The sequence below is a fragment of the Emydura macquarii genome, unplaced genomic scaffold (assembly GCF_026122565.2).
Source record: "Emydura macquarii macquarii isolate MOO-44397 ecotype Brisbane River unplaced genomic scaffold, CSIRO-AGI_Emac_v2 contig_1551, whole genome shotgun sequence".
NCBI classification, from domain to species: domain Eukaryota; kingdom Metazoa; phylum Chordata; order Testudines; family Chelidae; genus Emydura; species Emydura macquarii.
In genome coordinates this window covers 24,675,746-24,747,834 of record NW_027131688.1, presented here as the reverse complement: position 1 = coordinate 24,747,834, position 72,089 = coordinate 24,675,746, and the positions used below count along the sequence as shown (strand labels likewise).

The window sequence follows — 72,089 nt, the reverse complement described above, 5'->3', positions numbered from 1 at the left end:
AGGCTAGCATCTGACGAAGTGAGTTGCAGCCCCCGAAAGCTTATGCCCGCAGAAATTTGTTAGTCTTTAAGGTGCTACAAAACTCTCATTGTTATAGTTCCATATGTTGGTTTACACCAACTCAGGATCTGGCCTAATTTTCAGATGGTAAATACTTTCTTACATTTCAGTAATTAGCTATTCATATATCCGTCTGTCTATCTGTCTATCCCTATTTTTAAAGCCTGTTGCACCCAAGATTCTCACTGTAATCAAGGTGGGCAAAGAAGGCAGTATGTGTCTTAGTATTTAGGTTGCTGAAATTTACCAACATGGTACAATTTGCACACAGGAAAGGTGAAAGCCAGTCTGTAGATCACCATAAGTTATGAGTTGGAAATGACTCAGTGCAAATTAATGAGTTTGATTTTGACTAACCAGTCCTTCATCTGATGGATCATGTTGACAGAAGACAGAGAAGTTGAATACAAATTCTGAGGAAGTCACTTATTTATTATTCATCACACACAAATAATAAATAAAATAATAAAAATGCCACTTTTTATCTGACAGCTGAGACTCTTGATGACAATCAACTATTTAATCCCCCCCCCCCCTAAATTTAGGCTTCCCTCTGTACAAAGTACAAAACCAGTCTAAAAATAGCATAGTTACTATCTGGGGGAAGGTGCTTTACTGCTTACATTCTTATTCCAGAGTTAAAGTCAAAACAAAATTAATCAGTAAGGGTTATCTATAATGAATCACCATTCATTTCAGAAAAAAAAAATCTTTGCCAGCAGCAGAAGGAAAGTACTTTCATGCAGTTACATTAGACTATAGACTCCAAGGAGGAGATTACAGATCTTCCATATTCAGCAACATGAATCAAAACTCTTAGGAACTAGTCTAACTTTCTTTTTTTATTACAAGGCAGCAGGGATTGCTTTTTGTATAGGCTATGATTTAGATGGCTAATTGAAAGTAAGCGGTGTTGAGCTGCTTTCTTGGTAAAATATTACCAAGACAATCTTATCTGAGTTTACAGAGTTATTTCCAATTTGTAAATGCTGTATTCATTTCTACCAGATAAAATACCTTTAAAAAGCCTAGACCTGGGCATGGCAGGATTGCTGTTATAACCATTCTGCCTTGCCCTCAGCCCCCTTTTTCCCTCCCATATACACGTAAACTTTGGGCTCACTATTGAATCGTTTTACTTAAAAAAAAAAATCTCCATCTTAGGCTAAATTAATGTAATGATTTACTGAATCCTGATAACTTTTGGCTGCTGTGATAGTTGCCAGTTATCTACCCTGCAGAGATTCTCCCTCATTCAGAATCTACATCTTTTAGAACATCACCTTTCACAAATTCATCTCTTGCTTACAATATGAAGAAAAGCCCAGGCTTTGTTTCTCCATTATAATAGATGTAAATTAATGTTTTGCCTTTGTTTGTTGCTGTAATCATAGAGGCAAGTATATGTTCCTAACAGCTATCTTATTTTCAATTTGCAAAGCATACTGTGCTTAATCCCATGAGGCAGCCTGTGGTTCTAGATATGAATTTAAAAAGGTAATTAGACCAGCGCAAGGGTTTCTCCCAGAGATGGAAAGAGCAGGCTCCTGTCTGGTCCAGAGGGGTCTTTTAGAGGTCCCAGGCTGGTCACAGTTCTCGTCCTAGTTTATTACTCATTTCCATTGTGTGAAACAGCTTATTTGTTCATGAAAATTTAAATCATGTTGGTACTGGAAAGATTATTTTTATTTTAAATCCAGAAAGGTCACAGTATTATTTTTGGTGGCTGGCAAAAAGGTTTTTTCTTTTCTTTTTCTGTTTTTAATGATTTTTGCATTTTTAGACTCTGATAGTAAAAGAGACATGTACTGATAAATGCTTTAATGCATCTCCGGTATGCGGTAGTAACTTTAAATATCATACAATAATCATTAAGTCATCTATGTAAATGAGAAAGTACTTTGGCAACACTTTAAATGGCAAGGAATTGCACTGGTTTCCCTATATGTTGGCTCCCCACCTCCTCCTTTTGTTCACCGTTGTATACTACACATTGTTATACTAGGACTGTTTCCTTTATGATTCTTATACATGCTTTCTTTTGAGTGAAGATCTTATACCTGACTCATAGAAAGTACAATGATTAAAGTTCATTTATTCAGAGCGGTGCTGGGCCCAGGTTAAACTTGTCTATCATGAAAAATACAAAACACTGAAAGGTCATTTGCGTTGCCTGAGAACAGTGTGGCATTTGTTTAGGATTCATACAAATATGAGGGAGACTTTCAATAACAGATGGGCCTGAACACAAACCGCACTTTCAGCCGCCCTGGTGTTCGAAATCTGAGGCTGTGCCCTTGGTTTGTAGCAAAAACTGAGACTTAAGTGATCTTTGAACTATTTATATTTACTGAGCTGTCCGGCAATATTTAAGGGCTCAGTTCTTCCCTAAAATAACTTCAGGAGACACCGTGAGGATTCACTCACCATTGATTTCAATTGAGTTATTCTTGATTTTCACCTCTGTAACCAAGAGTAGAGTCAAGCCCTACATGTCTAATAGTGACAAGCAACAATAATATAAATGACTAGAGATGGGCTTGTAACAAACCTTTGGATCTGAACAGCCCCAAGCTTTGAGGTAATGCAGATCCACATATTAACTTTGCACCTGGCTTTGAGCTCTTTGATGGGTTGAACCACTATCCCAGAATTTGGATCAGGATACAAGCTTGGGTCCACCCATCAACCAAATCAAAATTTTGTCTTTTTTATGGTAGGAAGTTCCAGCCCAATCTTAACCCGAAATTAATAAAATATAAACAACAAAACGCCCTGCTTAAACTATCTCCTGAAAATTGCGAAAAATGAGCTATGCTGAACCAGCAAAGGGACTGAGCTCCACCAGCAAGGAGAAAGATCTACTCACAGATGGTGAGAAACAGCAAAAATGACGTGGTAAATCTAAACTAGAGCATAGAGGTGCAGTGGGCTGTCTGATACCTTGGTCCAGAATCTTTTGGTCTTTTAAAGGTTATAACCAGCACCTTGAATTGCACCTGGAAATTAATAATCCACCAGTGCAAGGCTCAGAACAAAGCTGTCCCACCAGCAGAGGCCTCTCAATACACACACACTGTGCCTTCAAGTCAGATACTGTGTATCCTCGACCCATTGCCGTAAAGGAGCTTTGAGTGCACATTCACATATCAAGTTTGCCTACTCACTTTCAGATCTCAACGGCCTCCTCTGTACCCCAAAACGAAGGTTGCATTTTGTACCAGATGAAACTTCCACTGACTCTTCCTGGCCAGTCATAGCTAGACAAAAGCAAAAGCAAAAGCTAAAATGTCCCTTAAACTCTGTTCATGGCTGTAGGACCTTTTTCCCAGTGGCTCTAGCAGGACCATAATACATAATATCCAATGAGATTGCCTCTTGGAATCTTTTCAAAAGGCTTGTGAGATGTAAAGAAGTTATATTGGAGAGGCAGGCTATTGGCTGCAATATTATACATCAGTTGGGCTGATCTTTGGAATATAAAAGTAAGAAATTGGCTATGGGCACTTCAATAATATATTGTCACTACCAATGCAATGTCCCGCCCACCCCCTACCCCAACATGTTGTAGTGAGGCTGGCTAAAATGCCAAAGCCTCAGAAGTTAGGAAATCCCAAAACAATGCAATCAATCCTTTCATGCCTGTGGTGAGCAGTAAAAGTGTATAGGAAATCTACAGTACTTCACACCAAATGGCTGAAAAATAGCACACATTTATCAGAATGCCTGAAAACACACCCCATTCGGGTAAAGCAAAGCAATCAATGAAAGCATTCTTCACCTAAAAGATTTCCATTCTGTTTTGCTAACACACTATATTCAGTATTGATGTGGCTCTGTATATAGTAGAGAGCAGACGCTGCAGTGGTGGGACAGCTCATTCACATGACAGTGATATCACAGCCATCCTGCACTGCTCTCGTTTTGCAGTGCAACTGGAGTTCTTTTATTAAAGCAGCACCCAACTGTGCTAGCTTTAGTAAAAGAGTAAAAGAACTTGTCAGTGTTTCCCACTAAAGACTTCATTTTTAAGGGGCTTTTTAAATTGCCCAGTTTATCGAAAGATGGACCTGTATTGCAGTTTGGATCAGGACTGGATTATAGCTGAACTTCCCCAGAGTTCAAAGTGTTTGGATCTGGGTATTTGGTTTGATCCATTAGAAAGCTCCAGAAAATTCAGAGAAAGATTTGAAGCTTTCCTGTGTGATTGAGGATGTTTGGATCGGGTGGTTAGTTTCGGATCCATTCCTGTTTTAAATATTTGTATTGGGCTCAGTGCTAGTTGAACTTCAAAAGGGTAAGAGCTCAGGGTTAGTTAGGGGCACCCAAATGAACCACTCAAACCTGAAAGATTGGGATAGCAATTTCATAAGATTAGTCTTCCTCATGAGATTTTCCCCAGAAATATCACAGAAGGCCGTTCTGTGTGGTATTTTGGATCTTCTAGTTGTGGCTGACAGTTAGAAGTGAAAAGGAAGGTGAAAATGGAAAATAATTTTTGAAACAGTTAATTAAACACTTCAAAAACCTAAAAAAAGGCTGTTCAAAACTAGCTTTAAATATGGGTGAACATTCAGAGATTTCTTCTTCTAAAAAATCCAGTCAGTCAGATGATCATATTATTTGCCATTTTCTGGGGCATTCATCTCTCATCAGGAAGAAACACTGCATACAAAACTTCTTCTTTTTTTTTAACATAAAACTGATTTAAATTAATAGAGTTGTTTATTATTGAAGTTGAAGAGCAGCTGAGAAGTAGGTAGTTTTTGGAGGCTTTTTGTTTTTGCACTCTTCTAATTAAAAATAAAAAATGCTAAACTTTCTCAAAGGGCATTTTAAAACCTATTAATTGATACTGCAGATGAAAGGGACTTAATTCACCGGAGTCCTACAATGATAGAAAGTCAGAAATGCAGGAGATGCAGCCAGGTAAGGTTCCTACTGCACATGTTGCTTGTGGTTTTGGAGCCAGCCATAAAGCTGGAGGTGCGGGTCAAGGAATGGGGCTGGCCAGAGCATCACCAAGTGATGTGAGGGAAATACAGAGTCTCAGTGGTAAGGCTCCTATTGCATCTTCTGCAATGTATTTATCAATTGTATGTATAAGTCCCTATCATTGTAGTTTCTGAGCACCTCACAGTCTTTAATGTATTTATCCTCACAACACCCCTGAGAGATAGGGAAGTGCTATTATCCCCAGTTTATAGATGAGGAACTGAGGCACAGAGAGACTAAATAATTTGCCCAGAGTCACACAGGATGTGTGTGGTGGGACAGGAATTGAACCTTCAGCCCAGGCTAGAGTTCTAACCACTGGACCATCCTTTTTCTTTTTAAAGCTGTTCTCCTCCACCCCCATGCACTAGAAGCATCTTTGGCTCCAGCCCAAGGATGTTTCATATTCTAACTAAAATTCTAATTAATATGCAGAGTGGTTGGAATCCTGAAGGGTAGGAAAAAAAAACCCCTGAAAATACCGTAGCTATAACTTAGGCCCCAATCCAAGTATTAACACATTAGAAAGGCTACAGTGTTAAGAATAGCAATCAGAAAAAGTGGATGACCTAACAGGGGAAAGAGATTTTATCCAGCTCATAATTTTATTTCACTCCATTTCTAACCTAACCTTCCCTGACACTTTTTTCTAGACACCTCTGGCATTGCATTCTTACTGCCACTAGGAGGTGTGCTTAATATGTATGCATTTTGAGGGTGGAAGAATCAACACATGAATGCACAAGCAAAGGTGGTGTGCCACACATGGGGAAGGGTGCGTCAAGGCATTCAGTCCTCTGGCTAAGTCTCAGCCAGTGGAAAGTTCACTGGGAGACAGCTGGTCTTGCCAGCATAAGCTAGAGCAGTCCTCAGGCTACCCTAATTTATGCTGGGAGGGGGGAATCAAAGCAGCTACCAGCTACCTCCAGGAAAGGGAGGTGAAAAGACGGCATGACGTTGCCTTTGCCTCCTCATCCCTCTAGGTTCTCTGACCTCACCATTGGTGCACCTAAGGCTTGAGCCCCATTTCTATGGGCACGTTATTTGGACTGAGTGTGGGAATAAGAATGTTTCACACAGATCATGATTGCAGCAATACTATTTGTCCCCTTTTAGGCATATTGCTCCTTTGTTTTAGCTACACAAAGAATATGAACATGTTTAAAAAATGGACAGACTCATATTGCAAAATTTTCAGTGGGTCTAAAATAAAGATTCCACCAACCTCAGCAGTTCATTCCATATACCAAAGACCCAGATTGCGCGTGTATGGTCAAAATATAAATGGAACCTTCTCATTTTCCATGTCTGGAATTTGTGCTTGAGTACACAAGGATGGGCTCTGGCTTACTTGAGGACACAGGGAAAGATGGGGTTTTGTACTATATCTCTGTCACTCCGAATACACTGAAGGTGGAGCAGTAATCACATTCTTAGGAGTCAGATCTCCTTGGTAGATGTGACTACAATACTCTGCAATTAGCTGTGTGTCTTATTTCATATGTCTAAAACAGAAGATGAGGAACATAGACAATCGGTTTCTCTCCAACGCTACTTGGATAGTAATGAATGGATGCCTTTTTCAAGTATAGATTTGATTAATACATTGTGAAATAGTTGCTAACAGATGTATGTCTCACTTTTCTTTTTGTGCGTACCTTTACTGTACTAAGAGTTAAACATGAAAAAGAACAAAATAAGCAGTGAAAGACAACATCCGTTCTCATTTCAATTTCCTGGAAGGAAAGTGCGGTTGGGCAGATGGTGCTTTTTTGTTTTACTAAACTAAATGATCAGATGTAAATAATGTACACTATATATACTATAAAGATACGTTGAAGGTGAGGTGCCATGTGCAGTGAAAAATTGCCATATTGTTGAGAGTTTTTCTCATGTTAATTTTTTTCTTGAGTATTTTTTACACCAATCCCAGCATGTTTACAGTACCCTCTACCTGCCTATTCAGATTTTTTTCAACCACTGTGTATTTCAGGGGAACAGGGTGTGTATATGCTATTACTGGTTTCTTCCACAGGGAGTCATAATATTGTTCTTGGGTCCTTCATTGAACTGAGAGAAGAGAATGGCTGATAATTTGGCTTTAAGTGAGTCTCAATATTTCTGCATGTTAATTTTGTTCATGACCTGCCTATACAGCATCATCTGAAGAGTCATTTTCCTCTGGCATTGGTTCCATGTGATTTTTCCATCACTAGTATCCTCCCTGAATTTCTTTTTAGTACTAAGACATGAGCATTCTTTGGGAGGAATATGGTTTGTGTTGCTCACTGACTGTTCCAATAATTAGGGAAGGCCATGACAAAAAAAAAAAAAAAAAAAAAGAAACAAAAAGCCTGCATGTTTAAACATGATTATGGCCCACATGTGTTAGAAAATAGTGTCTTCTTGCTTGAATTGACAGAAAAAAAATGTGTTCTAATTACATTAAGAACTAACAATATAAGTATCTACCAGGATTGACACATAGTTATTTCAGGAGGTTATAGTAATTTATTTTCTGTCCACAGAAACAGCATCTGCACTAGTTTTCAGGGACTCAGGGCACACTTCCATGGTTACACTACTACTAATGTAGCTCCTCCAGTGCTGACAGCATGGGAACACTAATGTAGACGCGGGAGTGGGCTCTTACCACATACCATTTAATCCTGTTCAGAGCAGCTGAAGATGACATAGTGGTTAAAATGCTGGCAGACACCCACACCCTCATTTACATTAGTGCTCTCTACACTGTTATCACCAGTAGAAATGAACAGTAGTGAGCAGTGTGGAGGGCAGGAGGCAGAAGGCAGGTAAATGTCAAGGACCAAAACCTGGACTCTGACCAAGTATTCAACAGGGAGCCAGGAAAAATGTCTGATAAAGTCTTTGCTTAGTTATGAGTTGACCACTGCTCTTTAAATTCCTGTTATGTCCTTCTCTGTAGTTTCCACAAGATAAAATGGCATCACGATCCTCCCCATGGCAGAAGCAAAGAAAAGAGCAGAGGCAGCACATCAAGTCAGACTGGCCAGGTCTGATAACAACAGAAGACCCAGCTGGGGCTCAGGTTCCTCCATAAACTATGGAGCTTAGCTGCAGTGGGTTCTAGAGTACTTCCAATACTTTCTACGTGTACATGAGAGTTGAAAGGGCTGGGTTGCAAAGAAAGAATATTTGGTTTCTAGTGGACAAGTGGCCATGCTGAATGAATCCTATAAACCTGCTTGCTTTTTACTTTAATACTGAGTTTGAGGGCATAATGAAAAGTTTTCTTTAACCAGGGAAACAGTGGTGACAACTGTTGTGATTTTATCATGAGTTGTTCGCTGTTTGTCCTAAAAGTCCCAGCTCCTGGAGTCAAGTGATTATATGAGAATCTCAGCTTTCATTTTTTTAAATAAAAAGTTTGTAGCCTCCATTGTTGAGAATAAAACTTGTAAATATGATCTGATTGTGCCCCCAAAGGCTCAGAAACCAGATGAAAATAAAATAATAAAAAAAATATTTTTAAAAAAAATCTCATGATTTTGAGGAGCCTGGACTCATGATTTTTGAACGCATGGTGTTGTCTATACTGGGGACATTACAACAAGGACTAGAACTTTTTAGCTGTAATAGCTTCCCTTATATTTACTCAGCACATCCAAGAAACAGGGTAGGAATTATCAGTGAAAATGAAAATCTTCTCCTTAGGTTCGAGTTGTTCTGAAAACACAAATCAGAATTTAAAACGAACAAAAACACATGTCAGGTTGTATTTTTTTCTTGTTGTTTTGTCTGGTTTTTGTTCTCAGTACAACAGAGTTTTGACTTAAATATTAAAAACAAAGTAAAGTAAAATAATAGAGTACAAAGGAAAGGCTTTGGCCAAGAAGAAATCCCAGCCTTTCTCTCTCCTCCAGTTAGCTTGAAAACCACAAAATCAGATTCATTTTCTCCAGTTGCACAAAGAGAGAAGGCAAAACGAATAAAGCATAAAGTTTCAGAAGATGCATTTTAGCATCTCAGAAAACAACTTTGCTGCAGTGCAGGTTGTCTGGCTCAAATGCTTCCATAAAACTTCTGACAAGTGCTTTCTTTACAGTAAAAAAACAGTTCCTTCGATGGTGGACGTAAGCTGCTGACGTGTGCCAAAGGCAGGAAGCGAGGGAGCGGAAATGGCGAAAAGAGACATTAAAAAAAGGAGCAGCTTGCTGTAAGAAGGCAGACGCTCAGTTTCCAACAATTTGAGCTGACAAGCTTAAAACATTTGGGGCCAGATAAGGCAAACTGTAGGCACGAAAAAGAATGGGCTTTTAAAGCCTGGGCCAAATCCTCATCTGGTGTAAAATGTCATTTCTCCATTGATTTCAACTGAGCTCTGATTATTTACGTGTTTGGTCCTGAGGTGTGCTCTCACAAACATAAAAAATAGGTCTTAGGACATTTTTGGCCTCCCTAGGAAATCACTCCCATAAAGCAGCATGTATGGCACCATACTTAAGAGAAGGCATCCTAGTGTCATATATGTTTGCAATATGTAGCTCTAAGAACAGATGCTTACTTTCAATCCAGAGTTGTGTATTAAGTGGGTATTTAACATGGCTTAATTTCCATACTGAACTTTTGAATGAGACTACTGAAACACTCTTGAGTTTCACTGCTGAAGAAGTGAGGTGGCCTGGAGATCTTCTGCTACTGAGCCAATTGCTGTTATTAGAGCTGGTCCAAATTTCCCAAATGCTGATATTTTTAAAGAAAATACCCCCCCCCCCCCCCCCCCCCCCCCCCCCATAATTTTTGTTCTGATGTTTTGGGTTTTTGACCATCATAAACATTTTTATTATTTTGAAGTTTGAATTGAGCTCAACATCAATAAGAGAGAGAATGTTTGTAAACTAGATAGTAAAATCAGCACGAGAATTAAATTATAGATCCGTTATCAAACAAAATGAAGGCAGAGTACAGGTCCTCACAGCACAGGCAGTATAGTACAGGCTGTTGTAAATAAAATTTGGTGAACTGGCATAGCAACAAAGTGCTCTGATGCCAGATAGTCAGAAATCTTACATCTGATTTTTCTTTCTCTTGAAAGACTCACTTCATCATGCAAACCATCTTCTATGTTTGGCGAGTGGGCCCGGACTGCCCACTGTTCATTATGACTGGAGATGATGTAGAAATCAACAGAATAATATACTTCATCTCTTGTATTGTAAGAATTCAAATTCAATTTTCATTTTATTGCACAACCACACAATACTTCACAGCGTGACTTTTGGTTGCTTCCAATAGGTTAACAGTAGCTTTAAAAGAAGAGAGAGAACTGATGAAGAAAATCCTCATCTTCCCCCACACCTCCTCGAGCACTACTTTATTTCACCTTACAGACAATAGCAATTCACTTCCTAAAACATACAGTAACATTGAATGAACTGCATATTTAAAACTAAGTTCTTTCCTCAGGAACTGTTCCTTTTGAGCAAGTTGATTGGTATCAATTATCTAAAATCAAGGTATCCAGTTTTTGGCCAACTAATGGTCTTCACCAATAACACACTAGGACTTTGAGAGCCAGTCTTAATTTATATACAGTGGAGCATGTTGCTGCAGCTGGTCTCTTCTTTTGTACAGTGGTTCAGCCCATGGAGTACACAAGCTCCAGCATGCAGTGCTTTGTCTTAATCTGACTGGCCCAGTGACCATAGAACTCCATCTGACCCGTTCTGGCTCACAGGAATTCATTTTGGCCTTAATGTCTGTATAATGTTTCTCAGACTTTTCAGTTTGAGGGTTTAGAGCTAGTCTGCTTGGTGGTTAAATTTAAAAACTGAACTAATAGAGATAACTACCTGTCTACATGGGTGACTTTTTAAAGTGCACGGTCATCATTTCCTCCCCTCCCTCCCTTTTGATGCTTCTGCACGTGTGTCTGACTGAGACTCTGGGTAACTGGTGGTTTGTTATGTGGTCACCAAACAGTTTCACAAGTCCCTTAAGGTGTTTCACATACCAGGTGGCCTAGCGGATGTTCATTTTGGTTTAAATGCAGCAGAACCCAGTCAGCTTCAGTGGTGGTCACAGAAACAGGGGAAATAGAGCAATGTCACTAAACGCTTCACAAGTAATCATGTTAGCAATTAGAGTTAAACAAGAGTTTAAAGGAAACACTGGGTTTCTAACCAGTGATAGCCAAGACTTCAGTGGTCCGTTTTAGCTCAGATAAACTTACCCTAATTTGATCTGAACTAGCAAGATATCTTGATTCTGAGAAACTAGGCTGGAAATCTCATGAGAAGAGGAGACTGAAATCAAAGGAGATACACTGGTGTAAATGAGAGGAAATTCAGGCCCAGTGTGTTTGGCAGTAAAAACAAAAGTCCAACTAGTCTGTGTATGAAAGAAAGAAATTCTCACACAGTCTTCTGGAAAATATACAAATCTATATACGTCTTATCATTCCACCCTACGCCATGGTATAATTATACAATGAATACAAAGGAAAACGTTATATTCATATATATATTATCAACAAAACTGAATAAGGAATAATATATCCAAGTCTCTTGTATCAACACTGTTAATAAAAAACGTGCATTTTTTGTTTTGTTTTGTAGATAATCATGCTGGACAAAGAACAACAATCTGAGGCCAAATAGTGAATCATTATTTTAATCTTGATAATATTCTGCATATCAAACTTATTCAAAGGAAGCAATTATTACTGCACAGTCTTAGGTGATTATCACAGAAATAGTAGAAGAGTATGATGATGAGCACCAAAACCTCTAGAGAGCACTTCAGATGCTTTGTCTCTGGTTACCAAAGATCTAGGATCAGATCGACTATATTATACATAAATGTGTGCCATCCCAAACTGTCATGTGCCGCTGTAACATACCCACTAGCAGCAATTTCCAGTTGATTCTATATGGAGGGAGACAGTAGCGTGAATTGTATTGTTTTTTATTCCCTTGAGCCCCAGAGTAATCCTGTTCACCAATTACATGAAATTAAAGTCAAGTAATTTGACACATCTGTTTTGGTACCTGACCACAAACTACTTCTTAAGCAAACTAAAGTGTTGGATAGTTTACTTCCACAATACTCTACAGAGTTTAATTACAACAGTCATGACAAGAAAGGAAAACTGAGAGGTTTTTCAGGTTCTTGGATTGCTATTTTGTTGTTGTTGTTGTTGTTACTGCCACTGTTATGTGATCCCAAAAGATTCAAAGTACAGGAAACTGGAAAGGTAGTTTGTTAACTGGGCCGAGGGCTTGCAGCCAATCATAACAAACTCAGCAAAAATGGAGCAATGAAGGTCTGAAGTGCAACACTGGATGTAAAAGAACATGCTGTTCTCTGCAGGTAGGACAGTTTAAACCTAGCTTCTTTTTATGTAGTTAAAATACTACCTAGGAAAAAAGTTATATACATGCAGATAATGCTAACCACCTAACATCTGATATCTAGGGCAGATAATTTTTTTATATTTAGGGAAGTTAATTTAAATTAGATAATTTAATTCTTCTATTAGATTATACCTAAATTTGGGAGTTTTTATAACTCAGGCAATCCTGTTAGATATTTTATTGGTGATAAGATTAGTGTATATACATTATTTTCTTAACCCTTTGAGTTCATAGTTCTGGACTGCCAAATTTTAAGATTCAACAGTACAACTCACTTTATGGATTAATTTTATGGTTTGGTGAAAGCAGCAGCTGGTAACAACTGTATTTTGTTAGAAATTTGTTTCATGTTTTAATTTTACAGATGAACACATATGTATGTTTTATTTTTTAACACAAAATGTTAAACAGATTTCTTTTAAAAATCCAAAAGATGACTCAGAATTCATTTATGTTATTATATGATGCTCTATCCAAACCAATCAGTTTACTGTCCACTGAGCAGGCCCAATTCTCACCTTCATCTTGAAAATCAGGAGTAACTCCACTGAAGAGAATGCTCTTATACCAGTGTAAGAGGAGATACAGACTCAGTATCTTTTACTAGTGAGAGAAGCTATTTTTTAAATTTTGTAATCTCATTCTTGTTAGCATAGTTTCTTATCAGAAAGCTTTGGTGCTAAATAACTAGTAAGTGCTTTATTTTTTAACTCTGAATACGATTACTCTTTCAACCATCTTCTGCATTTCATTTTTACTATAAAAGTTATTCGTTGTCCAATTTCAAGCTGGAAAAGTTTAAAAGTCCATTTGACTTCGCTAAAGCAGAACTAAAAGATTTTTTGAACTAAGATTAAATTGATATATCTAGAGCTTCTGTCATTGTAATATGACATAAGGAGGATACTCAAACACTAGCTTTGACTATAAGTGTCCTACTAAAGTAGTAGTCTACTGCAGAGTGCTTTTTGATGTATCAAAGAAATGGTACTATCTTTCAAACTGCATTCATATTCTAACCTCCTATCATCAATGTAAAGTAATAGCAGGGCTAAAGCATGATCTTTTTTTTTTTTTTTTTTACAGTTTCTAGAAGTCAGTGTTATGAGGGATTGCCTCGACTTGCATTACACATTCAGGTTTAAATGAACCACTATCTAGGCTCTCCAATCTGAAAATTACATTAATTATATTTTGAACTTTTACCATTATTTTATCTTAGTCTGCTTCCCCCTCCCTGCTTGCTGTCATTGCTGTGTCTTGGCTAATGGTAGGCCAAGCAAATGACTGCCTTAAATCAAGATACTCCCATTGGGGACATCAGCAAATATTTATGTATAATGCTGATGTCCAGTATCTCTGCTGCTGTGTGGGACCTTCACAGCTCTGCTTCAGAACCCCAAATCGAATCCCTGATGTTACCATTGCTACCTTATGGGGGAACTACTCTAAAAGACCCTCTCTTTATTCTGTGAAGATCCTTTGTGAGGATTGGCTACTTCTCTGAGGGGCTTTTAATCACTCTGACGTGTTTGGGATACATAGCACACCAGCATGTAAAACTGCACCACAGCAAAAGCACCCATGATCCATCAAAAGATATTGGTAGATATTGCAATGGACCCCCAAATGAACAGGAGGTCTGAAGGTTGAGGAATTCACAGCACAGAGATGGCAGAGCTGGGCTCTTATATGTTTATTATATGTTAGCATTGGAAAATATAGGTGCAGCCAAAACACCTCATCATTAGAGTGAGTTAGAAAATGGAATCTCTATCCTGCATGAAATTCTGACATTCTGAAATTTGGTTTTGTCCTGAATAGTGATAAAAAGTCAAAATTTTCAAAGAGCAGAAATTCAAAACAATATGAATTCAGAAATATTGAAATGGCCTTATTGAAAGGGTTTGTTTTAATAATGTCAAAACATCTTGTTTTGATAATATAGTATAATATATGTCAAAATTAGAAAGCCAAAAAGAAACACTCCATTTTGTTTTTTAATTATTTTGATTTTTTTCCATTTATCATTTTGTCGAAATTGACATGCTCCTGCAAAACATTTCAGTTTTGATGAAGACTGACAGAATACTGTTCCACTGACAATTTTTTGAGCAATACTACTCATGTTAACATCTTTTTATCTCTGGTAACACAACCATAAGCACATCAACATTATTTAAGATGCACTTATTGCTAATGCAAGGAGCCAGAATAGCAGCCCTGGAGTCTAACATCCACTCTCCACAAAACAACTAAAGTATAGGTAGCCGTGGTGCAGTTCCTTAATGCTGTCCCTCTTCTCCCCATTGCACTGGTGAGTGGTTTGAAGCCAGATGAGCAAATAGTTTAATCTCCAATTCCAGTAGATCCTTAGCTACACTGTTAGTTCCAAGTCCTACTATAAATGTGCTTCCGTAGTGACTATAATAATAGAGGCCATCCATTACAAATTGTGGCAATGTTGCTACTTGGGTGTCCCAAGATTATTCGCAGCAGATTATTCCCAAAAATCAACCAGATGTTAAAGATAAAAATAAATCTCTATTTTTTCTACTGCTGAGAAGTGTCAAATGTACAGTCCTGAAGACTGAAGTCCTTTGTTCATCTATAGAACAGTGTTGGCATGGCATCAGCACAAGCATGGAATGTGATTCAACTCCAAACAGAAAGGACAACCTCTAGGAGTGAAAAAGTAAGTTGATTTTTAGGGCCACTGATTTTTTTTATTCTGTTTATTGAGATGACCAACCATTCCCAGTAGCGATGGTGGAATACTTTAGAACTGGACCTGAGACCAGCACCTCATTTCACTAATCAACTATCAGATGGGTAATCACTTTCAGACATTACTGAACCAGTCGCAAAAATGTGAATGGCTCTGAATACCATTACAAGTTTCTTGAGCAATCCAGCCTTTTATGTCTTCCTCTAAACACATAGATATAACCTTTTGAGAGACTCCTTTCTTTACACAATGATTTGTGAACATTGGAAGTATAATAGTATTAAGCTCAATGAACGTCTGGTAATGTAACATACTGATGATGCTCCCAGATGTTTGATCTAATACAATGGAGCTGGATGCTGATGGCTCAGTTGATATCATTCTTTGCTGCAACTCCATCAGACTGCAAACAGAATAAGATGATATAAGTAAAAGTGTGACAAAAACAGTCCCTATGGACAAATTCTAAAAACTGATTTTTATCATTGGAAATTTGGCATCTCTCTAATGAACTCACTGTAGTTATTGAGGATTTACACTTGTGTAAATGAGAACAGAATTTCCATTCAAGTCCATGGAGTTCCTGAAGATTAATTGAGAGCAGAATTGGGGTTTGAACTGCCCCCAATTTTGGGGGGAGGGACGGGTAAACAAATTAAATTTGACTCTGAGTCCCAGGGATATTGTAGGCTGAACAATTATAAATCACTCTGGACTTAAAGTTGACCCAAGATTTCTTCCTCCACCACCGTATCCACCTCAACATAAGGTGGCCCCAACTGGAACTCCCTCTAGTGTCAGGCTACAGCACAAGTGGTGCACCTGCCTCAGTTTTCCCTGTGAGATAACTAAGGAGTCCACTACAGGTTCTCTTGCCTCAATAGAACCCCTCTTTGGGGCTGGTTTATTACAAAGAATTGTGCAAATAAACCAAAACATAAGTCTCAACACAGTCCATTTGTCACCCCAGTGCCAGTAGTCATTAAAATGCTAAGCTTCTCATCCCTTGATGCCCCCCATACTGCAGATGGGTGTCCTGCGCCATATCTGGACTCTGTCAGTCCTCTTCTATCCCTCTGCCAGGACAGTCACTCCAACCCCACTCTTCCCAGTGGGAACCTCCTCAGCCTCTCTGCTAGGAGATCCTCTTTACCAGTGGAGCATCCCTCAGTCTCCCTGGCTCTTCCACTGTTCCCTTGGGTTTGGTTCTCCAGCATGGAGATGTCAACAGGTAAGTCCCTCCAATGCTCCCCAGTTTCCAGCTCTCTTTGGCCCTCAGCTTCAGCTCTCAGGCTTAAAGAAAATTCCTCTGTTGCTGTTCTTCCTGCCTTCAACACCTTCCATCCCTAGCTCTCTGGCTCTCTGGCTTGGAAAGGACACTTGGAAAACCTCTCTTGCTGCTCTCCTGACTTCAGCTTTCCCTCAGGAAACATTTTCTGGCTCTTTCAGGGATCTCCTCTAGTCCCCTGGCCTTTGGCAGCTCTCACCTGCGCTTCTTGACTGACCAGGCAGGTTTCAAATGCCTTTTTCCTGACTGATTCTGGCAGCCCTGACTCACTGGGTCCTTCTCTTATGGAGCTTCTCCTTTGCCAGGTGTCTCCCCCTCAGATTCTCCCTGACCATTGATAGTCCAGGTGCTGCAATGCCCTCCAATTGGCCAAACTGAGAGCACAGGGGAGCAGGAACTATTTCATTTACAAGGGTCAGACCCCCTGTGTCACCTCTAGTTCATTTCCCCCTGCCCATCAATTACTATTTGTATTACAGGGGAGCTAGAGACCTAAACCAAGATCAGGAGCCTGTTGTGCTAGGCACCATAAATACATATAGCAAAAGAGAGTTCCTGTCCTGTCCTGTTCCTGTCCTCAAAAACTAATGAATGAAACAAATCAAGAATAGGAGAAAGGCAGTGTTCTTATCATCTCCATATTACAGAGAAGGAACAGATGCACAGAGAGGGGAAGAAACTTGCACAGGGACACACAGCAGATCAGGGGCTAGAGCCTAAGTCTGTTGACTCCCAGTCCAATGGGAAGTCTGTTAACTGGACCATGCTGCCCTGAACAGTCTGTTCCAATCATTATTTGTTATACTGCTCTGGGGTCAATGAAAACTCTTTGTTTTCAAACTCTTCGGAATACACTTACCTAAAAGAAACATAGAGGGAAACAGTTTTCAGAAACCTGCTACTTTCTGGTAGATTAGCACCTTTGCTATTTAAACCATAAATGGCCAAGATTTGTGTCTATTCCAAGAATTAGAATGTAGTTAACAGTTCTTATAATGCACCCAAAAAGATTGCAGCTCATTCTTCCAGAGCTGATTTGAAACTGCATATATTTTGTCATGAAATTCAGCAGAGATGATACAGTGGGAGCTGGCCAGTTGAATAATAAGATACCATTTTTAAAAAGTCAGTTTCTTTACGCTATTTAACTTGCACTTTAAGGGTTCATCCAAATCCAGGAAAGACAAGAAAACTCAAAAACCTGAGGCTCTGCTCTTCATTTAGTCCATTTTGAAGCTTCTGGTATTGCAGTGCATGGAGTACAGCATAAAGATCTCCCTCTGTTCTCAGACCATTGCAATAGGCACACTAGGATGATTTAAGGAAACCTTAATTGCAACAAAAGGAAACATGCCAACCACTGGGGGAGCCCAACGACTCAATGGAACACGCACAAACTTTCAGTAGCTGACCACTCTCATTTTCAATCAAGCTGAATTTAATGCTGGTGGAAGTTGCTGGGTCAGCCAACAGCTGGTCTGATTCTTTCCCCACTGCAAGATATGAGACATTCCTATCAAGGTTAACAGTTATTGCTCCTATCTTTCATAGAGAGAAGCTTCAGACTAAATCACTCCATTAATCTACAGAATGGGTACAGCATAGAGAGTGCCAGTGCCAGTTTAAACTCTTTTATTTAAAATTAAAAACTAAATTTATGTAAGGGTTGAAAATAATGTGTTTCTTATTCAAGCTACCAGAATATCATTTGGCGACTGGTCTATACCATTATTGACCAGAAATAAGTGCATTATTTTATGTACCACCATATGGTACCTATTGGCTAATGTTGACTTATTAACGTTGACCTCTGTGTGGGAGGGAGACATCAAGGGGCCTGTTAAAATGTTTAACTTGCATTATTTAACAGTAAGGCCAAAAATGTCTCTCAGATAAATAGATGTTTAAGTAGCTTGAGAGTACATCTTTTTGCACTTTTCATAATATAACTTGAAGAAACCAGGTGAAACTCCTTTCATGTTTTATTACAAATGTAAAACTTTGTCCAGGTTTACTGTAATCTGTATCCTTGTCAAGAAAACCTCCCCCACAGAGGAACAGTGAAATACACAAAGTATTACTTCTTGTCAAAAATATATTCTTTAGCCCTCCTGCAAAATACACAAAGTAATTATAACAGAATAAAGACAAATCACTTACCAGATTTCATTTTTTATTTACAGGCTAAATTCTACTCTCACACTGGTGCAAATCCATAATAGCATCATTGTGTCTTGATGGGTGTAAATCCAGAGTGCCTGAAGGGGAGAATCTGACCCCTTTATTTTTACAATAGCCAAACTGAGTTCTTTCAAATTTTATATGTATAAAAAGATATTTCTTCCTCTGAAGGGATTATCTCAGTTTTGGCTCGTAATGGAGTTTCTATGGCCAAATTATAAACACCCTAAAACAGAGGAATATAGTGGCTCCTTAAATACAGTATAGTGGGCTGAATGTGTCACTGTCATGAATAAGACAATTCACTGGGTTTGCTCCCCACCCAAATCTAATTTGTGGCACCTACTTTGGGGCTAGTAATTTGATGATCATTTTTACCTCTCTGGTTTTCTCTTCCCACAGTGTTTTCCTAATTCATTACAAAATGGAGATCTGAGACCCAATCACAAAGACCTTAGACAGCACTGTCCAGTTGGTTAGGGACTGAAAGGAATCTCTTTCCTTGCAAATTTAAATGCTCCCAGATGAGCCTATGCCTACAAGCTCAGTCCTGCTGTTTTTCAACTAATCATCTGCAAAATTGGAAGAAAAAAAAAAGACTTCTGGTAGGTGAGCCACAGCAGGGCAATTAAGATGATGCGGCAGAGGTAGACATCTGCTCCTAGACAGATACAGTTCCACTGATGCTATCTATAGTTACAATCCTTCCGAGAGATAAACAACATGCGAGAGCAATGTGCAGGAGGAAGTGCCACACTGAGAAAGTGGTGATCGGAGACCAGGCTTGCGGCCCCTGTGGTCTGAGAATGAGAGAGAGAGAAAGAAAAAGAGGGAGGGAAGGAGAGCAGGGCCTGTACCAGGCACACACAGGTGACAGAAGTCACAGGACAGAGGCATCTAGATGTAAATTGGAAGAGATGTGTGAGAGCTGACTCTTGAGGGAGGCAGAATTATAGTGAAGATGAAAGGCACAACAAGACAAAAAAGGAAAGTGGAAAAAAACCTTCTCTGAACTGTTTTCAGATAGTTACAGTTTAATCAGTTGAAATTAAGAACTTCATATGCAGATGATTTATTTATTTGCTAAACTCGGGGGTTTGAATGGCTTTTGGGAATTTCAAAGTTATTTTCAGACTCCTTGCCAATTCACTTATTGCTTGTGATAGGATCTGGGGTGTGGTCTAGATTAATACCCCACAGTTCAGATGGATGCTCAATCAGACCTTATTGTTATCATTTAAGATTTCTGCTACAGTAATACCCAGAGGCCCCAGTTGAAATCCACCCCCACGTTGTGCCTGGGACTGTACAAACACAGTAGAGAACATGGTACCTGTCCTAAATAGTTTATAACCCAAAAGGGTAAATTGTGCCATTTAGTCTTGAAATAAGGGATAACAGAGTCATTCTGCACAGAAAGACAAAATGCCTCCCAGGGCTCCCCAGTTGTGCTGGGGCTCAAAAGCAATTTGTTACAAGCTTTTGGGGGTTAATCCTGCCCTGTGTGGCTTGCCATGCCACGGCTCTACAGACTTCTTGTCCAGTTGTTCCCATGAGAAGCATCTGGGTGGCAACTTTGGCACTTCTCCAAGCACAGGGAGTGTTTAGGTCTCACACAAGGTGGGGAAGAGCCTTACTTCCTCCTACTTCCCTGCATGGCCATACAGGTTTAACAAGGGAACAATACGGCTCTATGATGCTATCTGGATTATCTCAAAATGTGCGGGCTCATCTCCTCACAACTATATTTCCAAAGCTTCCTACACTTTCCTACACAGCCTCTTTGCTGCTAACATGTGCCTACTTCTCACTATCTGTTTTGTCTGCTCAAGGAAGGTTCAATGGCCTGGTTACCCCTTTCTGATGTGTTTCCTTCCTCTGCAGGGGAGGCCTTGGGACCTGATTAAGCAACAAAAGCAATAGAACTGAAAAAAACAATGCTGTGTCAGCCCATTTTGAACTGGAATCACAGGCCAAAGAGTGTGAAGTTTCATAACATAAATTTTAATAACCTCCCAGCCTGAATATCTTGTTTTCACATGTTAGAAATAAATATTACTTTTGTCTGACTAGAAAAAATACCCCCCAAACTCCAGCAATTAATGTAAAATGAAAGGCCCAAGTGGATATAGAGTCTGCATGCAATTTTCTGATGTTGGCTTTTTTAACTTTAAATATATCTATTGCTTGTGAAAAGTGCCTAATCAACATCTCTGAAGTTCTCTGTTTATCAAAGTACAGGTAGAGTTGGACTGAATGTCTTCAGCAAACAACAGATGCCAAAATCTGGTACCCTGACTCACCTTACACACATACCCTCCCCGCCCCCCGAGGTAGATTAATTTAGATGACTCTTCTCCTAATGGAACTTCACAAGCAGACTGCAAACATTTTAGACATATTTGTTTTTCCATTATGCAATTATGCAATGGAGGGGTTGTGAATTTTTGTTTTTGTTTGTTTTACTCTAAAGATTGATTATGAACTGTTCACTTGGTAATTCAAGCTTTGTAGTGGTTGGTCACATGGTATAATGATTTCTGGTGTTTACTTTTCATGTTTCTTCATTCAAAATTCACACTCACACGTGCTAGCTTAAAAATTCCTTTCCAAGAGCATTAATATTGCTAAAACTCAATCACATGAATATCTGCAATAAGTAAATAAAAAAATAAGGATCTAGCGTTCTCATGGAATCAGGACCATAGCAATTTCATTTTTAAATTGGAATGAATATTCATGGAACAATTTTAGGACCGTTGATCCAGCACTGAGTTAAAGTACTGAAGTAGCAATGGAGCAAAAAGAAGAAATACCCCCTACTAATCTAGTGCCCCTGTCTTAGTCCTTACATGGAAGGATCACTTCTAGGTTACTAGCATAATTCATTCTCCATGCCCAGTGTGAATGAACTGCTGAGGCTTATGACATCATCGGCTGTGATATCAACACAGAGGATGGAACCTCTGGGGGTTGTTGGTCAAAGTGACGGTTAGGGAGTGGACTTTGGGAGAGGAAGATCTGGGAATTGTGACAATGCAGTGACAGGGAATTGGAAGTCAGAAGGTCTGACTAGACTTGCTAGGAGAAGAGGGCTAACAGAGGCAGGGTCAATAGAGCTCTGAGGAGGAAACTTGAAGAGGCTGAAGATAGCTCAACTTGGTGTTCTAAGCCCTGAAAGCTTCCCAGATAAGTAAATTTGTTATTTGAATAACAAATCCAGGCTTTGGAGAGGAGAGGTTCCTCAGAGAAAACGAGGGACTCCCAAAGCCATCCCAGTAACTCAGCAGCAAAGGTTTGTGCTGGGAAGTGAGATCAGATGCAGGTCATGGCAAAATATGTATGTATATATAAATAATTAAGAAGCTCAAGACTGACTTACATAGGTAAGATGAACTGTTTGTGTATGTATACACCTTACTTAGGGGGAAGCTTCCAGGGCTCAGAACACCAAGCTGAGTTTTCTTCAGCCTCTTCAGGTTTCCTCCTCAGAGCTCTACTAACACTGCTTAAGTTAGCCCTTTTCTCCTGGCAAGTCTAATCAGACCTTCTATATGACCCTCCGACTTCCAGTTCCCTGTCACATTCCCAGATGTTTTTCTCTCAAGATTCACTCTTCAACCCCTCCTAAAGGCTCTATCCTCTCTGGTGGTATCACAGCTGGTGATGTCATCAGCCCCAGCATTTCTTTAATGCTTCCAGTTCCATGTTAGATAATATTTGTTCTCTGAATAATAAATAAGATACTTTATTGTCACTGCCTCTAATACTAAGCCTGATATGAGCTACTACGTTATTCAGTCACTTGATTGTCACTTCTTCAAGTGATGCTACATAATAGTTACCACATGCTAGATTGTATCTCCAGGTTTCCAGTTCCGGGGGACAAAAGACTAAAAACTTCTAACTCTAAGTCTAAAACAGACAAGAAGTGCATACTGGATGGGAGCAGGAAAGGTACCAGATAAAGAGTCACCAGGTATATATGTGTATCTCTGTCAGCTGTTCACTGAGGGAAGCAGGTTGTCACACCCAGTAAATCATTAACTTTTCATTGGAGATTGCCAGAAAAGGTATCACCATTAAAGTTGATTGGAAAAAAGAGAAAAATGTTCATAAAAATATTGCTGAATTTATTTGTGAAAATATTTTGATGAGCACTTCTCACCATAAATATGATGTTTTTCATGAACTCCATTGCCTCTCCAAGAAGATCACCAATTCATTTTTTATAATATACAAAATGGCTATCAGACTATAACAACTTGTGGTCATTCCACCAGATTTCAAGTTTAATGCTAATTCAAAGGCTCTTTTATTTCCCTGAACCAGGAATCCTGAGCTTTTGACAGATAACTGTGTAATACATTGACTTTTATCCTACTCTTCTTGTAATGGAGTAGTTTAAAAATTCTGAGTTTTCTGAAAGGTTTGGAACATTGCAGTAAAAAGTGGTCTCTCTTTCTTTCTCTCTCTCTCTTCTTTTGTGTTTCTGATTGAAGTAATTGCAGTAGACCTGATATGATTCTATAGCTTTATATGAACAAATAAATTTAAAAAATGAGGGTGGTTTGTATTTTGGGAGCACTTTGCTTTGCTTGATTCTAGCCCATTGTGCTGCATTCAGGAAGTAGCAGTTCATTATAACTGTCCTTTTCACTGCAGTCTATGCTATCACTTGAAAGAGTGCACTTCCCCCACCTCTGCTTTGCTTTGCAAGCTTTTTATCTTTTCTACCTTGCTGGAGGCATTATTAGGGCACTTCACCTTTGACCAGATGGGCAGATGAACATCTATCCTCTGGAGCCAGGACTAGTGCTGTTCAGTAGATCAGCTCTCAAATGGTACTGAACTGTGACCTCTTCTTCTGTTCAAAGACTAAATACATAAACTCTCGTTTCCATTGGTGCTAAGCCTGGGAACCTGAGTTACTCCCTAATCCCAGGTCTCCCAGTCAGCAGCACAATGGGTAGCTCTCCATGCCAGCCGGCTAGCTAGAAAGAATGTCTTTATTGTCTCTTCCTCAACAAATTGCTTATTGTTCGGCCCTGGGCTGCTAGACCTTGTGAATTGTCCAAAATATTGCTTTGCTCTTAACTTCTTTTTATTCTTGATTTTATTATAAATAAATTGTATTTTGGTTGTTATTTATTAATAATAAAATATTAAGGGTCACTTTTAATAGTCACTTTTGCTGTTCTTTTGCAATATATGTGTCTTCCAGAAGCGAATGGCAATTGGTGGATATGTACATGTCATGCATGTTTGACTTCTTCAGAGTGAAGGTGCTATAGAAATGCATAAGTATTATTCTAATACAGTGCCAGAACACTGAATCGGTTGCATTCCTTTGGTAAAAAATCAAGATGAATGGTTGAATATTCCAGAGTGACAAAAAACACATGTACTTGCTTTCCATAAATTTTGGGCCTCATCTGCTGTGCTGGGCTATTCTTGGCATAGAAACAGAGAGACTAAAGCAAAGGTGGAATTAAACCTCCTTTGGGAGTGAGACCCTGTTCTCTGGGGCTGGCCAGGGACCAGCCCAGTCCCTGGGATAAATAAAAGCAAGCTGTTTTAGCCTCATTGCTCCTACCAACAGGAGAATTTCTGGTAGCAGTCAATAGTCAGAGCCCACAGTGTCGTACTCTGACTTTTCGTCTTTAGCAGGAGCTTCTGGAGACATTGCTCCTGGAACAGAAACAATACCAGTGGGAGCATCAATGGAGTGGAGCCACTGCTACTTTCTTCAAGCAGGTTTATCATAAGAACCCCTATCCCCACACTGAGCTAGCTCTTCTGGTTCCTGTGGAAGTTTCTAGTGCATCTGGTGGAACGTAGCACTTAGGGAACCCAGTGAGCAGTATTGTTTATTACCTTTGTGAAAGGGCACAGAAGTTGGATGGAAATACTCATTGTGAAAGGTTGGGGCTCTATCTCAGCTCAGCAGTGATAATGGGTCAATTTAATGGCTTGTGTATTTCTACAGCTGCTCTTATTTTTTACACACTTTCCTTATGATCTCAGAAAAAGGTATCATGGTTTCTGGAGGAACATGTCATGTCAAAAGTGTACAAACCTGTTTAGCACCAAAATCTATGTTAATACATGATTAAGTTTGAGAATGCAAGCACAGGAGTCAAGGCATTCAAAACCTAAAGTCCTACATTAACTTGACACGTTGCACATACAGCATGATATATATATTGCATTATTTTTCCGTTATTATTTAGTCTGCTACGTGCATGGTTTAATATATGTGTAGTCCATGGGTCAAATGCTGTCAGTTACACTAGTGTAAATCAAGAGTGACTGCATCAAAGTGGGTGAAATGATAGTACTATGGATTTACACCAATGTAGCTCAGAGCATAATTTAATTCAATATGTGCAATGCCGCTGAGGGAATTTCCTGACACTTGTGCACTTAAACTCTTCACATTTTTTCTTGCAATATTATAGTATGTTTCATATAGTTTCTTTGGTGTTGTTTTCAAAGGGAAAAAAGTGCCCACATCCTAACACCCAAGTGAAAGGCCATCGCCACTTAGCTACCAAACCTCCTTCCCCAACTACATTTAAGGCCAAGTGCTCTAAGATATAACAATGAGTAATACTGAAACTCAAGCTGAATGTTGGCAAGCTGGCACTCAGACTGCATGTTGAATTGCATATAGGTTGGATAGATTAGTAGTTGAAAGGGCATCTCTGGGTTTGTCAATGAGAGTGAGGGTTTCTAAATTTGGGCTTGTCGTAAGTGAAATGCTTCAGGATTTTGGGGTGCTGTGGACTAGCCTGAGGTATTTGAGTGTGTGGAAGGAAACTGGAATAATGAAGGTTTGGCAGCTGAGAGAAGAATCATAGACTTACCAAGAGATTATGAGAAAACTTTGTCACCTCTTGGGATTCTCAGGGTGGTTACTGGGGTGGGTAGGTTTAACCAATAGGAAGGGGATTGTGCACAGGGTTGCAATGTATTCTTCAGTACATGGCAAGGTAGGATAAAAAACTTGAATATGTAGACATTGGAGGACTACTACAGAGGCCTGTCATATATAATAGTCTCCTTTAAGTTTTGTGATAAATGGGAAAGAAGTAGTGGTTATCTGGGTTGAGATAAAATATAAAAGGTCTTAGGTGTTAAGTTACTGATATCAGAATACCTTATTCAATATGGAAAATCATGTCCCTCACTTGCAAAGCTGGTATATTAATATGATATTCTGTCACATAAAAAAATGTAATTATTTCTTAACATACTTTTACATTTAAAGTGACTTCTCTTCAGGGATGACTTTCAAAGAAACAAACAAACACATTTTATGAGACACTGAAATACACAAAAATATTTAAAAAAATTCATAAGAAGGATTTTGCCTCCATCTACACCTTCCAAAATACTCACCAATCAAAATATCTGATTGGATTTTGTTCACACTTTTCTCAAAAAAATTCAGTCTAAAGTTGAGATGATCGTGAGAAGTTATAGCCTCAAAGAAATATAAAGCAAAAATTACTGAAAAATGGGAAGTTGTATCAAATGCCCATCACAACCATGCTGGTAACTATTTTTTGAAAAATAAAACCCCCCTATAATTATTTGTGATTCTCTAAAGGGAACTTTGAAGATTATGAAAATTTTGAATATAATACACTATAGGGAGTTGTATATAGATAAGTGGATAGAGATCTAGAGATAAATTTATTAAATATAGATGCACATGGGTATGTACACCTAGTGAGCTCGTTATACTGTATAGATATAGATTTGCCAGGGTTGTTTGATCCCATAAGGACTTTTATACAAGCAACTTCTCTTTTATATTCTGAAATGATCTCTCTAGACACTGATAGTGATGATACAATAGGCTGGAGTTGCTGTTATTAAAAAAAAATTACTACTTTTTTGACTATGTTGCTTTTTTTCCCCAGTGGGATTCTGATTCCAGACATTCTACAGCCTGACATCCACTGGGAAAGTGATGACACCATTAATTATTTAAAGGTTTGAAAACCACAAGAACTACTGTATATAACTAGATTGGATTGACTTTTTAACTCTTTTGATTAATAATACATAAAGCCTTGGATATATGAATTGGTCGAGAGCTAACCTGTTAACAAAAGAGTATAAGGGATGAATGCTAACAGTTCTCATAAGTTATTCTACTTAACACACTGGCCAAACAAAACAAACAAATGGAACACTCTACCTCAGTCTTATATTTTCAATGCACCATCAATATTTGATGACTACCTAATGTTTCCATATATCCAGATATAGATATATATTTTGCTCATATGTCTTCCCAATAGCAATTTCCCCCATTTTCTACCCCTTCCTCAAAAAACAATGGAAACATAAATTCAGTATCCTGGTTTCCTTTTTTGACTTTCATTTTAATTTCATTAACTTTTTAGATGTGGAAGTGATATCTCAGACTTCAGATACTACGTGAAAAGGACTGGAACTTCCACACTTTATGACATTTGTACTTTGTAGCTGGATAAGAGCACATATTTGTCTTTTTAGCTAACAGCTGGTTTCACAGGTCTGGGGTTTTTACATTCTATTCAGGGTGGAACTTTGCTGGAATAGGCCTGAGAGAGCATTTTTAAGTGCAGAAGCACAATATACAGGAGAACAGACCATGGTATGTCATATGGTGCAGGAGGCTAGTCATAGAGCTCTGCATCAATAGAATACATTAACTTACACTGGCAACCACTGTCTTTCTGGATTCCAGAAGCTTCCTATGGGTCAGCTCCTCGTTAGGGAAATCTTTGTAGTTGATTCTGAATTTTATCCAAATTGAAGTTTGCCTCCTCAAGGCCAGCCATAGGCATATCTGGTTACATAGGACCTCCCTGCTCAGGGAACCGTCCTTGTCTGATCCCCCTACAGCATGCACCTATAGTGATCTCTGTTTGCTAATCCTTTATGATCGACCATTCTGAAAGATTAAGTTGTCCCTTGTCCATGTCTCCTTAGCCCACTGTGACAAGTTCCCTTTCCTTATTTCTCCACCAGTTGCTGGTACATGCCCAAGCTGTGGAGTTCCCTGCTGTGGAAACACTCCTAAGTTCTCCTTTTCCATGACAAGTTCATGATGCCTTCCTTTCACTATCCCCTTAAGGACAAGCACATCCATTCCACCCAGCAGTCAAACTATCCTCAACCTACACATACCCTCTCTCTTGTGGGCCTTCAGTTTTCAAAGTCTGTCTGAGGCCCTGCGTGTCTGACTTAACAGAGGACTCAAAAATATCTCTGCCCTTTCTGAGCATTTTTCAAGATCAGGAGAGGCATGGATTTTCTCAGCATAAGGGCAGAGAGAACATTTGGATTCAATGCCTTATTATTAAAGAATGCTCTGCTGCACCCCAGCTACCTGATTCTGGTCAGTAATATCGGTATAAATCCCGAGTAAGTCCACTGACTTTGGTGGAACTCCTCTGTATTTAGTTCAGGATGACTGACATGAGGATCAAGTCCCAGCTGTGTGAATGAAAGTGGGTTCATTTACTTGCTAAAATAAAATGGTCAGTGAACTGTAATAATGAAGAAAACACACCAGGTCTGATTGTGATCTCATTTGTACCAATGTAAATCACTTCACTTACAGTGGTGTAAAACACAAATTCAGATCAGTACCATTACATGTCTTTTTTTCATAGGAATGTTATATGAAATTCACAAAGACACATGGCCAGATTCTGTACATATAATTCTGTTCTATGAGTAGTACTTTATTTCACTTGTGGTCCCATTGAAGAAAGTAGGACCATTCATGAAATAAGTTGCTACTTAGCATGAGTAAGAGGATCAGAATCTGACCAAAATTGTAATACATATAACTTTTTTTAAGAATTCAAAGCCAGATCCATAGTGTAAATCTATGTACACATATTGACTTCATTGACTTCATTGTCACTACATTGATATACACTAGCTGAGGAACTGGCCCTGAGCTCTAAGTAAGATTCAAATCATGGCTTCACTTTTTTTGGACTTTCTTCGAATACACCCTAACTTCTAACTAGGGGTTTGGGACCAGCATCTGATTTAGCTGGAATAGCAACTATCTCAAGAACTGGTCTTTCCTACTATATCTTTCACCTGTTCATTAAAAAAAAAAAATCAGCATTTGTTTTCTTTTCCATCTGGGATTATGTGACAAAATGATCTCCTGCCTCTAATCAATTATTTTTCCTCTATATCTTTTGCATTTTCCTGCAGAACCATTTGCAAGTAGAACAGAAAGATCCTTTAGAGATAATCTGGTGATTATTACAAATTCAACCTCAGACGCTGCAGGCATTAAAAGATGAAAATTGCCTAAAGTCCACTGTTATACAACAAATCTGTACCTCTGGACTCCTGTCCTGAGGTGAAAATGCAAACTGGAGAGATATTTAGAATCATTTTGACAGTTCATAAAATTAAGCAGGGATTAGGGATTCTCTTTTTTTTTTAAATGCCATGGGGCCCACACAATGTTAACCACATCTCCCAACAGCAACAAGTATTACTGTGACACACTATTTAGAAGACATGAAAAAGGAATGCCATGTAATTCAACCTGCCACGTAAGGCATAGTGATGAAGCCAATTTAAAATTCTGAGTAGTATTTAGTACTTATAGCAATATTCTTACAGCAATGTTACCTTGGCCATGTTGGACTCCTTGTATATTTTACTATACTTCATATTTAATGAATTAGTCCTTGATCTCTTCAACACTTATGCATATGCTTAATTTTACGCACCCACCACTCCCGTTGACGTCAATGTGATTATTCATATGCATAAAGCTAAACATGAGCATAAGTACTTCCAGCACTGGGGTCCTAATCAGTGGTGACACTATATTAAGATATACATTTAACAAGAAAAGCAAGGATAGGAAATAATACAGTGAATATGTAAAGATGTTTGAGGCAAGTAACAGTTGTGAGCATTCATACCTGAGATTCACACAACTAATCATGGAAAAACTTTATGGTGTGTAAACATCTGTAGTAGTGACATCAGCCTCCTGAAATTCCCCACCCACCAAAGAGTCCTTTCAATACAATACAATATTTTTCACTTCCTGACATAAAGTAATGAGTAATGTTTTTCTGCCATATTAAATAAGACCCCATTCCACTCCAGAAATAGCTGCATTTTAATTACTGTATGAACTATATACTGCAGGTATTTTAAAGAGCTAGGTTTCTACTATGCAAAATCTTTAACGTGGAGACATTTTCAAGATTCATTGACATGTTTCCAAAAACTTTAAGTGTTTAGAGTTGAACTGGCTGAAAGTTTTCAAATAAAAAGATTTTTTGTTAAAAATGGGCTTTTTAAGTGAAAACATTTTCAAATTTTTCATTTTTTGCACTTTTGTGACTTTTTAATTAAAAATGTCATTAATTTTATCTTTTTTTTTTTTTTATTTACTGGACACTGAGTTTTGAAAAAGTTGTCAGTGCTGTTTTCACTAAAAATTTCTATTAAGAAATTTCATGAACATTAAAAACATTAAAAAGTGGCTCAGTTTTGAATCTTTTGAAATGAAAACAATTTCAGCATTTCACAAAATTTATTTTTCATCCCGTTCTAATTCAGAGTACAGACTGGAGCTGGGATAAAAGAGCAAAATCTTTGCTATTAAATGTTGATTTAAATATTTAAACACATTTGCTTAGTTTTGGTTTGCATCCTCTTTGTTGCCTACTTTCCATGAATACTCTGGTCAACTAGTTTACCGACATGCATGCCTGTGGTAAAAACAAATTATAAAAGACTATTGATGAATACGTGTGGGATTTGAATTTTGAATTCCTAATATTCAGTTGTTGCCCTAGACACTATAGCTGACCAGAGGACAACAATTCCATTATGCAGCATCTTCAGGTTTCAAAATCAGTTTATGTTCCAGATTGGAATGAAAACAAATCATTTCCACAAAAAAACCCCAAAAAAACAAGTTATTGTGTTAAAATGTCCATTTTTGGACCAAAACCTGAGTTTTTTTATTCAGGGAGGTGTTTGTGTGTCCTCATGGGTAGGGCACAGGCCTGGGATGTGGAAGAACCAGTCCCTGCTCTGCCTGATTCAGAGCAGAGTTTTTCATTCCAAATCACTCTGAATCAGCCAGAATAAGGATATGAACCTAAGGGGACATCTACACTGCAATAAAAGACATACATCATGGCCGCGGCTGGCCTGGGTCAGCTGAGTCAGGCTTGAGGGGTTGGATCTCAGAGCCTGGGCTCCCGTCCAAGACCAAACACCTACACAGCAATTTTTAGCCCTGTAGCCTGAGCCCTGCAAACTCAAGTCAATTGACCCAGGCACTGAGACTTGGTGCTGCAGATTTGTTATTTCTGTGCAAACGTACCCTATTCCAGGTCGGTGACCCAGACACCAACTTCTAGATCATGAGGTTGTCAGTCTCTCTCTCTCTCTGTCTTTCATTTCACCCAAAATGGTCTTCCCAGCTCTCCACTGGAAACCTGATTCAGAGATTATATACATCCAATCAGGACACAGAAACACACCACGTGACCCATGTGTCCAATCACAATGGCTCCTATTTCAAATCTTGAAATTGCAATGAACTGCTCATGCACATGCCAAGAATAACAGAAATTATTTTAAAAATATTTTTGAGTAGCTAATATATGGCACATTGGGATTGGAGGCAGGGAATCTCACCTTAATGAAAGAAGCCTGGAAAGCTATATAGGAACTACATAGCTAACACTATAGGGAAAGGTCTCCTGCTCAAAATTTAATTTCTCTTCTGCAGCCACCAATCCTAGTACAGCCTAGTGGTTGCATATTGGAATGTACATTCTCAGGATGAAGTTCTTATGGTAGAAGAGGAGAAGCTGCTTGGAGAGAGGCAGTGGATGGACTTTTTCTCCTCTCCTCACCATTACCATCTTTGGGTTGGACTCTGGAGCATAAAGCCTCTTAGGTGTCATGTTGCAATGAGATTACAACATGATGGAAATAATATCACCTTCCGCCACAATCTGATATTGCATATTCAGCTCTGTGCAAATCAAACCCATGAAGTTCAGGTTTAATCTATTTGACATGAACTTGCTCAGTTTGGAGAGGTTTGTGTCTTTTGCAGAACAGCATACACATCACTAATTCTAATGTTTCATACAAGTTCACATAGCAAATTGGTTGTATTAGGCCAGACTTTTTCTAAAAAGTTTGACAGGGACTGTTGTGTGTGTAATTTTTTTTAATGGTCTCACTAGGCGTGTAAAAAGGTTTGAGCTATGTATCCTCTTGTTGGATTTTATTGTTGAGTTGGCAAATAAGGAGTAATAGAACCTTCAGTAAGTAGAACCATATTTCTGGCAAAGCAGTTGGCTTATATTAAGGCATTTTGAGCCAGGAATTACATTGATATCAAGTTTATCTTTTAAGTGCATGACTAGAAAGTGAGCTATCTGTGGTGTGTGTGTGTGTGTGTGTGTGTGTGGTCAGTAATGCAACAGACATTAATCCAGGTATTAAATCCTTCACAGTGAGAATATTTTATTACATTTCAACAAACCATACCTGTTTTGGGGAAATGATACGCTGTCATTTATTTTCAAATTGACATCTCTATTGGTTGTCAAGACATGTTAATTTGCAAATCAGCATTTTGCTTGAAGCTTTTAAGCCAGTCCATCTAAGCAGTGACTGTTATTACTGTGCAATTAGTGTCTAAAGCATTTAAAACTAAATTTAAAAAAAAAATCCAAAATATTAGAGAGTTTGTTCAGTAACATGGCCAAAAAATATTTTGCTGACTGTGTAGAAGAAATATATTTAGGAAATTACAAGAAGACTTCAGGAGATGGACAAAGGAGGCATACATCATGACATTTTCAAACTTGAGGTTAGAAGATCTAAGTTGCACTGCTCTTCAGAAAACCCCTGCCCATTAATTCACAAAGTATATTACTTAGATGCCACAATACAATAGCATATGACAATTAAAGATGGGGCAAGGAAGTAGTGTATGGATTCAGGATTTGCAATGATTTAAGCCAACGCTTCTGAGTAGAGATTTCAGGCTAAAATGGGGATAGATTTCAAGTTTGTAATCAATGGTGCCAAAATCTTGAAAGCTTTTGTTGTGTGATTTCAGTCCCAAATGGCAGAAATATCACGAGAAGCACTGATTTTGAGGGATTTCTACCACTGCTGAAAGTATTTTAAAACTTCACTGTTCTCATGATATTTCCTCCATCTTGGGCTAAATTTGTATTAACAAGGAATGGTCTCATGAAATTTCATTCTTCTGTGCAACAGAAACTTAAACAAACCAAAAACAAACCAAAAACCACCTTTCCACTTTTGGATCTGCCTTGGAAATAAAACTGAAAAGGAAAAAACTTGGAATTTGAAACTAACTCCCAACACTCACCTAGAAATTCTCTGGCTTTGGCATATCTTAGAGAAGATGCCAATGACAAAAAATAGATTTAGGGATAGAAAAAAGGGGAATAATCTGGGAAGATTGATGTTAGACTGGAAACCCATTTAAAAGGGAAAGAACCAAATATGTACAAGTGCTGTTAAATTTTTAATAGGCTACTTATGACAGATCTCTTTAGATTTCCTTACATTGGCTGTCTTATTTTTATTTTCCTACTGTCATGTGTTCTTTTCTTACAGTGGCACAAGGTTTTTTTATACTGATCTGTTGCTAAATGTCTGTCAAAGGCAATAGGAAGACAAAGCAGGGGAAGTAATAACTTTTATTGGACCAACTTCTGTTGGTGAGAGAGACAAGCTTTCAAGTTTACACAGAGCTCTTTTTCAGGTCTGGTTAACAGATTCCAAGACGCTCATGTAGGCAGTAGGAATCAAATTAGGATCAAAGGTCTCCCAACTACCCCAGCTTTACAGGGGTTTTCTGGGCTTTCAGTTTGCCTTTACTAATACATTCAAATCCACAGGGAGGGAATTCTGGGGAGGAAGTACTTTTCAAAATCTATGCACTAGAATTCAAACTGAACTTTACTGGTTCTTTTTCTTTTTTCCCTAGGTTTCTAGTATTAGCATCACTTTAGCGTCATGATTGCCCATCATGTGTAAAGTGCTTTGAAAGACATAGTTATATTGAATGGTACAATACTTTAAGGATATGTGTCAACTGAATCCAATCAGTTTCTATCACCTTTATGTTTGAAATATAAATGGATTTTTTTTTAAATGTACCAATTTACAAAAAAATCTTTGCCAAAATTTAATTTCCAACACAAATGAGAACTAGACCTGACATTTCTCTCAGTTATACTCGTGGCACTCAGGACTAATGCCAGAGAAGTCAATACATTTACACCAGCATAAAACTGATGAAAGGAAGAAAAGAATCAGTCTCATGCTTATTTTTGGACTTTTTGACTATAACATACATAAATCTGGCTGGGGGAAAGGTGAGCTTCAACACTGTCACGACTATATGGATGCTCAGTAGATAGATCAGATTGATACACATAGCTGACACATTTGGGGTATATGGAAAATAAACTGCCCAGTCATTCTGGGTCTGACAACTTAAAACCCTACATTATACAGTGTAACTTCAAAGGCGCTAAATGTAACTGCCACCAGAAGTTGCTGACAAAACAAGGCAACAAACAGAGAACAAAAGCTGTTCTGCATAGAAGATTATCTCATACTCCTACCTTCTTATATTTAATTTATATCCTTATTATGGCTTTTATGAAACTGTCTTAATTCCATGTGGGCAATAGTTATATAGAGCAATTAGTAATACAATCCATAGGGTCTCCATTAATGGTGTATACACCCATACCTACGCTTATCTGAAAGCATTGGCTTTGGTACCAAAAAGAAAAGTCTTACTTTTCTTAAGAATACAGATGGCACTAAATAATTAATGGACTATTCTCATTCAGACAGTGCATTAGTAATACCTGGATTGACCGTGGGTGAGACCAAAAGTAAACTGTGTTTAGTGGTCCTACTGGAACTTCTGTATAACTTGCTGTGTGGCTGGTTTCTTTTCATTAAGCTGTAATAACACATCAGTGTATCATATCTGTGCTGTACGTGCTATATCTTAGTATAGAGCAGACCCAATCCAAAACCATAGAGCTGAACTCATTCAAACTTTGGGAAAGTTTGAATCCAGATCTGAGTTTTCTGCCTCAGGCTGATTTCTCTTCAGTATTGAAGAAGACACATTCTGAAAGAGAAATTTTGGAGAGGTTTGGTCCCAAATGCAAATCTAAATGTTATGGATTGAGACTACAGTAAACATGCTTAAAAATAACCTGCCAGTTGCCATAGATTAATTAAAAGGGTTACTGTGATATTTGCAGTATTTTTTAAGTATTTCCCACAATAGGGGGAAACCTTTTCTCAACTCACAACTTTTTCATAGTGTGGGCAAAATCTTACTGAAAAGATGACTTGGGGAGACTTACCTTTCCATTTACTATTGCCTACCTTTGAATTCATGATTGCTTAATATCCCTGGGACAACTACAACACTGATTGGGCAAGGGAACAATGAGATAGAGATACCATGATGTAGTTTAATGCAGAACCTGTAACTTTATTAACAACTAATACCTGAGGGTGAGTGCAAAGGCCATCACAATTCTACAGCTTCAGGACTCCTAAGGGATCTTGACTAGAAGCCAGAGTCCCAACACCTCATCCCTCCTCCATGCAGAAGGTAGGAGAAATGAGGTGAGAGAAGCCACAAGGTAAGCCAGATATATAGGCTTACTCCCTCTCCACCATTGCGAATACTTTAGACCAGCAGTTCCCAACCTTTTCGAGTGTGTGGACACCTTTTCAACCTCCAGACATTTCATGGACCATCACAAGCTCCCAGCTTTATTTGAAATTGTACATTTCCTTGATGAGGATGTTATTATTTTTCTTTTCCGTGGACCCCTGTAGTTGCCTTGTGGACCACCAGGGGTCCGCAGACCACAGGTTGGGAACCACTGCCCTAGACCAATGTTCAGGCAGCTTCAGCTGGATCTGCCAAAGCCCACTAACCATATTGGAATCCACCAACATTGCAATAATTGCAAATTAGCATCCACTCACCTACTCGAACCAGCCCTCATAGACACTGAGTGAAGGTGAAGTAACCCACATAGCAATTTGCCAGTTTCACTATGTGGTAAAAATCCCTTCCAGACTCCAAAACCATTATCATAGGAGAGACACCATTCTAGCTTAAGGGAGGGTCTGAAACAGGGAGCCTCTAATGGCCATCCTGGCTGGGAAGCAAACTCCATCACCCCTTTTCCTCCATCTCATCTGGTTCTGCATCATCTCCACCACTCAATGGCAGACCAGTTGGTAGGATAATCCCTAGAGTCTGTAGCGAGATGCAGCATGTCATCCCCTCACAACTCCTTCCTCTCCATGCCACAAAGCGTGAGAAAGGGATAGCAGGTGAAGGAAGTAGGGGAGAAGAGTGAAACCGCAGCACCTAACCAGAGGTGAAAGGAGTGGGGAAAAGAAGGGGCACACAGAACACAGCTGCTCTTGGCCAAGAGTTATCTCTGCCCTCCCTCAACCTGAGGATGTCTCTGCCTCAGATTCACCAAACCCCCACTTGGCTCCTGGGGCAATTACTGAAGTGGAAAAGTAGAATTAGGAAGGTACTCAGATGGAGTTTTCTAAAAAGCTTAGGGTTGGCCTAATTCTGCTCCCACTGAGGTCAATGGTAAAACTCACATTGACATAGCTGGAAGCAGAGTTAGGCTGAACACTTTTGAGAACCCCACCTTCAGCGTATTTCTATCTCATATCTGCTTTTTTATACAGGTTTAGTAGGTGAAAACAAGGAGAGGTTGCACCATGTGATCAACTAGCTCTGCACAGACCACCAGCTGTGCTGCCATCTATAGTTTGAGAACGGCTGCCTTACAGCAAGTGTAGGGAATAATGCGGACAATACCGTAATCCCATCTATTGATTTAAGGCAAAACTAGTAAGTGATCACTGTGCTGTTATAACCTCCTCATAGGGAAATCCTGGATCCAAACCCAGATCCTGCTCATCCCTGGCATCTCCACTCTAGCTAATGCTTGCTGATTACAATGTAATGCATTTTTAGCAAAATAGCTATAAGTAATGTACAATTCATTTCTTTAGGAGGGGAAAATGGTTCATGCTGTATCAGTGCTATAGTATATTGGCAATCATGGGCATGCAAGAAACCCATAGTGCACCTGGCCTTTGTAGAATGAGAAGGCAATTATCGATCATTATCCCTCAAACACCATTTGATTCTTTAAATACTGGTCACTTCCCTCTTTCCTCCCTCACTGTGAGCCTATGTTTTTTAATGTTTCGTTTTCCCATTCACCGTGTCATCTTCTCCCAAGTTATTTTGAGTATGCTTTTCCCACTGTTCCCAATTTCCCATGCTCTGCTAGCTTGGGTTTGAGTGGCAGCTAGAAGTCTGTAAGCAGGTGTTGTGGAAGTGAAGCGTGCCATTCAGCCAGTACATTAGGTAAAGTAACGCTCCCTTGGGAACTCTAATGCTTAGAACTGCATCAGCCCCAACTGTTCTTCAGAGAAGAGGAAGGGGCCAGTCATGACCCACTCTGACCAGATGTTTTGGAAACGTGCCCATTTTTAGCAGATATAATTGCTGTTAATTTATCAAAACTGTAATAGATACTAACGAAGCAGACTCTCCGATTACAACCTAGCAATAAAATATAAGAAAGGAAACTGGGGGTAGACAGTGTAGTCTGTATTCACAGGCATTTAACTGTTTATTTAATACTAGTTTAAGACAATTTCCAAGATATGTTGCTCCATGTAAGTGACATGATCTGGCTGATTTAGACATGAGCTTGGAAAAAAAATGCATATTTCATTACCCTAAGCTAACACTGTTCAGTAAGCTCTGTAGAGACAAGACTAAAGAAAAAGGGAGATACATCAGGAGAAAGCTGACACTCCAGTGAAAGTAACTCAAAGTCACAACTTCTGGATCTTATTTAAAAACCTTATGGTTCTGCATTAAAGTTTCAGGCTACATCTACACTTTGAGCGAGGGGTGTGATTCCCCAGTTCAGGTACAAATACTTGCACCAGCTTTCATTGAGCTAGAGTGAGCAGGAATAGCAGGGTAGCCACAGTAACACCAGTAATGGCAGTAGAGGCAAGGCTGAGTCATGCCATTTACAAACCTGCATGACTCTGGTAGGCATGTACTTGGCCCAGTTCACCTATGCCTCTGATGCTGCTACCTGTGTTCCCGTGCCTATGCAGGCTAACTCGATGAGATGTATGTGCAAACAAGCAAGGGAATCACACTCCTGGCTCATAGTGTAGACATAACCTAAGAGGAGTGATTCCATGGTCAGCAAGCCAGAGAAAGCTGCACTCATATCCTTTTATTCATTTCTTTTCGAATTGCCTGAACCAGTATTCAGGGGTGTCATTTCAGGGCAAAATTGTATCAGGATTCCCACTTCTGCCTTTTGGTGAGGATGCAGCTGCTCATGGGAGTCCAGTTTCATCCTGTAGGGGAGCAGGGAGGTAGCATGCCAGTCCTATTCTGGGAAGTAGGGTGTGGCGGCCGGCTGGCTGGGCGGGAGCAGTGTGTCTCACTAATGGCTGGCCCTGGGCAAGGATCGGGACTTGGCTTACACTACACTCAGCTCTGGCCCAGGTTGATGCTACTGCTTTCAGTCCTGTCGGAAGGGGTAGGGGCGGCACTGACACCAGCCCAGGGAAGACACCCACAGCACCAGCTGGCGAGGAGGTATGAAATGTCTGGCATGGGGAGACAACAGCCTCCCCTGCCTGATAACCTGTTTACAGAGAAGAGGGCAGCCTGCCAGTTTTTCTAATGTTATCTATATATATAGACCTGAGATGTGTTCATAATGCAAGTGCTCATTTTCATTATCATTTCAAAGCACTGAGATCAGATTCTGCTGCTTAACTTCCCACCAGTGTAAACCCAGAGTAAATCTACTGAGATTAATAGTGTGCCTATGGATTTGCACCACTAGAACTGGGAGCAGAAGCTGGTGATTGGAATTTGTATAGGTCAGGCTCTCTGAATTTCTGAAGCCTTTTATTCATGGTTATGACAATGAGTTTGCCTGTCACCAATAAACAAACATGAGGAGGCTGCATTTAAAATCAAAATGCTTTCCTTTGTACTAACTTAGCCTGGCTGCCCTCATCGTCTAACAAGAATTTTTCTGCAGAACAAAGATGATTCAATAAATAATAATAATGTAACAGAGTCATTTAACAGCAATCTTCATTCAGCTGTGTGGTTTTAAGTTTGCTTCTTTTGACCAAATTAGGAAGAGGGCAAAGTTTGTTATTCCTCTGATTAAAATTTGTGATTTGAAAGGGACGTTTCTTCTCTAACCATAGCTTTTGCTATATGCAGCACATAACTGTGCATGCAAGGCATCCCATATGGTTGAAGTAGGCTGGAGGGGTTGCTACTAACCATATTTTAAAAAGCAGATGTTACCAATCTTCTAAATATTACACAAAAATGATGTCATTTATGATTGACAATGGTTGCGGCTCATCAATCCCTTTCAATATATTTTTCTTACAAAAGACAACACAACACAAAAGTCAATGCAAATTTTTTTTAAAGAAAGCTTGCCTCTAAGAGCAGACCAGTTTGTGTTAGCGCTGAATTGTCTATCCGAAAGTCAGTCCCTGCAGGGACACATACACATATGTTATATGTGAGAAACTAGAGACACTTGTCTGCGAATAGTACAGTCAGAGAGACTTTTAAAGCTACATTTTCAGAGCCAGTTTTCAATCTGGTAAACTGAATTTTGTGCCCAAAATTGATTGCTACCCCAACAATACTGCAATCTCGCACCTATTTTCCAAATGCAAAATTTTATTTGCATGTGCAATCAGGATATTTTGAAATCAAACTGCCTGATTTATGCATGGAAATTGATTTTTATAGAAACAAAACTGATGTGCATCCTATTATAATCTTGCAATGCATTGTGCTTGCAAAAATGAGCAAAAAAATTATCTGAAGGCTGAAAATTTGGCCCTAAGTGAGCTACATATGACATACAATGAATTATCTGCCCTTAACAGAGTCCAATATGACAGCAATGTACAAGTTTGGTTTTATGTTTGCAGCAATTGCATATTAGTAAGATATTTAATTGTCCTTACAGATTGTTTGCATCATCTATAGTTCTATGGTGGGTAGGCACTGGGTTTCTTTGCTGAAGATCTATAAAGTATACAGAAGAAACTATGACGTATGGGTGATATAGTCCAGTAACACTCTCTTTATTATATTAAGTCTCAAGTTAACGCATCTTCCTTTCCTGCCACTCCAGCCATATTGTGTCATTCACGCTGCCCCTTTATAAGTTCCTTCCACATCAGCTTTAAACTCCTATGTTTACTTTCAAGGGTCTTCACAGCTCCGTCCCTCCCACCATCACAGCACTGGCATGCCCACTACTATCCTGAGTGGACACTGTGCTCTGCCAGTTCTGTCTCCTTTCATGCCCACTTTACTAAATTATTTGAATTAATAATATTCTGCAGCACTGATTCTGATAGATCAGTTTTGAATATATGATCATTCCATTCTTTATGGCCCTGATGTTTTTACATTTGGGGAAAAGAATAAATAGGAGCAAATAACTCACCTTAACTCTGTGGTTCATCATTCTATGTAACACCTGCTTTCCACTCTACATTCCCCAATTATTTTTAATCTGTCCTTTTATAGAAGATCTTTCCCTCAACTCTCACTGGAATTCTAACAGTTTTTATTGCCCTTCTCTCTTTGTCTTCTGGAAGATACAATGTCTGATCTAACTTCCATTAAAGTCAATGGGGGGTTGGTCTTGAGCATACCAAAACAAAACAGAAGACCTGATTCTAATCTCACTTATACAAGTGTAACTTCATTCATTCCAGTGTAGTTACTCCTGATTTACACTATTGTGTGATCAGAATTAGCCCTTCTCAGTATTCAAGGGGAAAGTGTAACATTACTTTATATATGCCATTCTATTTTCTGTATTATTCTTTAATACCTGCTTAATAGATGCTAACACCTAATGCCAATGTACAAGCTAAAATGTTACTCTGACCTGTGTTTGCATTGCTAATCAGCATTTCTATCTTGCACTTCACACATATTCTGTATTTACTCACTGTTCACTACATGCCAAATGCCACTGTGGACTAAAGCCTTGCAAAGCAGGATGAGAATTGGAAGTGGAGAAACTTTGAATGATTGGCAGCAGGCACACATGGTTAAATGTCAGCGTTTTGGTATGTTGTCGAATGGTCAGACACATCTATGAATTGCCATCCAACAAACCCATGAGACATAGTATTGTGGAATATATGCCAACTCTTTTCCGGCAAACTGCTTCATGCTTGATGCCAAGTAGTGGTGGGTGTATACCTTTTTGTGCTGTCACTGCATTCAGCCTCCAGGGTGTTGCATGAAAGGATCATTGGATGTTAATGAATAACAAAATGTGTCATTTCCCTTTAGAATTTGTCTATCTATCGTATACAGTGAAAAAGACAGGTTTGTTTTCCTTTGCCTGTATTTACATGTGTGTCAAAATGCATACTGTTAAACCTGGCCACATGCTTATACAGTATGTTGTCTGATTAGTCTTTTTTTTAATTGTTATTGCACATGATCATACATCTAACCTTACAAAGAAAAATAAAGATCCACAGAAAAATAATGTAGCCAATGTAGGTATGTTTTGCATTAAAAACAATAGTACTTAGAAATTAAACAGAGCTTACCATGGTCAATGGAATCCTCAAATATGTTCTAATTTATTCATTTTCACAATATCCCTGTGAAGAAGGTAAATCACATTATCCCCATTTTACAGATGGGAAAATGGATTATTAGTTAAATAAATTTTGCAAGGCTGACAAAGGAGTTAGAACCAACATTAAAACTCAAGACTGCCCCGAGAGCAGGGTGGAAATTTTTTGTGAACATTTTGGCCTCTTCTAATTATAGTTTAATTTTTACCACGGTCCCACCATTTTTGGACACATTATTCAAATCCAGTTGACAGACACCTTAAGCACCTAACCAGAGCTTGATCTGGATGGCTCTCAGTCTGCAAGGAGGCCATGCCTTTGGGATTTGCCCGTACGATAATGACGATGCAAACTCAGTTTTTCCTATTTTGTTCACAGAAAGAAGAGTTTGGGCCTGTAGCTGAGATTCACTGAATTCTAAAACAACATTCTGGACAGAAGCAGAAGCAATTCGTAAAGTGTAGATCATCAAATCAGGAAACAGAACCAATCTCTTGTGACAGAGGTGATCAATGGCACAGCGCAAATATTCAGAACTCACAATTTCATGGGCTGAAATTTGACTGCACAAAACTATTGTAGAATAGTTTCAAATAAGCCAATAAATGGATGCAAAAGTGCAATCTGTGAACAGAATGAAGGGATATGTGGCTTGCAAATTCTTCAACTAGCTCTATTCAGGATCTTCCTGACTCACAGTTCTCTTCTTTAACCAATGGTCCACAGTTCTCCCTCACTTCTAAACCTAGCAGAAATGCTCAGTGTACAGTACAGAAATCTAATGCCAGTGCCAATGAGGTTTTTTTCAGCTGCACATAAAAATCAGTTTCAATTCCTATATTTAGTAACAACATTGCAAACGTAATATAGATATATTGATTTGTAAAGAATCCCAAATACTGGATTAATTGGTATAGCAGTTAGAAAATACACACTGAAAGTTAGTAATTCTTCTTGCTAACAACTTGCAAATTCCAAAGTACTATGTGTGTGATCTAAATATTATCACAGGTAAAGTGGTGAGGATAGATAGATAGATAGATAGATAGATAGATAGATGGATAGATAGAGTCAATGAAAACCCAACCCACTGTGGATTCTTTAATTGTGTTTTTCAGCAAACTGATTTAAAGTTCCCTGGGGCACATATACTGCAGGATTGTGACATATCACACCAGGTTAAGTCAAACTCAAAATGTTATGTGATATGACAAGATGTAAAGCACATGATTAACGCATCCACTGGGAAACTTGGCTTTAAGAAAAACTGTGTAACAGGGAAACTCTGAGCTTTCTGAAATAAACATTGCTTTTAAAATTTAAGAGAGAATAAAGGTTACTTAACTAAATAGTTCAGGTTCAGTTTGACACCCAAATGTTTCTGTTTTGAGTTGAAATGTCACAGTTCAAAGTGCAATAAATATTCGTTGCCAGTGTAACTATTAAAAATCTCACTTCTGTTGCAATGGAGCAGAAATGGTTTGTGGCCAATTCAGACAGTGGCAATTGGGACAGAGAACCCAATGGTGCAAACACAATCCAATATAAGGACTGTGTGTGTGTGTGTGTGCATGCATTTTCTCTTTTCCTGAGAAACACAGAAAAACAATGGATTTTAAACTGACTTGCAGAAACTAAGCATAATTGGCAGATTATCGCTGTGAGTTTTGTTCATGCAGCAATACTAAATGAAAAGTATACACTGTGTCTAAAACTTCACAATGAGAGGAAAGAAATTGTGATTACTATTTTAATTTGAGAATGGTAAATTATTTCCAGTCTGCACAGATTTGGAAAGTTCATAAATTTTAATGCCAGAAGATTTTAAGTCTGCGATGTTCCAATCTGACTTCCTCCATAAACACAGACCATAAAATTTCACTCAGTAATTCCTTCAGTGGTGTGAATTTTTTCCTCTGCTCCATAGGGATGCAATTGTGATCCATTTTACACACTCATAAATCATAGAATTATAGAAGATTAGGATTGGAAGGGACCTCAGGAGGTCATCTAGTCCAACCCCTTGTTCAAAGCAGGACCAACCCCAACTAAATCATCCCTGCCAGGGCTTTGTCAAGCAGATCCTTGAAAACCTCTAAGGATGGAGATTCCACCACCTCCCTAGGTAACCCATTCCCGTGCTTCACCGCCCTCCTAGTGAAAAACCTTTTCCTAATATACAACCTAGACCTCCCCCACTGCAAGTTGAGATCATTGCTCCTTGTTCTGTCATCTGCCACCACTGAGAACAGCCTAGCTCGATCCTCTCTGGAACCTCCCCTTCAGGTAGTTGAAGGCCGCTACCAAATCCACTCTCACTCTTCTCTTCTGCAGACTAAATGACACCTTTCTCCCCTATGCAGGCTTCCCACATTGCTTATTTATGTAGGATGGAAACAACAGCACAGGTGGGGTGGGGAATGGAATGGTGGGAGGAATGGGTGGAGCCAAGTCACTGGCTAACACAGCTGAGCTGGTGTGGAGGAGGAACATAAGCTGCAGCAGGTATAGAGTTAGCAGAGTTTACTCCCCTCTTGCAGCACTGTGCACTGTGACTATCCAAGTGACATTTTTGCCCCTGGTCCACTCCTGGGGCAGCCTAAATACATGCTACCCCTTATTCAATGCTTGTGGTAACTCTACAATCTAGTCCAAAGTGAACAGAATGAAGCCCATGTTCTCTAATATTTTCCTTTCTAAAAGTTGCACCTGCAGCTTTTATCCCAATCTTCCAAAATCATGTTGATGTTTTGGGAGTTTTTATTTTATTTTATTTTTAAAGTAGATGAGAATACTCCAGTTTTCTAGTGTACTAAACGTGTTTACTTATGTACAATAGAAAATATGAATACAGCAAATAAAAGAAATATAAACAGAGCTCACCAATCCAGCAGATAAGGCCGGATGCCAAACATCATTTACTTCTGCAAGTTATTGGTAGAGCAAAGCCAAGCCACAAGTGAACTTTGAAAGGTCATCTATCATGAGTGGAAACAAAGGACGTATTCAGAGATAGCCCATTGTGTGCTCCGTTTATGCAACATCGATTTTAATTTTAATGTGGATTGATAAATATATATTTTTAAGGCAACACAAGGCTCCATCATGGCCCCAGGGATTCTGCCAGCTGGTGAAGGAGAGAGAGGTAGTGAAAGGAAGATCGGTTTCGCTACAACACAGCCTTCCAACAATGAAGTGCTGAGAGGAGGGCAGAAGATAAACACACATCTGACCATAGGGAGAATAGAGGACGAGATTTTGGATGCCCAATTTGAGACATCTTCCAGGGGCCTGATTTCCATGGGGGAGTGATCAACACTTTCTGGTCTTTTACCATGTCTTTATAGGAATGGGTGTTTGAAACTCCAGGGAATGAGATGTGTAGGAGATCAAATAGATAATCATGACGGTCCCTTCTGGCTTTTAAGTCTATGAGTCTCAAATTGCATCCAAAATCCCAGTCACTTTTGAATATCTTGACCAGAGATTTTAGAAGCAGAGCTGCTAAGACATTTTAAAAGGTCTGCTGTATTGAGTGTTCAGGAGAAAAATGGACCAATTGTGCCATCTAGATCTAATTATAATCAGTGTGATCCAAAGCCTACTAATGAGAGTGTTTCGTTGACTTCAGTGGGATTTGGATCAAGCCCATAAAGGGCAGAATCTGTGCTGGCTTCCCACAATTCTGCCAAAGCACTTAAATTCTGACCTGCAGCATCCTAACAATTTGTGGATAGAGACTGCCAATCATCCAGTTATATAGCAGTGAAGTGTTTAGAAGTGAAAAAGAAAGATTTCCCCCCATCCTATCATAAAATAAAACAAATAAAAATCTTGGCACTACACAGAACTTGGAGAAGAATCAAGAGCTTTTGAATTTTCAGAATAAACTACACTGCTGACTTGGAAAGTGATGATTTAACAAGTTCTTGATGTGGATATCATCATACCACTGTAACGTTAACACACAGAAGACCAGAACTTATCACATGGAATCTATCCACAGTGCTCTTGAATAAGAACTGTTGTAAGCAATTAAAGAGAGAGATAGATAGATAGATTTAAACTATATTGCATGAATGTCTAGGACCACCTAGAAAATAAAACGTGTACCATACATAGCTGGTCTTTTGATTCTAGAGGGGTAAATTAGTTATTTCAAATGCTTCTCTTAGAGACTGCTTAGATGTACAGGAAATAAAATCACTTTAAGAAAACACAGGCAGAAGGAGACTGCTGCTCCCATATACTAGCCAGTGACGCAGCATGAGCAGCAAGAGCACACTGTGCTATGAACTGAGAGACTGGATTGGCAGTGGACTCAGGTTCCTAGCCCTGAGCAAGAGAAGCAGGGTGCATCACAGAGGTCACACACTCTGTCTTAAAAAGGGAAAGATGGGGGATGGAAGATGACTATTCCCCTGTGTGTGTCTGCCTTTTAGTGGCCTGCTAAGCAGCAGCATTAGATCAAGTTAGGAGGCAGGCATGTAGCACGTTCTGGGGTTAACCTGGAAGTGAGGCTATAGCCTTTATGGCAAGGTCCTATAGAATTTAACAGGGGTGAAACCAATTGGATTCTATTGAAATGTAATAAAATTTAATTTCATAGAACTTACTCAGGAAAACTACAGATGATGATAGAGTATGATCATCTTCCTATCACATTTCTAAAACAATGTATTGAAATCTTAATGGAACATTTTATCTTTGCTATAGATTCTTGTGGGTTGGTATAAAAATCCTGTAGAAAAGTTATCATTCTCTCTCCAGTTCTATCAGATTTTTCCACAAGAGGCAGTAGAAGCGAATGAGTGGTAAAAGAAACAGACATCTCCATGAAAGACAAACTACTAATATAGCTGTGCTGCAAAACTGAAGCATTGCTTTCCACTGGTCTGATGCCCCTATAACACGACTTGCAGAGGAAATGCCATCACTTTTAGTCAGTGTATTATATACCTGTCTTTCTAATTTTTCTTCATTTGTTATTTGCATTACTATAGCATGCAAAATGTGCTTAGCATTGCACAGACTTATACAGGGGGAAGACACAGATACAGCCCCAAAGAGATTGCTACCTAAAGGGATAATTCTCCATAACATGAATAAATGACGAATTAAATGAAACCAGCTATAAAATGCCTCTGCTTTTATTAGCATGCCTAAGTGGATTCTGGTGGAATTGGCAAGACTCAAATTTGTTTCAATTTCAGATAGGCTACTACTGGTGTGAATACATCCCTATGCGCTGCTCTGCCAACAGCCTTAGCACTAACATGCAAGGGAAAAGTTTCACCACAGGATTTTGACATCTGACTATGTGACAAGGGCTGCTTTGCCCATTAATTCCGGGCCTCTTTTTAAATGAAGATGTAAAATTCTTCCGAGTTACTGTGCGAGCCAAGGTTGTGCCAGCAACTGACTGAGAGCAGAGAGTGCTTCAAATGTATTCCGGTTAGGACCAAGAAATAAACTTGTTCTGGAAGCTCATGGTATCAGCTCATCATTCCTCCAATTTTCATGGCTTTCTCTTATTAGGGGTCAATTAACTGCTGCCTTGTTGGGTGCACAATATAATTTGCTATAATTTTATTTCTGGTAGCTTTTAAAATGCATGTATGGGTTATAGTGTACGGATTCGGTTTATTTAATACATTTGCTTTATTTATGGGATGAAAATGAGAAACTATAGGGACTATTGGTTACCTGGAAAGTAAGTTAAAAAAAGTTCCAATAACTCTGAGAGGTTTTATCAGAAGGCTGACTTTTTAATAAAGAGCTCAGATTAGCTATTATTCTGCATAACCCAAGATAGAGGACTCAAGACTCCAGGCCATGTAGTAAGCTAAATTCTCCTTTTATTATTACTCATTAAAAGCAAGAAAGCAAAAATCAGGTCAGTTACGATTAAAAAATTACGGACTAATATATTTAAACATTTTTCACACAATTAAGGGTATGAGAAAATCAACGTAAACAGGATTTAGCATTTAAATTACCAGAGGCTGAAGAAATTAACTGATCTGTTAATGTGTAAATGATTTCGAACTAAAGATCTAGACCTAAGCACTTCCAAAATTAGGCATTCATATATTACAGTGATGGGAGCCACATAGATAATAAAAATGAGAAAGATAGAAATCCAAACTCAGATATGGATTAAAAAATTGCAAGATGTAATCTACTTCTTTATAGTAGATTAAATCAAGACCAGACAGCCAAACTATCCCAAACTCTGAGTGTTTGAATTCTAAATCATGATCGGAACAGTTTAACATGAGCCCATCATTACTGAGGCTCCCTTAAAGTCAATATCTTACCTTAACATTTTGCTGAGTGTTCAAGATGCTTTAAGGCATGCCGGGCTTCCTAGTGCAGCCAACATTCAGTGAGATCTACTGTACTTGGTAACACTATCTCAAAAAAGAAATAATTCTGAAATGTACCAGCAAAAAAATAAATGAAACAAACTAACTTTTAAAATTATCTATATTGAAAACCAGCCATTTCCTACAGAGGGTTTTGACTGGTCCATGTATCCTTCTCTTTATCATGTATTTTCTGGAGAAAGGAAGATGAAAACAAATTCTTATTAGTAGGTCCAAGCTTCTCCATATATGCATAGTGAGCTCTGTCCTGTACATGTAGGAGAGACCCTGAGGAAGGACAACTATGTTACAACTCAAGTCAAACATGAACATCTATAGCAAGATTATTATAGAGACCAGAAAATCTAGTGCCCTTGGCAAATGAATTTTGAAATGATTTAGTTTTAAATTTGGACTTAAACGTCTCTCGGTATATTAGCGTGAATTAAACTCAGTCTAGATTTTGGAAAACTTCTATGTGTTTGTAACTTTAAAATATGATTCTTAATGTCAACCATAACCTTTCTGGGGCAGTGATGAGGCAGTACCTTGCAAACTGTAGGTGCAGACACAATACAAATTGATTATCTTAATCTTGAAGTATACGCATAATTGTTCTTAAGCTCTAACCAATCTGTTGTTAGGCCTGCGTATCACTTGGATGGAAGACCGCAACAAAAAAAATGATGCTGCAGGCAGTGATGTAGAATAGATGCCACTGGACTAACTGAGTCAATTTTGCACCAATGCGGTGCTAGAAAGCCCTGTACTGCTGCAGATGTTTTCTTTCAGATCAGATGTAAAATTGAGGTCCTAAGCACTTATTGGAAGAATGAAAGTGGTAGGTAGACTCAGTGTCCTGGCTAAATTATCAGTGCAACTAAAAATAGGTCAGAACAAACAATAACAGCCCCTCTAAGTTTGTAGTGTTGCACAAAATACTCTTTATATTGTGTGCTGAAGAGTGATGCAATATTGCTGTTCACTGCTTAAATATGCCTCCCTTTCACTGGTAGCTGAACTAATCCCTATATATGTATAAATGGCCTGATTCTGTTAAAAGCTATCTCCTTACATTCCAACTGAGTCAGTTTGCAGACTGAATACTTTCTTAGGCTCTGTCTACATTACAGTTTATGCTGGCATAATTTATGTCGCTATGTGGTGTGACTAAACCACCCCCCTGAGCGACATAAGTTACACCGACATAAGCGCTGGTGTGGACAGCGTTATGTCAGTGGCAGAGCTTCTCCCTCCGACATAGCTACCGCCGCTCACGGGGGCAGAAGCACTTAAGCCCATGGGAGAGCTCTCTCCCACTGGTTTAAAGCAGCTACGTTAGAGCGGTTACAGTGGCGCAGCTGCATTGGTGCAACTCTCTAGTGTAGTTGTGCCCTTAGTTGGGCAGTGGTAAATGGGGCTAGAATTGAGGAAATCCTGCACTGAAGTCAAGGCTCTTTCAGCGCCTTAACTAACTTATACCTATATAGCCTAGGACCAGTCTACCTGAGAGACTACCTCTGTTTTCATGATATATTGCCACAGCTACAAGGAATGGAGATGCTGATGCTAGCACGCCCTTCATATAATAAAGAGGGAGTGGCTGTCAGGGCATTCTCCTTAAGGGTCTTAGGACTCTGTGATGACTTCCTGCCCAATTCAAAGTAGACTGGATTTATTGATTCTTAGGACATGCTGCAGGGCTCGTTGTTTCACCTGGACTTTGGAGAACAATAAAAGGATTTAAAGATGAATGGGGATGTTACTATTTAATAATGAGCGGCCACTTGAGAGATGAGCTGATTAAACTCAATTTAGTTTGTAATCTTAAACAACTGGCAAGGTGATCAGAGCCTGTAAATGAGAAATGTTTTATTGTATATATATGGAAAATAAATATATATTTATTATTGATGTTATTTATTTGTATTACAGTAATGCCTAGGAGCCTTGGACAAAGACCTGGACCCCATTGTGCTAGGTGCTGTACAAACAGAACAAAAAATGGTCCATACCCAGAGAGCTTTCAATCTAAGTTTAAGAGAAAACATAACAAGTGGATACAAATAGACAGCGGGGGAAGCATGAGGAAACAATGAGACAATACTGTCATTAGAAGCAGTATCTTCAGCCCATCAACTGCCTAATCCAAACTGGTAAATTTGAGAATCATAGAAATGTAGGGCTGCAAAGGTCTTCAAGAAGTCATTGAGTCCAGCTCCCTGTACTGAAGCAAGAACAATTAAACCTAGATCCTTCCTGACAGATGTTTGTCTAACCTTCTCTTTAAAACCTCCAAATATGGGGATTCCACATCATCCCTTGGAAGCCTATTCCAGAGCAGGAACCTTACCTTTATCTGTTGAAAGATTTTCCCAGTATCTAACCTACAATTCCCTTGCTGCAGATTAAGCCCATTACTTCTTGTCCTACCTTCAGCAGACACTGAGAACAATTGATCACAGTCCTCTGTATAACAGCCCTTAACATATTTGAAACTATTATCAGGTCCATCCCAGTCTTTAAACATGCCCAGTTTTTTAATCTGTTCTCATAGGTCAGGTTTTCTAAACCTTTTGTCATTTTTCTTGCTCTCCTGTGGATTCTCTCCAGTTTCTCCACACCTTTCCTAAAGTGTGGTGCTCAGAATTGGACACAATAATCAGCTGAGATTTTACCAGTGTTGAATAGAGAGGGACAATTACATCCCATATCTTATATATGACATTCATATTAATATACTGCAGAATGATATTTGCCTTTTTTGCAACTACATCACATTATTGACACATATTTAATGTGATCCACCATAACAACTAGATTATTTCCAGTAGTACTAATACCAAGCCACTTCCTAAGTGAAGTAATTTACACTTGTCTTTTTTGAATTTCATCTCAATTCAGACCAATTTTCCAATTTGTCAAAGTCATTTGGAATTCTAATACTGTCCTTCAAAGTGCTAGAAACCCCTCCTAACTTGGTGTCATCTGCAATTTTTTTGTAAGCATACTCTCCACTCCATTATCCAAATTATTAAATGAAAATATTGAATAATACCAGATCTAGGATTGACCCCTGGGGGACTCCTCTAGATACATCTTCCCAGTTTGACAGCGAACCAATGATAACTACTCTTTGAATATGATCTTTCAACCAATTATGCACCCGTCTTATAGTAATTTCATCTAGACAACATTTCCCTAGTTTGCGTATGAGAATGTCACAATCACATTATGGGCCAAATCATTTTAAATTCAGCCACTAAGTTTGGGTGCCTCTACTTTTGGGTGCCCAACTTGAGACTCAATACAAACAAGGCCTGATTTTCAGATATGCTGGACACCCTCAATTTTACTTGACGTTAATGGGAACCATTAGGGCTCAAAAACCTCTTCAAATCATGTCCCCTGGACTCCATGTTAAGAAGGCACCTACTTATCACAGAATCCTTCCTATGACAGAATCCTTTTCATAATGTGGGCCTGAGTGTCTCTGACTCTTAGTTTTTCTGTATTCATAGTGGTGTTACGTAGTTTCTGAGACAAAGTTTCTTTAAGGATTTTGTACATGTGAAGCACAATGTAATTGTTAAATGGTACTGCACGTGGAAGTTTGGAAACTTATACCTTTAGAGCATGATTTAAAGAGTAACATGAACTATTGCAATCTACTGTACTAGACTTATAGCTAATTTTCTTATATATCATAGCCACATCCAATCAGATCTGCAGCTTTCCAAAATATTGTATTTCTAGATTCTGAATCTTATTAGTAGGCTTATATGTATAGTTTTATTGAATTTGATGTTTGCTAATATAATGTAAGAACTTATTATGGTATCAATTTTTTAATGAAATTTGCAATTTTAAAAACTTAATCCATGTTCCCATCTCTCTTGAGTCAGTAATAAGATACAAACATAATATTTTATTGTTGATTTTACAGTGCTATCAGATTGTCATTGTATTTATTAATTTTCATTGCCACTAATATCTCACTCTGTTATCATGGTGTTTATTCTGAAATGCAGAAGGGAAAAATATCTTTTTATCAATTTACGGATAATTTATAAGAGTGGAAATTCTGAAGTCAGCACATGAGCTCAGGGCAAAATCCTGCTGTTATGCAATATGGTCACATAGGAGGTGGGGAATAGAGGGGTCCTGGCATTCCTAGTGCAGAGCATGATGGAAAGATGTTGGGGTGCACTTTATTGCACGCACCCCAATTTGTATATCATGCTTCACATTTGTGTGGGGGGATGGTAGCAGAGTGGCTGAGTTTTTCCCATATCCTTCACCGCGTATGGTGCTCCTTTGTGTTGCAGGGCTCTCATGGTGCCTCAGACCTCCTTCCTAGTGCTCTGTTGATTTCATGTGAACTTGAATAGTTTCTGAAATTTATATTTCTTTCATTCTAATTCAATGAGTGGTTTCTGCAGATCATGCTGAATGAAGGCTGCAGAGGTAAGTTTAGAAACTCTATAAATTAGACAGGAATAATATTTATAATCAACCTTTAATGAACATTTTGTAACATTTACATTTTTAATCACATTTTCTTAGTAAAGATTTTTTTAGTGATATTTTTATTCATTTATTTTTATTTTATAATGTGCTAGTGAAACTTTAATGTAACAATTCAAGGTTAACAAAGATTTTTTAAATATATGTTCAGGAATATACAATACAATGAAGATCTGCGCATGTGCTTCAATACAGAATCTGGATAGGAATCCTACAGCTTGAAAAGGAAGAGAATGTGTAACATCTTCATGAGAAGATAACACTCTACTCAGAAGGTTTTTTTTTAATTACCAAATCACTTCAAACAGTTTCAAAATGTAATGGAAACAATATGGTGTGACTCTTGATGTTAGCTTCTACAATTAGTGTGTTATTAATTAAACTCTCGAGTAATATAATAACTTGACTGTTGGAACCTCTCTTTGCATTTAAATACATGCAGACTGTGGCTCCAATTATAAATAGACTATAACTCTAAAGGCTTAAAACTGCAAATTAAATTATTCAGAGACAAATTGTTAAATTTATGTTATATTCCTGAGAAATTATTTTAGTCTGTTTTTGTTTTGTTTAATATACTGTATGCAAACTACTATCAAGTAATTCATACCGGTTCCAGCACCATGTCAATATTGTTTTCATGGTCACATTTCTATTACTATGGACCTGTTTTACACACCACATACAAACATGTGCATGCGCACATCGTGAAGTGTACTTTCTCAAGCCTTTACCTAGGTGAGTCAGAACAGGTTGGACCAAGAGGAAATGATAAATGACTGTCTTCCTGCTATACCTTAGGAATACCTTTAGGAAAGGTGTGCTGAAGAACTGTGATTAGTTATGGCACATTGCAGAGGAACTTAATCAAAAGAGGACTGCTCCTGCTTCTATTGAAGTCAATAGCAAAATTCCTATAGACTTCAATGGGTTTTGGATCAGGACCATGATTTGCAGAAGAGGTCTGCAGTAATCCCAGCAGTCATCTTGTTCTCTAGTATGTGATAATGATCTCTGTGTCTTTTATATCTCCAGACACCCAAGAAGCCATCATGAACCTTCAATTAAATCAAATGACTTGCTTAAGCAAGTGCTGTCTTTCTTATCGTTCATGAAAGGCCTGATCCAAACTTTATTGAAATCAATGGATTTCAGTGGGCTTTGATCAGATGCTGAATTCACAGACATTACGATGTTTAGTAGTTGGGCAGTAGACTGGAATCGAATCAAGGGCCAGCCCCAGAAGAGGGATTTACCCCTTCATGAATAATGAATTGCCATATATGTAATCTGAAGTATGACTTGATTGTACTCCCTCAGTAGAGATGTTAAGGTTTATTTATAATCTTTGCTCTGTCAGTCATGAAGCCATGTTGACACATATCCACCCAGACATCAGCTACAGTGTTTTTCAACCCAGGGGTCAACAGACTATGTCTAAGGGGTCTGCAAAAGGTTGTCATTACCACAGAACAGTGGTTTTCAACCTGTGGTCCACAGACCCCTGGGGATCCACAGACTATGTCTAAGATTTCCAAAGGGGTCTTCACCTTCATTCAAAACTTTTTAGGATTTGCAAAAAGGTTGAAAATCACTGGCCTAAGAGAATAAGCATTGACACAATGTATACATCCATCCCAATCAGAGCCTGACTCTTTCTCCTACCCTCTCAAAAGAAGTGAAAGATTTAGCCCGAAACCTGCTGTAGAATCAAAAATAAATAATCAACACTTTTGTCAAAGCAACCTCCTCTACTCCTTAAAAAGAAGAATAAAACAGCCATAATTGTTTATTAAGGTGTGTAGGGCGACAAGCGCACTGTCAATTGTTGAAGCTCTCAACCTGCTGAGGATACTAGTGTCTGTGAGATATTTCTTTTGTCTTCCTCTCAACAAAAAACAATATGCTTCACTAACTTGAAAAAGCAAAATCAAGCAGCTGTAATCCAAGTTGTAGATATTCCTATTGTTGGACCATCTGCAGAGTTTCCTACATGTCTAGTGCTGGCTCTAGAGGTTTTGATGCCCTAGACAGAGTGGGAAATTTCTATCCCTCCAAGCCCATGGCTAGTCAGTCCCTAAACATTGTTCTGTTTCTAAAATATTGCGGCCCATGTGTCTGCCTGTTCTAATTGCCCTACACACATCAATTCCTTTACTTAAGTGGGTTGGAGAGAAGTCTCACTGTAGACAGAGTCCACAGAGAAACTGAGTATATTTGTTTTGTTCCTTTTTACTCTCTTTTGTCATGGTTATGCCCTGGTGATACTGCTTAAGTTATAAGTGGATGAAAATGGGTCTTTCAGAATATGAATTCTGTGGCACATTCTACCTCAGCCCTTGCTCCTTGCATAGGAATGCAAGACCCTAAAGCAGCAATCTCTTGTGGCTTGGATGTATGGAGAGGGAACAGGACATAAAGAGGGCAAGCAGGAGAGTACTGCACATTGTACAGCACAGAGCTGTGCTTCACGGAAACCCTCTTCAGATAAATAAGGGGTTTGAATATAATCTGTGAAGGGGTGGGAAAGGCACTAATGAGTGTGTACAGTGGGTTTATCCACTGGCCAAAACCACTCTATGCTGGGGTGTAGCAAACCACAGCAGCTACTACATCCCAGTTACCAAAGCATGTGTTAGTGGCTATGAAGTGGCTGGGCAACTATGCTTCTCTTGGATTTGGACTAAAATCTTGGTAAGATACTATCCCTCAAAACTCCATTTACTCCTACTTTGTGCAGGAGATGAGAATTTGGCCCTTACAAGTAACAGCTCCACCAGCAAGACTGATGTATCTTCTTCAAAAATGGGACATTTTCATGATAGAATCCATCCAATTAACTTGATCAAGAATGCATCTGATGTCTCACAAATTTGGCAGCCGAGGTAAAGAATTTCCTCAACTACCCTTTGCCATAGGACAATAATAATGCATTAAATCATGTGACAGCAATATGGGATTTTTAGTTTATGGACCTTGAAACCCTTTTGGTTTCAGTGGAGTCTATGATTGGTACACTTTCCCACCTACAAGATGATCTGTAATTAATAGATAAGGCAGATCCTTGAGTACTTGATACAGGGGAAGAATGTTTAGCATGATGTAAGCAATTGTCAGCCTACTCACATGGTATTATTTTCTAGCTATTAATAGGGGGTTAAGTGTTATTATTATATACTTTTGGGGATGTTTATATTCCAGTAAGAATGTGCACCCTTTGCTTTAACTAATGAGCTCACGTGTGAATTATTCTTTCAATAAAAACATGGTTGAACAATTTATTCCCTTTATAGTTGCAAAGACTGGGTATTTTTGTATCATGTCTTAGATAATAAGAGAGAAATGTTAACGTTCGTTTTTTCTTCCGAAATCTGATACCCAGATTTTCCAAATTGTATGCACACACTGCATGCATAGATAGCTGTCTAACTGGTCATTAGTTCATGAAATTTCCAGAATTACATGCAATAAGACTGATTGTATATTTGTATGTGTGCAAATTATATACATGGAATAATGTTAAATTCAATGGGTACTGGATCATCAGGCCTAGAAAACCCACCCATATAGTCATTAGTTTTTTGAGTTTCAACATTTTTGAGTTCATAGGTTCCAAAAGATTTTCTGAAGCACATTTTAAAATATGCAGAATGATTAGGCCATAACTAGATCTATGGCTAATTTGATTAGCACCTGGATCAGTAATTCAGTAGGGAAAAGTGTTAAACTTGGTAAAGAAACATGAAAGCCGAGTCAAAAAGTTTACAGAAAAAATAACAAAGAAAATCTAAGCTAGAAGAAGATGCTATAATCATAAAAGTCACCTAATTAAGATATAATCTCTCTTACTTTGTGGTATTGGAGGAATAAATGATTACTGAGATTGAGTAATCAACTAAGCTAAAATGGGGCCTTTTAGCAATCTCCAAACTTGTTTATCATGCATGTAACAAAGCAATAGAGGTGCCTATAGTTATTATACAAAAAATATAACAAACACTTAATTCTCTGATGGTGTAAATAAAAAAAAACTCCATCGAGATCACTGGAGTTACACCCATTTGACACTGACAGATAATTTGTCTCACTACAATTCTTTCTTCATGAGGGAGCTTATTGTGTTTTGCCATGGTATAATGCAGAATACTTTGAATGGGGCCGCTTTTTTAATATGAATAGTTATTCAAGAGACTGGCCTAGATGGGAATAGAGTGATGGGAACAGGACATAGAAGGCGAAATCCTGGCTCCGTAAAGTCAAGGACAAAACTCCTGTTGATTTCAGTGTGGCCTGGATTGCACCTATAGACTCCATAAGAGTGTTTGTGCTAATTGTGACAGGATATTGTTTAGGCCAAAATCTTCAAGCTACCGTTTGGCTTCTAAATTCATATTTAGGCTTCTAAATACAAGTGGCCTGATTTTTCATGAGTGACAAGAAGTCACAAAACCCATTGAAATCAATAGTAGCTCCAATACCTTTAGAAGTCAGTAAATTTTTATTTAGGAGCCTAACTTTAGGCAGCCAGGCATGAAAACTGTGGCTATAATCTTAAGGCCTGTTATTGGCTGATTATTTGTGTGATGGTATGTGGGACCATGCTATCACCAAGAAAATATTTTGTCTTTCAGTGAAAAATAGGCTTCTCTTTTTCACTTTATAACTGAATTTATTAAGACAAGTTTGGTTTGTACTGAGACAGTCGATCCCCTGATTCCAGAATCTGAACACAAGCTTTTCGGCTTCAACGCATTTCTAGCTATTACATTCCAAAATGGTACATGCATTAAAAAAAAAAAAAATCTAGACTCTTAATTACCCATTGAAAACCTAACCTTACTCACACCGAGTAGTGCCTTACTCTGAGTAGTCCTATTGAATTTTCTCAGAGCGAGTAAGAGTGACATTGGTCTCCAACCAATTAGAAAGTGATCTACTGAGCTTTAGTGTCCCATTTAAACAGGGTGTTATTTTTTAAAATGCCTGCACTGTATACTGGGTACCATTCGAGTCACCTGGCACAAAAAAGAACTCTGTTTTATAAAATTGTTTTCATAAAGATAAAAATTTGGAGACTACAGTTCTCGGTTTGTGAGCCAAGCAGAGGGTAGGAAGGCACAACTTGTCTTTTGCTTCCTGCTCAGTGCCTACCGTAAACCTAACCCCAAGGTAGAACCCAAATTCTCTTAGAAAGACTAAAGAAAATCTCTCTGTGTACTCCATTAATGTTAGGCTTCCTTTAAGCAAGCACCACTTCGTGTGCCAAACTGTGTGCGTAACTGATGCTGAATGAAGTCTATATGAGCCTGAGCTGCGATCAGCAAATTCATTTAAGCACTCAGGCTAACACTAAACCTAGGCGTTAACAGAGGAAAATGCACTCCTAGAGACTCATTCCTTTGGAAAAACAAGATATGCAAGTAAGTGGCGTTTTGGTTATAGAACTTTTACATAGAAATTGGAGTACATAAGGGGAGTTTAATTAAAAACTAACAATTCCCATGTCTACTTATCTGCATACTAGTGTTTGAACATGATTGGGGAGATGAAAAGTTTTGCACTATTTATCATTCAGAATTGTTGTACTATGGCAGCAATAAGCACTATTTTCTATGTTCTGAAGTGATCGCCAATGGCACTGTATGGCATCAGGGCATTTCTATGGAAACTAGCCACTTCAGGGACTGATGCAGTATTATGAATATGGAACCACAATTACAACTCCATGGTTAAAGTTGCAACTTAGTTCCATTATAAGGCCTTGTTTAGCCTCTCACTTTCATCACACCCCTTGTAACATTGACCAGGATATTATTTTGGTCAAAAAATGTCCAGGTTTACTCAGAAGGCACTGGAGAATTTTTCAGAGAACTTTGAAGAAAATTGGTCATTAATTTCATACTGGTTTTGAGTTACAGATAAAAATCCCTAAAACCAACTGACCAACCATTCAACCAACCAACAAACAAAAATCCCAATGTGGAAAACCCCCCAAAATTTGCATCCCCATCACTCAAGCTGGTTTCTTACGGCAACTTCAAACTTTCCCCAAAACTTCACAAGACAGAAAAAGACATAGGACCTTGGATGCCACTTTATTAGCCAGTAGAACTGCAGAATGCCGAAGGTCAGGGTAAGCTAGGGTCTGCTGGTGATACAAGAAAGCTTTTAAGCTCCACAGTGAAGAAATAGGCAAGGAAGAATCAGTGATGCTACAGAATTCCTAAACTGATCTAAGATTGCAGGTAAGAGAGAGGTCAGCAGTGGGTGTGTCAAGAATCTTGAAACCTCTACATCAGCCCCAATTAAAAAAAAAAATTAAACCTTTGCTCCCCTTAAATTAAGGTTATATGTAGTTAAGATGTCAATTGGAAGATGTGTAACAGGCTGGCAATGTTTGCCTGAGACACCTCATTCTATTAGCAGGTGTTCATCCTGTCAGGAAAAAGTTAAGTGGGTTCTTCTGACTATCTGCCAGGAATTCTGTTTCCCCATTAAGTTATAAGGAGGATGGGCATGGCTCTCTACAGAATGGGACCCCCAGTGTGAGATGAACAATCTTGAGCTAGAAAACCCAGGAGCAGCCAAGCCTGGAGAGAAAGCTTGAGCTCTATGGGCATGTTTACACTGCAGGTAGACACTTGCAGCTGGCCTCCATCAGTTGACTTTGGCTTGTGGGACTCAGGCTAAGGGACTGTTTAATTGTAGTGTAGACGTTTGGGCTCAGGCTGGATCCCAAACTCCAGGACCCTCCCCACTCGCAGAATCCCAGAGCCCGAAATTCTACACCTCAATTAAACAACCCCTTAGCCCAAGGCCTGTGAGCCCAAGCCAGCTGCAAGTTTTAATTGCAGTGTAGACATACCCTATGTCATCTTATTGTTAATGCCTTTATTATTAAAGTCAAGCCTCAGGAAAAGAGTAAGTGTTGACTTACACAGTGTGTGGGCTTTGTTTTTAACCAGGTTGAGAAGGCATCTGCTCACAATACATATACCAAGGAAGAAAGTAATTAAAAGGAAAATCCTTAAGCATTTTAAAATATGGAAACAAACTTTTTAGAGAGGTAACAATTGCCAGGGAAGGGGAAAAAAGCAACAAAGTATTTGGCAGTGAATCTACAAAGTATTTCCAGCAACCATAATAATGTGACATTTTTTTTTCGTGCAGTGTTACTTTCAATGATCTCACAAGCATAGGAGTTGAACACAGTGCACATGCTGATGGATATTGATCAGTCTCTGAGAGTATGATTGAATTGTTAAACGAAAGCCAATCCATAGCCAACATATTTGCTTTCATCATAGTGTATAAATTCTTCCTGTTAACTTCTCTGGAACTAGAGGACAGTTTAAGGCCCAAATTTTCCAAAGTGGCCCTTTATTTTGGGTGCCAAATTTCAGACACCCAAAATGAGAGGGTACTTGAAAATTTTAGGCCACACAGCATATAAATCTGGACATGGAACAGGGGTCCAGGAAAGCCTGAGTTACAATTCTTGATCCCAATCTTCTAGGCTATACTATGGATTATTTCCTGACCCTATTGAAGTCAATGACAAAATTCCCATCGACTGCAAAGGAACCAAGATTTCACCTCATGTCTCTAAGACAGAATTTTCAGTGGCTTGTTGAAATAGAATTTACACCTTACAGTATTAACAGTATATCTTCATTAGCAGGGTCACTAACAAAACCCTGGGCATAAAGCCTTCAGTGCTTAGGTAACTCCAACTGGTAGAGAATGCTGCAGCACATGTCCTTAGCATCACAGGCTAATGCAAGAACCTCAGACCTGTCCTTCACTCCCTACAATGACTTTCCATAGAATATCAAGTCAAATTCTAGGGCTGGGTCCTTGTCTTCAAAATGCCTGGGCCCAGGATATCTAAAAAATTGAGTTTTCTTGGGGGCTGGTCTGAGACTGTGGAATGAACTCCCACAAGAACTAAGGACCGTCACAAACCTCACCTCCTTCCACGTCAAATGCAGAGAGCATATTTTTTAGCCTTATCCTCTCCAACATAAACATACAGCAACATATGTATATATATGTATTATATATTATTAAAAGTAAATGCAAAACAAAACTCTCCAATACACACACCTCTGCCGTAGGGAGAGGATCAGAATAAAAACACGACAGGTGTTAGTTACATAGCTTAATGGAAACTTAATGGAAGCTAACCTTAATGGAAGGTGACTCAGATACTATGGTGAAGAGAGATCAGAGTGGTATAAGAACCTACATAGACTAGACCAGACCAGACCATCCAAATGTGGATGCATGCATGTTTGTGGAGTTAGGGCCCAATCTTGATCTCAGTGAGGTCAATTAAATTTTGAAATTTGATTAAACTGGCATCACAATTTGTCCCTTACTAAATAAAATACTTCAGTGGAAAATCCCCTCTAGAGAGTCTTGCCCAAAAGGATCTAAGAGCTGGTTAGATCCACATCTGGCTGTGGTTATCAGTCACACCCAGATGATTATCCAGGGTATTGAGTAGAGTAAGCGTTCTCTTTTGTCTTGATGCAGGATTGCCGAGAAGCCAGCTCCAGTGAACTTATAGTTATAGTTAAACTTGTCTCGGTCATTCTCTTTTTGTGGCAGAACAGCTCAACAAATGAAGGATTAATACTCAAGGTCCATTTGAGTTAGCCCACGCTCAGTGTTGAGAACAATGATTTCCATGCCATTGTGCTGTATGACATTGGGGGCAGGCAGGACACAGGGTCAGACAGTGTGCTGAAAGCAAGAGGCAAAGACCAAGGATCAGACAGGAAGCTGGTTTTATGGCTACAAGGCTGAAATATCTTAGCTGAAGATTCTGTGTGTAGCCTTGATGATTTTGCCATAACTGTTCAAGACAGAAAGGGTTTGTGTACATACTGTGTATATAATAATATTTCTCACATACTTTGTCTGCACAGATCAGAACCCTGAAAGGATTATGAATGTGCTTAACCTGGCACATGGTAAATCATCCCATTGAATTCAGTGGGATGAACTGACTCACAATGTCTGTAGTTAAGTGAGTCTTTGCAGGATTGGACCTTAAACTATAAGCTACTCGGGCAGCGACTGCCTCTTATTATGTATTTGTACAGTGCCTAGCACAATGGGCTTCTCTCATTGGGGCTTTTAGTTACTATAATAATGAATAATAATAATAATTAGACGAGGAGATAGTTTGAGTTTGTACCACTAAATTCACTTCCAGTAGCTGACCTAATCTAAAGTTCCCAACACTATCACTCAGCAATGAAGTGACTTTATTATTTCTTCTAACTTATTCATATATTTGTGGAAGGGCCTAAAAGCCCCCTTCAGGATCAGGGAGCCATGGTTCCAGGTGCTATACAGTATATAGATGGGTTGTTCTTAAAAGAACTAATTAACGCTGTTGGTGGCACAGGCACTAACCCCCTACCTCACTGTCAGTTGAAAAGTTCATTATGGATTGCTTTTTGAAATAAAATATAACTTTCATTGGAAGTTTAAGGATAAATAAAAACAGCTGGAAGGAAAATATCTTTAAATATTGTGACAAGCCCCATGATGTTTCACTTAAAGTAAATATTCTTCTTGTTTCTTCTTAAGGACCCTAGTCTGTTGGGTTAAAGTCACCCTTTCTTTCATGTGGGACAAGTAAAGTTGAAAAGGGGGATTTACTTAAAACTGTATATTGAAACTGCAGCTTACATGAGCTTAGATTCAGTATAGTTCCCAGAATCCTTCAGACTTTCTGTAATAATTGGTCCCTTAACTTGTGCTTCCTCTCTCACTTTTATGTAGCTTTCTAATTAGCTCCCTTTTTGAACTATGAAAAAACATTTGCTTTCTGTGGATGCAGAGTTTGGCAAATGCTCACAATATTTCATCAGTGAATGGGATGCTGCTCCTTTATGGAGACTGGGTTTAGATTATTAACAGAAGATATTATAAACTAATCTGCCAACAGGGCTAGACTATGCCTGGGCCTTGTGTGGATGGACAAGGTAAGAGGACACAAGAAGCTTATTCCCCCACACCACCTACAACTCCCACTCAGGCAAAGACCAAGTTATAATTTAGCTTCCTATACTCTTCTGAGAGCAGGAACAGCTGTCTCCTAGCACCATAAAGAAGACAAAAGTGCAAGGAGCCATGACTCTGGCTTCACTTTGGTCAACAGAAATGGACCGGTAGGAAGAAAGGGAGCATGCCACAGCATACACCTTCAGCTTGCACTGACCAGAGCTCTGGGTCAGATTGCTCCAAGGAGAAGGGATGGTTCCATGTACCTTTTGTTAAGATCTCATGGGGCTAAAATGGCAAGATTCATGAAGTAATTCAATGGGACTTTACAATTATTGGCTGGTTTTGCTAGTCCTTAGTAGTTCTTATAAACTATTCTCTTCAGCTGCCCCTTGTTGGACAAACTGGGTTTGCTGAAGACCACCTGATGGTCTTAGAGCATGTTTATTGATAGCTTTTATGCTGTAATGGAGTTATACTGCTGAATCTTTAGCAAAGAAATCCTTTATCCAAAATGGTAATTAGTCATTGAAGTTAAATTATGGTTAAAAACTAGAAACAAAATACAAACCGTTTTAAACAGTCTGATTTAGAATCCTTTCTAACCTGAATTTCTAAAGTTTTGGTTTTTAGGGAATTGTGATGCCATCAGTTCAACAGTTCTTCAGTCACCAGAGACCACAATTTTTAGTATAAGAAGCAAAGAGAAAATAAATCTTTCAGTTTTGGTCACACTGGGGCGGGGGGCAAAAGTTCCTTTTCTCTCCTTACAGGTCACCAGTTTTCCCATGGACTCCTTTCAGAACACACACACACTTTTCTCATAAAGTAAATACTTCTATTTACATTTTCTGTAAAATCTCTGCAGAAAATAAAACCTTTTGTTTCTTTTAAGAATCTACACTTACATGTCCAAAACACTGCATTTCTATAGACATTTTAATAGAATCTTATAGCTATTTTTGAGGCCTATGATACTGGATCAGAGTTCCTATTGTTAAATAGTGTGGGTTTCTAACAGCTCAGAATGTATTTTTAAAGGGGCTACTGGAGTAACAACTACAATTTAAACACAGTTTTAAAGGGACTAGCTCTCAAGTCCATTGAAGAAAGGGAAGAAGTGTTAGTAAAAGTGATCTCATCACCGTCAAGTTGCTAAAGATCTATGATGAAAGATCTAGAGAGAAATCCTGGCCCCATTGAAATCAATGTGATTGACTTCAGTGGAGACAGGATATCACCCCCAGTTTTTCTACAGTAGATGAATGCCTTATCCAGTGCCAGATAAGATCCCAGTTTAATTCTATGGTAAATTTGCTAATTGATACATAACAGCGTACTTAAAGGCCAGATGTGTGCCCTGGTTATTTGCATATGCAAATGAAAAGGGTGTGTCCACATTTTGTTAGTCTCTCCCTTTGCACAGCAGAGGAGAACAATTACACTTCCCACAAGATGCCCCAAAGAGGGCATGGGGAAAAGATAGCATCTCGGCCCTGCTACCCCCTTCACTGGTCACTGAACGGTCAGGGGAGTGAGGGAGAAGTATGCTGCACCCCTGAAGGGGAGTAGTGGACACAATCCCTCTGCACATTGGGAAGCTCAAAGAGAATCAGTCTCTTCAAGGACAAAATTCCCATTGGCTTTGAGAGACTTCAGCAAGAGTTTAGCCTGAAATGGGAGCTAAAAACAGGGACTTCGCAGTTTAAAACAGGGGTGCAGCATGTTTCATGAACCCAGTAGATGCACTGTATGTACAAAAAGGACTTACAGTTATATAACACTTAGTAGCATGCTCTCCTGCTCTCTCAGCTGTCTGATCAAGGAGGTCAGAGCTTCCTCTTCACTGTGAACAATGCCTTGGAGCAGCAGTCAGGAATCTGTCACTCCACAGCCACATGCTGCTCTTTGGAAACAAAATTCTTCCAGCCTCTGGCATCAGAGCACTTAGGAGTGGGGGTGGGGAATAAGAGGTGAAGGGGAGGGAGAAGGGAACACAACCACCATCATTTTTGGTAGGAATTGATTGCATCTAAACTTTGCTACCATCTTCTCTAGAAACTGACATTCTCCATGCAGGAAAGCTAATAAGCAGCCCAAACCACAGTTTTGTTGATCTGCCTGAAATGCACATATTTTTGGTTTACTTGGTAGCCCTGTTGCTGCTACCAAAGATACATGTTCAGAATAGCACCTCAAAAATAGTTTGGCAGTAAAATGCATTTTCATACTTGATTCTTGAGTGAGGATCAGGTAAATAGGTGCATTTTATCATTGTCTCTGCCACAATTCGTTTATAATTAGTGAGGCAATCTAAGAAGTTGGGTGAAGAAAATGAAGAAAGAAACAGGCCAGATCTAAATTAGTTTTAGGGCCACTAGATTCTCTTCAGAGAATTCCCTAAGACTGCAGTGGAGAAGTTAAATCTTGCTATGAGGGGCTGGATACAAAAGACTTGGTTCTGCTCATGTTATACTGGTATAAATGCTGCTAGGTGGAGTTATGCAAGCATTAAAAAAATCAGAATTGGGACCAGACAGATCTGAACTGTGCACCGACCTGTCTAGTTATGTCAGTAACTGGCTGTAGAGAGAGGTACCAACTACAAAATTAGATCCAAGTTGGGATTCCAACACTTACCCCATCCAAAACTTGGATCCTGAGTTTTGGTTCAGATCTAAATCCGATTTCAAAGAAATACTCAGAATGGTTGGACACACAATTTTCAGTAACAGTTAACATTCGGATCCCTTAGAATGCTACATGTGGTTTGTTTACCTGCCAAAAATAAAGTGCATCAGAAACCCTGCCTGTAAATTAACTTCAAAATAATCTCACTGGATTTATCATCGTCTCCCCTGCAAGAAGCCAAGAGAGGAGGAAAAACACTTTCTAATGCTCCAGTTATGCCTTTAAGGCCCAGAGAGTGGGGAACTGCCCAGCTCCAAGAGAAGTTTCAAAAGGAAACCCCCCATAGGTTTCCTAGAATACAGAGAGAATGGGCACACTGTTACCCCCTTCATGGGCTGCAGTTATTTCCACTCCATAGCTCTGGCCAGTTCTGTTGGCTGGTTTGGGAGCCATGATCCCACCTCCTTCTTGTCTCCTTTGGTGTGGCCTGTATTCCAGGAGCACATAGATGAAGTAGTTTCTGTGCTGTAGGGAGTGCTGGGACTGCAGCTGTGCCCTATTACTGAGATTGTTTCTTATGGCATCCTCTCCCCTCCACATCCCAGCAGGGCAGCTGGACACAATATGGCCCTAAATTAAGGGAAAGTGCCACTAGTATAACACATGTGAGGACAAGAAAGAAAAAATGTGGTTCATAGTTACCGAGCACTGTCAGGAAAGGGAGCATTGCAAGGCTCACAATCTGAAGTGCAGGGGGATCTATATACAGCAAATAAGGCCAAATTTGTCTGAATATTGTCCTTAATTTGCCAATCCTTTCTGGAGCACTTGGTTCCAGTTAAGAAGACCATAACTCACTGTTAAAAATGATTTGCTATTGAAATATGATAAAATGGCTTATTAATGCCAGGAAGAGCGGTCTGCTAATGTTAGTTAGTTATTTTATTTTGAGTCTGAAGTTTCTCACGGAAAAAAAAAGAGAGAGAGAGAGAGAGAAGGGGAGGGGGGGCTTTTTATGTGTTTGCCTTCACGGCTTTGGAGTGCTCGCTAATTCCATCTGTCCACAACAGAGCCATCGGAACGGTGAGAAAAAGCATTTCCATATGTGCAAATTAGCATCCAGCCTCTCTTAATCTGTGCAGTGCTCCTCTGAAGTAGATGGCGCGGATAGCTGCCAAACCCACTAATGGCATTCAAATAAAGGACTTTATTGGCTTTAACTGCCATGATTTTTTTTTAAAGATTTAGAATATGTCACCCTTTACTTTATTGTTCTGTTCTGATATTGTCAATTTGTATTTCTCCCAGTAAACAAAAGGAATCCACAGTGCAACTCTCTAGTGCGAACAGGTTCCCCTTAAGATCCACTCTTTTACTTTCTAACAAAAGATCTCTTTTAGATATCACACTGTAATCAACACCTAAAATGTATAATTTCTACTGCAGCCAGATTGTCTTTCCCTAGAAACTTCTTCCCAGTTCCTTTACCACTTGGATGGCAGAGACAGGGCTGAGATGTGAGATATCTTGCTTGGGATCCTGCCCGCTTTGTGAGTTCACCATAAAAGGAATCTGTGTGTGTGTGAGAGAGAGAGGGAAAGAAAGTGTTTTGCTTCTCCATGTTTTCAAGCTCTGGCCCATTAACTGTTGCAAGTCTGGACAGGCTCAGATGCAATCCTGGTCACAGATTACTGTCATAGCTGACCACTGTGCTCCCAGCAAGGGGATTTTTTTGGCATACATTTTGAATATTGAACAGTTTTATTATTTTAAGGGGAAAATAAAAGAGAGGATTTAATTCAAAGATATAGGATGCCTTATAATCAGGAGCCTTATAATGAAAGTATTCCTCATATTAGTACCAGATCAGTCTATATTTTCACTCTTCAATATTCCTTCTACTGCTGGCACAGGTTAGGTAACCACACCTGGTGCCTTGTGATCTCAGATCTTGCTGCAAACACCAGGGTTTCTAATCCTGACTTGACTGGTGGTGCCAGCAATAAAACCACAGTCTCTTGTGTGTAGCAGACTCCATATGTTAGCCCCCTAGTCTGCTAAGTCACCACGCCAGCCTAAATTTGAAACATTTCTAAAGTGTTATACAATGTTGTAATAATGTTTTTACAAAACAAAGGCTGAGTTACTGGAAGCCATATTCAACCAATCAGAATCATACTGAAAGAGGAATCCTGATGGTTGCAGTGGTGAAACAGACACGCTCTCTCTCTCTCTCTATATATATATATATATATGTTTGAGCGCCTTTTGCCTTCTGGGAACATCTATTTGATTAACCAGCAAGATTGCTCATATATATGTTCTGATGTTCAAGAGTCATGCTCAGACATTTTTGGCAATGGATTTTTAAAACTGTTTCCCAGGAACATTTGCACTCTAATCCTGATGATGATTATTTATTAACTATAGCACCTTGACATACCCACTTAGGATGAAGGCACTATTGTGCTACTTGCTGTACAAACGCTGAATAGAAGAGACCAATGAATAAGGGGCAGTCCATGGTACAAAGATTGTAATAGAGATTACAAAAATAGACAAAGTACAAAAAAGCAATGTGTAAATTACGCTCAGATAATCAGGGAAAAGAAACAATTCATCTAACTGAAGAGATCAAACACGGGAAAGCAATTCAGCCAAAACTGGAATATTGAATATCAACTACAGTCAATGATACTCAGAAGCAGAAAACAAAGAAAAATTTGTCAAATTAAGTTAATTGTTATTTGTTATAAATTGTCTGTTCATCTCTGTTTGCATTTCTTATTGCAAAGACTCAGCTACCTGATCTGCATGTGCAACTAATAATAATAATAATTATTATTATTAAATAATGCAAGTAGTGTAATTATTAAATAATTCACCAATATTAATTATTACCCCTATTAATAATACATTATAATAAGACTCTTAGAACTAGACCTGGTCTCAGACTGCAACATTCAAATGCAGATCTGAAACATCTGTTTGGATTCAAGATTTTGGTTTTGACCATTGTAGTCATATGGACAAAATTCACATACATTTGGATTAAAAAATTCCATGACACCCCCACCACACATACAATTCAGGGACAGAGGGATGAGGCTCCATGGTACTTGAGAGTTATAGAGGTTCAAAAAAAGCTTACATGCCTTAACTAATATACCCCCTGTGATGCAGGTGACATAATCCCCATTTTACAGATGTAGAAATCAGAGGCTAGTTGAAAAGGTGGGCCAATATATAATAGTGTCTCTCACATTACATGAATAAAAATGAATGGGTTTGGGTTAAAATACACAGGTCACTCCCCATGTCCCTGGAATACAAATGCAGATAATAATTTATACTTAAGTATTTCTTTTCATGCAGAAAGATCATAAAGAGATAAACAAGTTTGGTATGGTGTGACTGGATCCCCGGAGTACAGCCTAAACCTGTGGGACCACTGTGCCCCCTCCAGCTGCTGTTATCACTCAGCCACCAGCATATAGACACACCCAGCTAAATTGCATGAATTCTCTCTAAGCCACTCATGAACTATACAGAGGGAAACAACAACACAAGTTCATTCATTAGTTTGCCACTTTGTCAAAGGATAGTGGATATGCATCAGCCTTTGTAATCTGAGCAGATTCCCTAACCACTTTAGACAAACTCATTTGGTTAAGATAAAACATTAAAATAAGTTTATTAACTACAGAAAGATAAATGTTAAGTGACTATAAGTGGTAGGCATAAAGGTCAGAGATAACTGTCTAAGAAAATAAAAAGTAAACACACATTCTAAATCCTGATTTTTTAGACTAAGCAAATTTGAATCAAGCAGTTTTTCTCACCCCACTGGATGTTGCCAGTAGGTCACAGTTCTTAATATACAGGCGGAATTTCCTTCTCGGCCTAGGACCAATCTCCCCAGTTCAAAACCTTTGTCTTCCCAGCATTCTTGTCGCCTTTGGCGTAGGTAGGGGAGGAGAGAGAGGGGGTCTCATGATGCCACTCTCCCTTATTTTATACTCTTAGTTCATGTCCCAGGGAAGATACTGGCCCAGGAATGTCCTGGTGGGCCTTGCTGAGTCACAGAGTTGAGCAATCTCCATTGTGTGGTGCTTGCCAACTGTCTCTTACAAAATTGTAAATGTCTTCCTGTAAGCAGGCAGCATGTCACGGCTGGGGCATCGTGACCCTTCCTCAGTCCCAGGCTCCGAGGAAGGCCACAGCATCTCTGCTAAGGGGAATTAGCAGCCTTCTTAGGGGTCCCTAGCCCCGGCCTTCCAACCAGCAGGCTGTTGAAACAGTCTATTGCACCGGCCCTTAGGCAGGGCGGGCAAGCAAGCAGTCTAGTGCACCGGCCCTTAGGCAGGGAGGGCCAGCAGTAGGTTCGCTGTCAGTAGCGGAAAGGGGGAGCATGTTCTCCCGGGGAAGCTAGGGAAGGGGGGAGGGAGACGCAGGCCCACCCATCTCCACTGCGTCCCAGCCCAGGGCCCTAACAGTGGCAAAGACCACTGAGTCGGCAGGGCTCCCACCGCAAAACGGCGATGGGGGTCTTGCCCCTGACTCAGCCACTGTCTCTGGCTGTCCCTGAGTCACTTCCTCCCCCTCGTCCCCCTGGTCTACGTATCTCCCTCTGGGTTGCTGGGGGAGGTCGTGAGCGGGAGTCCAGCGAGTCCCTCACCATCAACCGGCAGCAGGTCCAGAAACGTCTGAGGGTTGTCTGCGAGCAGGGGTTCCTCCAGGTTAGGGCCAGCCTCAGGGGGTTCCTCTGGTTGGCTAGGGGCCGTCCATGCCAGTGGGTCCTCCACGCCAGGCAGCTCCTCCAGGTCAGGGCTGGCCTCAGTGCCCCTACCCAGTCAACCGGGTCGGGCAGCCCCCTCCAGTCACTTGGGCCTGGCAGGTCCGGCCAGGTTTGGGGCTGGTGGTTGGCGGGGCGTCTATGCCACCCTGCTGCGGGGCCTGGGTCAGGCCTATGTTGTAGCCTCCAGGAAGGCATGTCTGCCTCCAGCAGCAGCTTCCTCCCAACTGAGTTGCTGGGCCTGTCTTTTATACTTCCTGCCCCGGGCCTGGCTCCACCCTTCTGCTTCCAGATGGCTACACTTCCTTATAATTTCCCTGCTGGTCAGTGGCTCCTGATGGTCTGTTAATGCCCATCTGGGTGTGGGATATCTCCTTTGTTGTCACTGGAGAGCTAGCAATGGGTGTCTCTCAAACTCACAACATATTTCAATAACAACCATATAGCAAAATATCATAACTTCATACACAATAAGGATATACATATTTTGACAGAACAATGAGTGTCAGCAGATCATGACCTTTCATATGGTACCTTACAAGACATCGTTTGTATGAAATATCACAACCATATACAAATGATGAAATACGGGGGTAACAGGGTGCAACTTTGAGTTATAGTGTGTCATTACTCCCCTGTTAGATTATTAGTTACTGACTAACTCGAAGGCAGGGTGTGTCAGGATCCTTTTGAGTTTTAACAACAGAACTCCCAAGTGTTGCTAAACATTGTTGTGTTAACCACATATGCTCCTGCAAAGTTTTGTGCATCTTTTAACACTTTGTGGACCAGTCTAGTGATCTCATAAGTGAACAAGTGTGTTAGTTCTAAGTCTGTTTACAAATAATAGCTGAGAAGCAGTAGTACTATAAGGTTTCTTAACATTACACGTGTTCCCAATTACCATTCCTAGCATGTCCAAGGGCTTTTCCTCAAAACTGTGCACAATGTATCTTTTCACAGGGCTTAACATCTGCACCACATTTCTTATTACTAGGTTTAACATTCATACCAAATTTTTTATCACAGATGGGCATTTACAAGTATCTTGATCGTACCACACCTTCTGTTTAGTTAATCTAGTTTTGAGGTTGGTTTGTTCACCACCCACTGTGTCTTTTACCTCCTTCTGGAACCTTTGCATGTAATCATTTATTAGCTTTCCTTTCACTACTGTGTCACCTTCATCAATCTTCTCAATCTACTCCTACTTCGAGGATTCTGGAATCTCAGGGTCTGGTGAGATCAGAGTTCAGGGGGATCCTGCATATTGGTTGGTCCTTTGTGGAGCTGTCTCCCAACTCCAGAACTGTACATATGCAAAAAATCCATCTCCCCTGTGTTCCCCACTCCCAACACTGAGTCCTTCTTCTCCCCCTTTCCCTAGAGGATTGTGATCTATGTTTTCTGGGTTACTCTTTGATCAGATGCACTTTTCCTCAGAAGCTGTCCCTCAACTACTTTCTGTGTCTTACCAGCCAGAAAAAGACCTTCTCCCCTCTGCCAGCTGGGTCATTTACATGCTCACAGACAACCGATGGCTGGAAGCTTCCTGGACTCAACTTCTTGGTTGTTATAGGTGCGTGAGCTGCATCTTGACTTACAGAGACACAGCTATTTTCCACAAGCATGTCAGGAGGATCAGTATCCTGGTAAATTGGGATGTGGATTGGAGTACCACCAGTCCCCCCCTCTTTGTCCCTGAGAAGTCAGCGGTGTGACTGCTTCCCTTCCAAAGGTCAGCTACAGAGTTCCCTCTCTGAACCTGAGTTCTAGGCAGTGTGCCTGGGTGCAGAGATGCTGAATCAACCATTTGGTCCTTGGCATTGTCTCCCAGATGACCAGTGAGGAGACATTCATGTGCTCCCACTATTCTTTCCCCATGATGCTAGGTAGTCAAAGCCAATTGCTTACAGGTTTGCTTATATCCTACAGAACCCTTTCCCCATTTTCTCTTTTCTCAGGTCCCCTCAAGGACACATCTCTCTACACTCTCTAGAGCGGGATCTTTCTCTTGTTCAGCTGCAAAGGGCTTGCACCTAGCAGCTGGAACAGTTTCCATCCCACCTTCTCTCTTGTTGAGGAGGTGTTGTCTTTATCTCTGGTGCAGGAGCTGATCTCAACTACCCCCCTACATCCCACACCTGGAATCATGCTGTTTCCCTTTGCTGCAGAGGAATCAAAGAGACTTTATCCATTTCCTCCAGTAGTTTCTGAGACTTTACCCTTTCCCTCTTGGGTCCCAGCATAA

At 39.4% G+C, this 72,089-nt stretch overlaps 1 long non-coding RNA gene across 1 annotated transcript; it reads left to right on the top strand.

Annotated features, from left to right (window-relative positions):
- The first annotated feature begins 15,100 nt into the window (after positions 1-15,100).
- Positions 15,101-41,924, top strand: LOC137157755 (uncharacterized). The gene is made up of 3 exons (XR_010921230.1): positions 15,101-15,147; positions 26,581-26,653; positions 41,876-41,924. It is a non-coding gene; the product is annotated as an uncharacterized lncRNA (long non-coding RNA).
- The last annotated feature ends 30,165 nt before the right edge of the window (positions 41,925-72,089 follow it).